The following is a 63,943-nucleotide window of genomic DNA, read 5'->3' as shown; positions in this document are numbered from 1 at the left end:
GCAAAGGAAGATCTACAAATAAGTCAATTTGACCAAAATTGTCAATTGACCCCTTAAGGAGTTATTGCCCTTTAAAGACTTTTTCACAATTTGTTCATCATGTTGACTTACTTTAACCAGATGCTCCGCAGGGCGTAGCTTTATACGACCGCAGAGGTTGAACCCTGAACGGTTGGGGCAAGTATGGACACAACATTCAAGCTGGATTCAGCTCTAAATTTGGATTGTGATTAAATAGTTGACACAGCATAGGTTTCTGACACAGAATGAATGCGTTCTAATGAAATTAAAAATTTTGTTTTCTCTTAGAGCAATTCACTATGCTGTTGAATATTATTCCTCTCAAAAAAATGTTTGAAGAAATTTTCTTTGTATTTATGAAATTTCAAATGAGAAAATTGAACCCAATTTTTTTAATCACATCCCCCTTTCCCTTATTCCAAAACTAATCTCAATTAAAATTTCTAATGGAGTTTGCAACAATTACTACTCATTTAAAGACATCATAAAATATTAAGATGTAAAAAAAACTGCTTGTTATCACTGAATGGTAAAGATTATTTTAATTTATCAGTTGGTAGTAAAAAGTGAATATACATTGTATATTGTATATATAACAAAGATTTAAGTTGATTCTGGACAAAGAAAGATAACTCCAAATAAAAAAAATTCTTACAATTAGATATTTCTTGCTTACTATTCTGGACAAAGAAAGATAACTCTAATTAAAAACAAAATTGCTATTTCACAATATTTTGCAATAAGATATTTCTTGCCATTGCACAATACTGTGCAATTGAAAAGACTTGCTATTGCACAAAACTTAATATAATAATTTTAGATCCTGATTTGGACCAACTTGAAAACTGGGCCCAGAATCAAAAATCTAAGTACATGTTTGGATTCAGCATATCAAAGAACCCCAAGATTTCAATTTTTGTTAAAATCAAACTAAGTTTAATTTTGGACCCTTTGGACTTTAATGTAGACCAATTTGAAAACAAGACCAAAAATGAGGAATCTACATACACAGTTAGATTTGGCATATCAAAGAACCCCATTTATTCAATTTTTGATGAAATCAAACAAAGTTTAATTTTGGACCCCGATTTGGACCAACTTGAAAACTGGGCCGGTAATCAAGAATCTAAGTACATTTTTAGATTCAGCATATCAAAGAACCCAACCAATTAATTTTTTGTCAAAATCAAACGAAGTTTAATTTTGGACCCTTTGGACCTTAATGTAGACCAATTTGAAAACGGGACCAAAAGTTAAAAATCTACATACACAGTTAGATTCGGCATATCAAAGAACCCCAATTATTCAATTTTGATGAAATCAAACAAAGTTTAATTTTGGACCCTTTGGGCCCCTTATTCCTAAACTGTTGGGACCAAAACTCCCAAAATCATTACCAACCTTCCTTTTATGGTCATACACCTTGTGTCAAAATTTCATAGATTTCTATTAACTTAAACTAAAGTTATAGTGCGAAAACCAAGAAAATGCTTATTTGGGCCCTTTTTGGCCCCTAATTCCTAAAATATTGGGACCAAAACTCCCAAAATCAATACCAACCTTCCTTTTGTGGTCATAAACCTTGTGATAAAATTTTATAGATTTATATTCACTTTTACTCAAGTTAGAGTACGAAAACTAAAAGTATTCGGACGACGACGACGACGACGCCAACGTGATAGCAATATACGACGAAAATTTTTTCAAAATTTGCGGTCGTATAAAAAATCTTCTCCTTTGAAACTGCTGTATCAATTTCAGCCAAGTTTAGGCTAAATGAGTTTCAGAGTATCTAGTATAAATTTTATATTTTATTTCCTTGTATGTCAAGAAACATAGCTCCTATGGCTAAAATAGAACATGGAGAATTTTTTTTTTTTCCTTTTGAAGAAAATAGGACGATTCAAAGAACATTTAAATAAATTGAAAAGCCAAAATAATCATTGATGAGAGATTTAACCAAAAAAATTAAGGTGAGCCATTCAGGCTCTTGAGAGCCTCTTGTTAAGTTGGCAACAATAACTTTGTGTCAAAATTTAATTGATTTCTATTTACTTAATACTAAAGTTATTATCCGGAAACCATCCGTCTTCAGACGATGCTGACGAAAATATTTTGCAGTTGTATAATGAGAGACTGCTTGGACTTTAAGTGCATTCATTATTCAAAACAAAGTCAAGAACTGTGAAAGCGAGACCTAGGGGCACCCTTATTCAAGCTTGATCAGTGTTTGGCAGTAATAAGCATTGTTTATAAGTTTCATTACATTTTGGTTGAGGCAAAGTCTAGCATTCATAGTTCTAAAATTTGTCAATACCTGGATCTTGACATTGAACAAGGTCTTATTTTTCTGACCTTTACACTAAATCGATTTGTAGTTGGATGTGTACTTGCTGATATTCTAGTCTTAGCTGCACAATCTTTTTATTTGTTTTACCGACTTTAAACTAGTTGTCAGTAACTGCTGGTACTCTTGAGATATGTACTTGGAGTCTTTTTTATCATTGGGATGTATAAATACCATGTAATATCCAGTTAGGTTTTTTTTCTGCTTGTAACAATCTGCTGAATGAAGACCTTTTCAACTGATTCTAACCTGATGCTCTGCAGAGCGCAGCTTTATAGACCTCAGAGGTCGAACCCTGAACAGTTGGGGCAAGTATGAACACAACATTTAAGCTTGATACAGCTCTGAATTTGGATTGTGATTAAATAGTTGACACAACATAGGTTTCTGACACAGAATGAATGTGGTCTAAGAACTTAACCTTAAAAGCTTAAAAAATTTAAATTGGACATTTACCTTTTATGGTCCAATATCCAAAATCTAAATACATGGTTAGATTCAGCATATCATAGAACCCAAAGAATTCAATTTTTGATGAAATCAAATAATGTTCTCATTGTTGAAGGCTGACTAGTCTCTTATGTAGACTAATATATTTGTTGGTCTCTTGTGTAATGGTGTCTCATTGGTATTCACATATCTTAATCTTCTTACCAGAATCTTTACTGTACATAAGAGTATGAAGACAATGAATTCACCAATTTTCCATTTATAAGGGGACATAACTCAAACACAGTCAACATTCAAACTTGAATTCTGTTATGTGATGATAAGCATTGTGTACAAGATTCATAACATTGGTCAAGGTAAACTGAATTTAGAGAATAATTACTTAGATATAATCAGTCCTCAGCAACAAACATAAGAAATAAATCTGTATTGAATGTGTCCACGAGACATAGATGATGCATTTAGTATTATTAAGAGACCCAAGAGAGTAAAAGTGATGCTATCCGTAATGACACATTTAAGGAACAATTCTGGCAAAGTTTCTAATTGTAAAGCAGAAAACTCTAGAACAGAAAAAAGGTGATGACCAAAATTCATAATTGTATGTTTTGTGGTAATAAGGATTGTGTTCAAGATTCATAATATTTGGCTGAGGCAGACATATTAGAGAACAGGAGCAAAACATTCAGCATATTTTTCATTTGTTAACCCTTTCCTCCATGGATTGTTTTTCTTTTGCATACTTGATTCACATAGGATTTCTTCAGGTATAACTCTAAGAAAGAAAATTTGTAAGAGTTCCGCGGAACCCAGTGTCTCGCCTACTATTGCTGTAAATCACAGGCTCAACAAAAATGAGGAAAAAAATCAATAAAAATATTCCTCTTGATACTATCTTTTGATTGTAAGAAGCTTCTGTCCAAATTTGGTAAAAATCTAGGATAGTTATTGAATCTATAAAAAAAAATAATAAATGTTTTGAAAACTTGAACTGCAGACTGTATGTAATGTTAACTGGAAGAAAATCTAAGTCCATTTAAAAAGTAAAATACAGAAAAATGGAGTTATCTTTTTACAAAATTTACTTCTGGAAACAATCTTATGATCATAAATAAGCTTCTGTCCAAGTATGGTACAAACCCAGGATAGTAAAAGAAAGTTATTAAAATTTTAAAAACTTTAACCACAGAGTGAATGTAAATGTTTCCCCGCAGAAAAACTAAGTCAATTTAAAAGTAAAATTCGGAAAAAATGGAATTTTATTTTTACAAAATTTACTTCTGGATACTATCTTATGATCATAAACAAGCTTCTGTCCAAGTTTGGTACAAACAAAGGATAGTTTAAGAAAGTTATTAAAATTCTAAAAAACTTTAACCACAGAGTGAATGTTATGTTTCCCCGCAGAAAAATACTAAGTCCATTTATAAGTAAAATACGGAAAAAATGGAATTTTATTTTTACAAAATTTACTTCTGGATACTATCTTATCATCATAAACAAGCTTCTGTCTAAGTTTGGTACAAACCAAGGATAGTTTAAGAAAGTTATTAAAATTCTAAAAACTTTAACCACAGAGTGAATGTAATGTTTCCCTGCAGAAAAACTATGTCCATTTATAAGTAAAATACGGAAAAATGGAATTTTATTTTTACAAAATTTACTTCTTGATACTATCATATGATCATAAACAAGCTTTAGTCCAAGTTTGGTAGAAATCCAGTATAGTTTAAGAAAGTTATTAAAATTTCAAAAACTTTAACCACAGAGTGAATATTTGTGGACGCCGCCGACGCCGACGGAAAGTAGGATCGCTTAGTCTCGCTTTTTCGACTAAAGTCGAAGGCTCGACAATAAAAGTGACACCATCCAAATTCAAACTTGATCTCTTTTTTGTGTTATGTGTAATGAGCATTTAAAACAAATTTCATAAAATTTGATTGAGGCAGACTATAACGGAAACTTAATTTAGGATGTATGTACATGTAAGGGTAAAACTTAATGCCCCTTTCGCTATGCAAAACCAGATGCTCCACACAACGATGACGACGCCAACGTGATAGCAATATATGATGAAATTTTTTTCAAATTTTGCAGTCGTATAAAAATATCCCATCAGACATGATTAACTTGAAAATGACCAGCATCAGTTATACTACTTGTCCTACCAACATCTCTCCCTGTAAATAATAACTTTGTTCAATGAAACAGAATGGGACCCATGTAATTCCTTCATCAGATAGATGTAAATTATCTATATTGCATTGCATTACCAGTAAAAAATATTTCTTATCAAGGAATGATAGAATATGATCAAAATCTCCAATAGTTTGGTTATATCCAGATATTTCAGTTTCTTTTTTGGGAATTTCATATATATGTAGTGTTAAGGCGTGGATGAAATTTTTGTCATCTTGGTTTTCTTTTTCTGTAGTAGTGTGTCTACATTTTTTGTACATGTAGGACATATGATATTTGAATCCAATGTAATCATACCAAATTCATTTTGTAAATGTATAATTCATCTCTGATATAACAACGTTTCTTTAATTAATCTCTTTGCTCATATGTTGGATTCCCTTCCACCATGTCCTCTTTTATAGCTAGCATTAAAAAATTTCTGTACATGAAACCTAAAGTTTTCAGTCTTTTTTTTAGTTTATATTTATCTTCATATTCATAATTCTAATAATGTTAATAAAGCTTTACCAGTTTTCCAACATTTATTAAAACTTCAGATTCATACATTTAATAATTTACATTACAAAATAACAACTATATGGAAATGAGGTACATAGAGACCTTTCTGTTCAATACCATTTATCAATACCCTCATTCATACCACTATCACATTTTCACATTTCTCCAAGCGAAAGAAAAAAAGTACTAGATTATCAGTAGATTCAGTAATCCATAATGTTAACTGAGCCCTATAATAGAAACCACACAAAATAATATTCTGTTCATGTATGTCAACTTCATAGTGTGATAAATGTATGCCTTGTAAACATTTTTAACTGCACTATAATATGAACAATATCAATTCATTCTTGTATGGAAATGTAATTTATGGTGTTATACTTGTACATGTACAGAAAAAAAAAAGTAATTTCTTTTCCAGGTCAACTTATTTTCTTTCCATAGGGGCAAATAGTATGCATTTAAATGTTTTATGTTCCTTAAAATTTCTCCTTCTGGGACTTTCACATGACTGACAGTCAGATCTAAAGAAAATCGATTACTAATGATCTGAAACATCACTTTTCCTTAGTGATAAGAAAATCTTTTGACTTCCTAGTATGGAAAATTAAAAAATTTCTTTTTATAAATACATGTACATGTATAATCAGTTTCCCTCCCTAATGAAAAACTTGACCCAGATAAATAAAAAGGAGACAATTCAACTGTTGGAATAAAAAAATAAGGAATATAACAGAACATACATGTGTATTATAACATGAACATGTACAGTACAATTGTGTTAGCAAATGTACAAGCATTATTGTCAAAGTAAATACATTGTAGATGCATTAAAATTAAAATGTATACCAAAATTCTTTTAAAAAAAAAAACACTACAAAGAAAAAATAACAATTGTCTCCCATGATGTTTTCTGATCCAGTCTGCAAAAAATACTTAATGCTGATTGTGTACAAGGCAACTGTACAAAAAAAACCAATGCAGATGTACATTATATTTATGTACATACATGTAGACCATTGTTTAAATGTTTAAAAAATTATGCATTTTCTGAACGTACTTGCACACGAAGTTAGTACATACAAAAACAACTGTTAAAAAGAGGCATAATTTTATGTATTTAGGCCAATTAAAAGAAGAATGGTAACTTACCATTGGTAAGTTTTAAATGTATGTTTATATAATAACTGCGAAGAATTTCACTTTACACACACATTCATCTGAGCCAAAATAATATACATGAATATGTACACTAAATGTTGTTAAATGTATTTAGGATACTACAAAAAAAATATATTCCGATATGAAGTACAATATACACTTGTTATTATATTTATATTGTAAAATTTTATAACTATGATTTCTGGTTTAAAAGAGTACATGTACATGTACATGTATTAAACTGAGACATAAAAAATTTGCATGTACATTGATTATTGTACTTCCTTATTTCAAAATAATTTTAACAGAAAATGTCAACAATTACACACCTTACACATATATTTGAGGTGAACACGTAATAGATATAATTAAGAACCTCCTAATAAAAAATAAATGTACATGTTCATAGTACATGATGTTTGTATCAGATTTATATATATCTTTCTTAAAGACTTATTTAAATATTGAAAAGAAGTGAAAACACATGTTGAGTTTTGACAGAAATTTGTAACAAAATGTAGCACTACAGTATTTTAAAATCATTAATATTTAGACTCATTATTAAAAGCACATTTTGTTTCTTGAATATTTAGAACTGTTATTTGACCTACATTTACATGAACAAATATATGTTAAAATTTCACACATATCTATAAGTTTAGTCCTAACATTTTGTAAATTTTTAACATACATACATGTCATGCATGTATCTTCATACAATCAATGTTGAAAAAAATCCCACATGTAACTATCAAAGGAAAATATGGAACTACAACTGTATGTTACAATAATGCATACCATAAAGTAACATTGTAATGGGTATTGCAGTATGATGTAAATAAACAAAACTTTTAAAATGGAAACATTATTACATGTAATCTCAAGTTTTAAACATCCACCCTCAGAAATTGAAAGAATTAAAAAAAAAAAGGTATTTCATAAATAAAAACACAAGTAAAATTGTTTTGAGAGATTTTCTAATTAACCACCAAAAATATTTTAACAAAATAAATTCATTACATCATAAAATTATTTCCTCCACACTTTCATAACAAATATGTAAACATTATTAGATAGGATACTATTATTAACACTACACATACATTTGTTGTAAATACATCTTTCATCAAAATATTAAAAAATAATTAGGATACACACATGTAATGAAAAGATTTTATTCATCCCTACACTGATACATTTTACAGTGTAATAAAGGAAATTTTTACTGCTTATTAGCACTAACTGCTGAAACGTACCATTCCATAAAACCTTCATCTTTCCTTCAAAATTTTATGACAGTAAAATTGACAGTTTGACTTTGAGCCATATCTTGCAACAACTCAAGATGGAACAGAATTTTGCAGTATTATAGATTTAATAACAAATTCAATACATATAATTCTCAAATTCCTACACAAGTCAAATAAACGGATCTAACACTTTCAAACACTTCCTTCAAATTTAAATTCATATACATTTTTATTTTCTGACAATAATGCAACATTAGACTTTGGCAAATTTAGCGACCAGCGGTAGCAGCAGCTGTAGCTGTGGACTGAGCTACTTGTGCTGCTTTTTGTTTCAACATTGTCCAGTCAAAAGTGTAATCGTACTGATAGTTCAGGGTACGGAATAGAATGCGGAAAAGTTGTCGTAAGTACATATAATCTGGAGCCTCTTCAAATCTCAATCCTCTACAGTAGTTCAGGTACATAGCAAATTCTGCTGGGAAACCTTTGCAAAGAACTTCTACTGGGGTTGACATCTTTTTCTCGCTAATTTTCTCATATTTTTGCTTTTTGGTATTAGCTTTCAAACCTTGCCACGGTAGACTTCCTCTGTTGAAATACATCAATACATAGCCAAGTGACTCCATGTCGTCACGACGGCTCTGCTCTATGCCAAGATGTGCATTGATGCTGGCGTATCTGGCGGTTCCAGTTAGATTCTTATCTTCCCTATATGCAATGTGGGTTCTTGTGCGACTATCTCTGTACTTTTTGGCTAGCCCAAAGTCGATCAAGAAAACTTTGTTGCAGTGACGACCTATTCCCATCAAGAAGTTATCAGGTTTAATGTCTCTGTGAATGAAATTTTTATTGTGGACATACTCGATACGTCCTATCATTTGATCTGCAAGCATTAAAACGGTTTTCATAGTGAATCTGCGTGAACAGAAGTTGAACAGATCTTCTAAACTTGGCCCTAACAAGTCCATAACAAGGATATTGTATTCTTTTTCTTGACCATACCAGCGTATATGAGGAATACCCACTCCACCTTGAAGAATTTTATAAAGTTTACTTTCATAAAGCAGTTGTGGGTGTCTAGCTTTAACAGATTCCAATTTAACTGCAACTTCTTCTCCATTTGTTATGTTGATTCCGAGATAAATATCACCAAACGACCCACTGCCTATTTTTCTCACAAGACGGTATTTAGACCCCACAAGGAACTCACTTTTTTGGGTTGAGCGATCACCGGCACTCTCCATTGTCAATATATCTTAGTGAGAGCGACTTATATAGGTGAAAATGTTTATATTTTTTTGTTTCTTTGTCAGGTTTACTTTTAGATTTTGGTTGCCATCTTGGGTGGTTGCATCGCAATGAGGATTACCCAGGGATCCATTTTATTGAAAGTGCGCATGTTTAACAGGAAACAGTTGTAAATTTAACAGTAAAGTTGCTATTCTTGACGTTTTAAGATAACCTCTAAATTTATTTTTTCCTTTTTGTATAAGATTTGTATAACAGGAACACCACTATGATACAAGGGTATTGGGGAAATTTTGAAGGAAAACAAAATATTTGATTATTTTTTGGTTGATTTTTTTTCTCTCTAAATCACAGGCACTTGCTTCTGTCAATATAGGGTTTACTATCCATACCAGTAAAAAAAAACATGTAGAATTAAAGAATTGTCTTCAGAAAAAGGTACAAGTACATCAGTTTTATTATGAAAACTATCCATTTAGTTATTAAAAACATTATGCATAATTTTTTTAGGTTTCATATGACTTTAAATGGTTGTTTCGTTACTTTAGGAGTTATATCTTTAATATATATAGTTATATTATAGTCTAGTTAGTACAGACTATGTCTGTTTAAAGCTACCATTTGATTTTTAGGGGGGGGGGGGGGGGCTAGGATGATATTTGAAAAAAATAAGCAGGACAGGAGTTTTGAGTAAAAAAAAAAAGGCAGGATGAGACACTTGTAAACAACAAGTTAGGATGACAATTTCTGTAAAAATAGTCAGGATAAACTTTAAAAAAAAAAAAAAGGACCGGATACAGTGAAAAATAAAAAGGCAGGACAGAGATTACAACTAAAAAAAATGTAGGACAACATTTTTCATCCTAGCGGGGCTAAGCCCCCACATAAAATCAAATGGTAGCTCGCTTATAACACAAATCATTGTATGAAATTTAAAACCCGCAAGGATTCATAATTGGATTAATTAAGTATTCTTATTCTTATAGTGAACTCAGCTTAAAAAGTTATCTGATATAGATTAGCTCATATGTTGTGAGATAACATATCTTTCATTTTAAACTTGATTAGGCATCTCATTAGTTGATATCCTTGATAAGACATCTTATTTATTTGATAAGACATCTTATTTAGTTTGTTGAAAAAAAGAACACATCTTAAAACGACTTGCCATATATAATGTTCTTTAATACGTGTGCTACTCAAACCGGTTTGATGTTGTCGTGGAAATATTAAAGTCACACTTTACTATTCAGAACCCAAACAATGGCCACAAGCTGAACATTTTCAAATAAAAAATCCCGATCAAGTGGTTAGAATAGACATTCGGAAAAGACAACAAAATGAAACGACAGATAGCCATTCCGCGTCAAATGTCCCTTATCACACCAGAGATTGTAAACCCGTTTGTGCATAAAATTCATCTTAGTTTTATGCAAAAAATACAGGTAGGTAGACCAAACTTGTACATGTTGTATTTATATAACATAATGTACACTGTTTGTCACCGTTAACTAGCTTAATACTAATAGATGTATACAATTTAAAGCTGTACATCATTGGATAATATGGTAGGATGGCATGCCTTTTTGAGGACTGGTACCAGTGATATTGTTTGCCTTAAGGTTCATGTGGACCCTATGGCTAAAATGGCCGTATTATCACCTCAAAATTTACTCTGAGTACAGACAAATCAGCGCATCTGTAAAAAAAAATCAGGCATAACATGCCCTAGATAAATGAATTTTAAGTATGTTTTGTTTTAGAAAAATAAAAACTTACCAGGATTTTGCCGTGCACTTTTTTTCATTCCTACAGAAGGTGCCAAAATAAACTAAGTTGGGAAACTGGTTTGAGAACTTCCCCACAGGTAAAAATTAAAGTGAGCATTTTTAATTGACATGTTTGCACTGCATTTAAAGCAAATTATGGCAGAATGGCATTTTCTAATTATATTGGCTATAATCTCTAGCAGTAGGTGCATCAACATATGGGTAACAAGACAAATCGGCACCCAGACAAATCGGCACCCAAGTCCGAAGACATTTCGGCATCCATTTTGGACATTTCGGTATCCGCACGAATTGGCACCAAGACAATCCGGCACCTCGTTTTTAAAAATAAATTTATTATCAAAAATTAAAGAATTGTTGCATAGACATTATAATTTGTATATAAAATATGCATTACAAAAAGAATAATCATCATTTAATTAAGCTTTTAAAGATTATGTACGAATAAACATAATTTAATTAAATCATAATTGATTGTTAGATATGTTGTTGATAGTTGTTGTTTGAATAAACATTATTTAATTGAATCATAATTAAATCATAATTAATTGTAGTTATGCATCAATCAGTATGTTTTGTTTAAATCTAACAATTCCTCAATAGAGATCAAAAGTGTATAGCTTGTGTTTGCAGCTTGTGTTCTCGTTTGATCCTTACATCTGTTAAGACAACACAATACTTGAAAACAATATTTTATTGTTTTAATATAAAAAGCCTTAAACATAACAGCGATACAGTCTTCACGACAAACTTTTAAATTTACAGGCCCGGAGCTCAATTTTTGAAATTTTTTAGTAAGATTCTGTTGGCCTGTAGATATGATTTTTACAGGCCCGAGAGCAATTTTACTAGCCTGGGCTGCCAGGGCTGCCACTCAGCGTGAAGACTGGCGATACAGAATACAGGATACAATGGTAACAGAATTATGGATTACATTAAAACTAGTACATGCACATTCCAAGTACATGTGTGGTGAAATCTATAAAGTCAGAAAAAAGAATTCACACAAATAATACACCTATCAAAATGACTAAGCTGCAGTACAGTCCTGTGCACAAACAAATAACTAAAAGGAATATACCACTAAATAAGATACATATTCAAAGATTTGTCTGGGTGCCGAACAAATAACTAAAAGGAATAAACAAGGATTTGTATAGTTAGACCACTTAATAAGATACATATTCAAAGAAACAATGTACAATATTGACAATAATGTTATAAATAGTGCAGGAGACAAATAAATAACACTCAAACATAATTTTTGGTTCACTATATATAGATCAAAGATAAATAATTTATAAGGTGCCGATTTGTCTATGTGAGGTGCCGATTTGTCTAAGTGCCGATTTGTCTGGGTGCCGATTTGTCTTTCACTGGTGCCGATTTGTCTTTGGTAGGTGCCGATTTGTCCGGGTACCGATTTGTCTGGGTGCCGAATTGTCTAGAATTCCAACATATGCACTTTACTAAAAATTGGGATAACCCGTTTTCTGCTAAAGTGACAAAACTTGAAATCTATTGTATACCTATATGAACACCTGATCAACATCAAAAGGAATAGTTGACCTTTAAATTTCATGTTAAATCTAACAATAGAAATTCTGTTCAGTGAGGCATAAGTGAGTAGAATTAATTTACCTGATCATCACAGCTTTTAATCATGGTGAACAATATATTTTATATTTAGTCAGATAAGCAGCAAACTTGGCATTTGCATATTAAACTAAGTACATCAATTGGTGCATCAACTGTTGCAGGTTACTGCCATAATAAGTAGAGAATGCCATTCTGCCCTGTTTTGATTGAAATCCAGTCTAAACAAAAATACCCCTCTATAGAGGGATAATTTTATCCATCTATAGAAGGTTTATCCCTCTATACAGGTATAATCACCATAGAGAGGGTTTGTTCCCAACCTGTTAAAAATGACTGCTCAGTCTAACAGTCTTTAGTACTATAAACTTTAGTGGCTGTACAAATCACACATGTTCTCCTTACCCCATTTTTTAATAAATCGGTGCAGACAAGAGGAAGAAGTGTGAAATGTGCATTTCTTAGAAGTACTGCCAGAAATAAGAAGGATTATCAATACATATGTATTTGCACTTGACTTGTACATGTTGTAATTTCTGTATGCAAATTTACAATTGTCTGCTATAACGTAAAATCCCACAGGTTCCCTAAACTTTGAAATCACAAATGACCAGGAAATTGTATGATTTTTGTCACAGAAAATAATTTAATATTTTTTTGTTTATATATATATAATACTAAAAATTTGTAACAAGGCTCTGAGACTACTATCATGACTATATTTATACATTTTGTAAGAAGTCTCAGCAAGACTATATTGTATACAAAAAAAAATTACATGTAGTCTATGGTAGTGGTACTAAATCAAGAAAAAAATGAAAACCTTCGATAAAAAAACAAATAATCAACTTTTTTGATTTATTGACTTTTTCTTCAATTTTTTGTTTTTAATTATAAATAGTATACTCTTGTTGCTAAATTTGTCTTTTTGTCAATTCTTGATGCTTCTTTTCGCTAATTAGTGAGACCTCCTCAGTCTTCACGACAAACTTTTAAATTTACAGGCCCGGAGCTCAATTTTTGAATTTTTTTAGTAAGATTCTGTTGGCCTGTAGATATGATTTTTACAATAAATACAATAAATGTGTAAATCCTTTAGTTTCATGATATTTGACAAATTGAAACCACCAAATCATTTAGGGAAGTTGCTAAAGTACAGATTCTTTATTTACAGACTTCACCTCTTAGGTCCGAGAACACAATTAATTCGTAGTGCATTTCTTTTAGAACATAAATGAAAATTAAAAAAATCCCACCTGCGCTTTCTCAATGAAATTTTCTCAGTGTGTTGTACTACTTTTGGGACAAATTATATCAAAATTATAGAAAACTTCATCGTCTCTAACTCAAAATATGGACAATTTTATCTTTAGGGCGACTTGAAATCTTTTGACAGCTTCCGAAGTGCTATTTTTCAACCTTTTTCACCTGGACCAAATCACTACTTTCCTTTAAAATTCTGGACCCAAATTTTTTTTAGAGTGTAAATTAACCCCCCTTCTTACAATTTGAGGCATTAAACATGGAGAAATAAATTTGGAAGGGGTATAAAAATTAATGGCAAGTAACCCACTGTTAACACTAGGGACTATATTCGTGAACAACGAAAATCAAGGGACGACAATTGTGGTCTCGGACCTAATAGGATAGAAAGAGTTGACAAATCTTAAAAAAACTTGGTATGACCAAAGCTTAATAAATTATAACACTATTTGAAAAGTTTCATAACAATAGGATATATATTATAGACAATATGTTAAATTCTATACTCATCTTTGCGTGTTAAATTTTGACGTTAAAATTGAAAATTTTCAACTATTAACATGTTGGGCTTTAAAAATTAAAATATTGCAAATAACTTCTTTTTAAATGCCTTAATATATCATTTATTATGTACTAAAAGCAATAGAGTACTCATTTGATTGATCAGACTTAGCATAATTATTCAAAAGTCAAATTTATATCAGCCTAGGCCTAAAAACTGAGGTTTTTCAATGAAAGGGTGCCTTACATGAAGATGTAATATTTTCCAGCAATTTTAAATTTGTGAAGATATTTGGTTATAAATAATCCTTACATATGTATTGAATGTACTTTAAATGGAAAGAAAAGTTACAAATAACACATCATATTAGTTTAAAAGGGTCTTAAGCCAAGTAAGACTGGAAAAAAATAAGGGTCAATTTAGGCCGTGCCACATATTTACATTAAAAAATGCATATTGATGCTATAAGAAATAAAAAATTGTGTCTTTTTTATCATTTCTATACTCATGTGACATGATACAACAAATCTGAGCACAAAAAGGCTCTTGCAATTAACTCTTCTTGCAGACAGTATGGTCTGATACAAAGATTTCTGACTTTTTAGTGAAAAACTTGAATGCAATTTTAGTCTCAACAGGCTTATATTTAAACCACTTGCTATCCTACAGAAGAAAAGAAAGATATTATGTGAAATGGAACAGGTACAATAGACATTGTAAAGTGCTTTTGGTACAAATTTAGTGAGGTTTTTATTGTGGACTTCAAATTTTATGTACCATGAACACCACTTTTGACTTCATCCAAACAGGGCGTTAGACAAGGGTCATTTATACAACACATTTTGCACATATTGTCTGAGATAACCTTCTTTTCTGAAGATTCTGAGTTCATAAACAAGTAAAAGAACTAGATAAAGGCATAGAAACACAAGCATTGACACATGAAAACCTGTCAGATAGAAAGTAAGGATGCCCTGTATGCATCAATATTGAAAAAGCCTAAAAATGCCTATTTTGACCATAAAATGACAAAATTGGTCAATTTTGAAGAAATTCTATACAATAAATGTGTAAATCCTTTAGTTTCATGATATTTGACAAATTGAAACCACCAAATCATTTAGGGAAGTTGCTAAAGTACAGATTCTTTATTTACAGACTTCACCTCTTAGGTCCGAGAACACAATTAATTCGTAGTGCATTTCTTTTAGAACATAAATGAAAATTAAAAAAATCCCACCTGCGCTTTCTCAATGAAATTTTCTCAGTGTGTTGTACTACTTTTGGGACAAATTATATCAAAATTATAGAAAACTTCATCGTCTCTAACTCAAAATATGGACAATTTTATCTTTAGGGCGACTTGAAATCTTTTGACAGCTTCCGAAGTGCTATTTTTCAACCTTTTTCACCTGGACCAAATCACTACTTTCCTTTAAAATTCTGGACCCAAATTTTTTTTAGAGTGTAAATTAACCCCCCTTCTTACAATTTGAGGCATTAAACATGGAGAAATAAATTTGGAAGGGGTATAAAAATTAATGGCAAGTAACCCACTGTTAACACTAGGGACTATATTCGTGAACAACGAAAATCAAGGGACGACAATTGTGGTCTCGGACCTAATATGTCCATTGACCCAGCCGACCAACCAAGATGGCTGCCATGGCCAAAAATAAAACATAGGGGTAAATTGCAGTTTTTGGCAAGTTTTATCAATTTTCATAAAATTTGTAAACTTTTACTAACTTTTTCCACTGTAACTACTTGGCCAAGTTTATTATAGATAGAAATAATTGTAAGCAGCAAGAATGTTCAGTAAAGCAGAGATGGGTCTGATTACTTTCAATGTAATTGATTAAATTACAATTACTTTGTCAATTGTACGATTAAATTAAATTTACGATTACATCATTTCTGAAAGTATCTGATTAAATTAATGATTACATTGGCAAAGTAATCATAATTACATCTGATTACAATGAATAAGAAAATAACATTTTTGATGTCAATGATTAAATGTTTAAAAATATAGCTAGTATATAGATATAGGAAGATGTGGTGTAAGCGCCAATGAGACAACTCTTCATTCGAATTGCAATTTATAAAAGTATAGCATTTTTGAAAAAGGATTTTTTTAATTATTATAAAATGGTTACTTCAATTTTCATCAGTTTAATTAACCACAAAAGTTCAATGTATATAAAATAATATAATTTAGGGTTTATAATGAAAAGTATTACTTGAATGTAACAGTTATTATCAAATGTATATATGCATGTGGAAATTGTGAATATATTTACAATATCTTTATTCAAAGGCTAGAGACATACAATTGTGTTATCTTCTTCTTCTTTTTTAGGTTTCTAGCGATCCTTCAATTATTGAAGATTATTCGCCAGGCGTCGACTATAAAATTTATAATTTACATTTTAGCAGGAAAAAAACCAAAAATAACAAAATCTAGAAAAAACAAAATAACGTATGTACATTCAAAAAAATAAATTTTGATAAAACTATATACATTTGATAACAGAATAGTTAGGGATAGAATATGGGGATGAGAGCAGATTCTGTGATCATACTCTTAAATCCCTCTACTGTACTGCATGATACTATTTGTTGTGACAGATAGTTCCAATTTATAATTGTTCGTGGATAAAAAGAATATTTCTAACTATCTTTAGATGTTTGTATTTGCCTAAATGAGTGCGGAATGCTATGTCTGGTTCTATTGTCTAGTGGGATCAAAAAGTTATGTGTAGGGACTGCAACAATTTCATGAATAATTTTGTAGAAGAAAACAAGTCTGTAACGTAAGCGCCTAATTTCGAGTGGGTACCAATTTAGGTCTGTCATCATTTCAGTAACTGAGCTGGTGTTATGGAAGCGATTGCATGAGAATATGTCTCTGCTTTGGTTAATGATGAATTTTCAATACTGTAACATTTTATTTTTTTGCTGAAGTATGCAAATCAGTTAGCATGCTTAAAGTAAACAAAAATAATTTAACATGTAAAATATTTATTAAATATGAATAATAAAAAGTTCATTTATTGACATAAACACAGTTTTAGATTTTTTCATTGTATCAGAATGTAATCAAAATGTAATCAGGATTACAGGCTATTTTGAAAAGTAATTGATTAAATTAAATTACATGTAATCAGATTTGAGGCGGATTAATGATTACACTGATTACTTGACAAATTAAAATCAATTACAGCTGATTAACGATTACAATTACAATTACCCCAACTCTGCAGTAAAGTAAGATTTACAAACACATCACCATCACCAAAACACAATTTTGTCATGAATCCATCTGTGTCCTTTGTTTAATATTCACATAGACCAAGGTGAGCGACACAGGCTCTTTTGAGCCTCTAGTTTACATTTACTTTTGACATGAATGATGTTAAGCAGTTTATAAGACATTGTTGTAAGATTGAAATATTTATTTTGCAGGTTGTCTTCATGTCTGTGTTTGTTGTACCAATAAGACTTTTAATGATCTTCACTTGTCTCATACTTGCATGGATGTTAGCCAAAGCATCATTAGCATTCAGATCTAAGGAGGATCAGGATAAACCAATCAAAGGATGGCGAAAGTATGTAAAAATAGTATTTCATTAATGAATACATCATTGTATTTGTCATTAGCTTTTTATGATCAAATACCTTTCTTTTTTGAAATTCAGTCTTCTGCTATAAAACATGATATATTATCCCCGGCTTAGTATATATCTAGGATTTTGATTGGTTAACGCACGTCGTTACAAAACCCATAGCCCCTGGTTGTTGCTAACCCATATCCCCGGACGTTGCTAACCATTATCCCCGGGGAATTTCACGCAAGTTTTCCCTAGTTCCATGATTACTCCTTGTGAAATATTGAATTCTGTAGATTATCCATGATGTTTGTAATTAAATATTTAATTCATTAACGATTTTATCCTATTATACCGATCATTTACACTTATTTCATTAAATGCATCACTTAGCTGTATTTTCAAGTCTGACCTAGCTATGCAAATGACCCACGTTGACGTCACACCATCTATGACGTAACTCTCACAACATTGAGCGCCAAATTTGACTCAATCCAGTTTCTCTGTCTCCGTATTAAAAACGTCTTTTATTTGACTAACTGTAGTGTTCTACCAAAGGTAGTACCCTAAACCCCGTAAAAAATATGTAAAATTTCCAAATTTCAATAAAACTTTTTATGATAATGAAAAAAACGTTGTTTTCACGTTAACCTTTGTACCCGAATTTCCCTAAAATTTGCCCCAATTCGGACTAAGACCGGGGATAAATGCGTTATCTACGTTTATATCTGTAGATATGGATATTTTAACACCCTTCAGTACCCTGTACACCCTTCGGCTACGCCTCATGGTGTACTGCGGTACTTCAGGGTGTTAAAATATCCATATCTACCGATATGAACGTAGATAACTTATATTATGACGTACATTGGCAAACACTTTTTCAATAAATGTTATGAAAGGGCAATGCATTGTTTTATATTCTTAATAAAAAATATGTGGTTATTGAAGTCCTGCACCTTATTCTCAAATGATTTCTATAAACATAATGTCAGTTTCACATGTAGAGTATTGACTAACATGATATGTCAGGAGCACATTTATGGGCAATTTAACATTTGTGTAATTATTAGTACTGGCAGTAACATTAATGCATCAAAATCAGTAATTTCAAAGTTTTGTCATGTAAAAGGTTGATTTGATTATTATTAAAAATTTTGCAAAACTGGAAAGATATACAAATAGGTAATTGATTTTAGTATCAGCATGTACACGAATGAATACAATTTCAACATTTGTTATCAGTAAGTCATTTTGTTCTTCACACACTTTTTACAACAATGGTTGAAAAATGAGTTTGTTATAAACTTTTTTTCCTGTAATAACCTGTACAGCTTGTTAATTATATCACAGAATATTGGAAATTTTTCGCATGTATCTAATTTTCAAGGATTACATTTTTTCAGTAAATTTTCCAAACAAGAACCTTTCACTGTTCACTTGTACAAAACCATGAAACTCAAATAATGCCAGAACACAAAATTTAAATGTCCATTATAAGGCCCAAACTTAAAAAAAACCACCTGATATTATATACAGTAGTTGGGAAATAGTATAAACGAAAAAACTGAGAAACTGACTTCTATATAAGTTGTGTAATTGAATGTTTTATGAGTAATTCATCTGGATTTTTTTGCACATGTATAATAATTTGATGGAATGTTAATTTTAAGTGGTGTATACCAATTGTATTTTGGCATGATGTTCTGAACTTGTTTGCAGTACTATTTCTGATTTGCTGTAATTTACTTTATAAGAAAGAAAACAAGCACTCTTGTAAATGTTTAAGATTCTTTTCCTTGATAGTTTTCTTTACCCACCTATATGTAGAAATAGATACAAGAAAAAATAATTATTTGCCAAATGACAAGGGACACTATATTGATTTGAGATAGAGCAAGTCAATTAATTGTGGAAAGTAAATGTTCCTCAATGACGAAAAAAAAATTACAAGATGAAGAAAAAGGATGGATATTGCTAGTGAAATATACATCAACTATACATGATACATCCTAAGGCTTTTCATAAATAAGACAAAAAATGCACACCCAAAAAGTCATTGCTTCTGCTCCACTGAGCACATGGTATTGAGATTTAAGAAGCAATAGCAAAAACTGGATGGCTCAAGTCAGAAAAAAGAAGGGTGAAATGTCTTCCAACAGATTGTTAAACTGTGGACTAGCACAACTAGTCTATCTAATAAGTTAATAACAGAGGCGGTTTCATATTCATTAACATGCTTGCGGCCTGATCATTGATTTGATTTGTTACTGGACTTAATCAGTGATCCAGCAATCAGCAGGAATAATGCTATACAACGATTTATAAAATACCAGGTGGACAGTTAATTTACCTTATTCAATACTGGAAATTCAGAAATTATTGCAATGAATTTATTATTGGGGAAAATGAAACTGGGTTATATCCGCAATAATTTAAACTAGCATTTTGACATTTAGGATAAGAATTGGACAGAATTTTTCTCAATATCGCAAAAATTAAAATCACATTTTAGTGTAAAATGACAAAATCGCAATAATAAATGCACCCAATAATTTCTGAATTTACAGTATTTAACATCATTACATGTTTTATCATTGTCATTATATATATATAACACATATTTAATGTCATCTAATTCTAGCATGCTACGACCAGTAATTGTCTTGTTTTGCCAAGGCGTGTTTTTGATGGGAGGATTTTGGATGACAGTGAAAGGAAAGCTAGCCAGCTGCAAGGAGGGACCAATAATTGCTTTAGCACCTCATTCATCGTATTTCGATAGTCTTGTCATCGTATATCTTAACCTGTCAACCATTGTTGTTAAATCATCCACTGAAATCATTCCTTTATTCGGAAGTAAGATAATCGTTTAGAAACCTTTTCCATAGGAAAATTAAAAGACTTTATGTCTCATCCTGGTGAACTTGAAATTGACCTGGCATGTATGGTGCTCTTATTGTAGTAAAATTTTCAAGATTATTCAAAAATCAAAATAAATACCCTATTATATTTAATGTTGTGTAAAAAATATATATTTATTAACAAATTCTTAAATCAGTATTTTTTTCTGGTTTGCTTTATTACATGGCTTTATTTCATTGAAACCTTGTTTCTGTTATGCTAGAAATAGGACATGCTGCTGTTCAGCTTTGCCTCAGTCTGTTGCTTTTACTAAATATGACCAATATTTGGAATTAAATAATCAGTATTCATATGCTATTAACAATCCAAATTTATTCAAAGCCATGGTTTACTAATGTAACATTTTGGAATATAAACTAGAATTGATGTGATACTCTGTAGTTAACAATCCTGTATAGATACCTGCATGTAATGATCTTATATAGCTTTTATGTATGTCTCTCCTTGCAGAATGCTGATTGGATAACTTTAAATGTTGTCATAGTAACAGGGTATGGTCGTTCATGCTTTCATCATTTATCATTTATCACCATATGTTTATCATGCATGTTTCATTTTCAATATGCTTGCAAAACAGCAGTTTTATTCACAAATGACTAGAATTAGATTGAGTGATATCACCATTTATAGTATTTATCATCACATGAATCACGATTGAGATTTGAATCGTACTTTTTATAATGCATGTTTATTGTTATTTAAGGACGTTATTCCACAAAACTATCATGAACCTAGGAAGGGCCATATGCTTTTTCTATGGATTCCAAAATGTAAAAGTTAAAGGGGAACCAGTAGGATCTGATGTAGCACCGATGCTGGTCTGTGCGCCACATTCCACGTTTATGGATGCTTTTGTTATATTTTACTGCTCCACACTTCCTAGCAGTCTCTCTAGGAAAGAAAATTCAGCTCTACCAATTTTGGGATGTAGGTATATCGTGCATCACATCATATATGTTGGAATTCCCTTTTGTTAAAAATATTAACAGTGTTATGTCTGATTTTAACATATTCAGATAGTTCATACCAATTTTCATATCTAATATCTAAAATGTTTGTATTAATGAACATGTTTGTTGGTACCAGTTTTTAAGTCAATTTTAGGCATACAGTATCTTGTGTTTATCTATTAAACCACACCAGAGTTTGTTTTATGTCTTGTCTTGTTTGACTGGTTTATTTGGAGTTTGTTTCTTCAGTGGTTTACCTTACAAATTTTGATCTCATAAACTTGTTGACTAAGCAACCACAGGCCCTGTAAAAAAAGTTAATTGTATGATTAGATGATGATAATAAGATCCACACTAAAAGTACTTTTCTCAAATCTCCCTAATCAAAGTCTGTTTTATTACCTCCTGACCAGCCAGAATTACCACGAATGACTTAGACTGAAAATAATAATAGCCTTAAATCAAACAAAATTATTGTTAGGACAACAATATTTATTTTCATCAATTTTAGACTGGACTATTTTTGAAAGTGTATGATTATCTTTAAGGTGAGGATTTCAGGCCCCTCTCTGTTTAGATACAATTCCTTGGTACCTATGATTATCTTTAAGGTGAGGATTTCAGGCCCCTCTCTGTTTAGATACAATTCCTTAGTACCTATGATTATCTTTAAAGCAAGGATTTCAGGCCCCTCTCTGTTTAGATACAATTCCTTGGTACCTATGATTGTCTTTAAGGTGAGGATTTCAGGCCCTTCTCTGTTAAGATACAATTCCTTGGTACCTATGATTATCTTTAAAGCAAGGATTTCAGGCCCCTCTCTGTTTAGATACAATTCCTTGGTACCTATGATTGTCTTTAAGGTGAGGATTTCAGGCCCCTCTCTGTTTAGATACAATTCCTTGGTACCTATGATTATCTTTAAGGCGAGGATTTTAGGCCCCTCTCTGTTTAGATACAATTCCTTGGTACCTATGATTGTCTTTAAGGTGAGGATTTCAGGCCCCTCTCTGTTTAGATACAATTCCTTAGTACCTATGATTATCTTTAAAGCAAGGATTTCAGGCCCTTCTCTGTTAAGATACAATTCCTTGGTACCTATGATTATCTTTAAGGCGAGGATTTCAGGCCCCTCTCTGTTTAGATACAATTCCTTAGTACCTATGATTATCTTTAAGGCGAGGATTTCAGGCCCCTCTCTGTTTAGATACAATTCCTTGGTACCTATGATTATCTTTAAGGTGAGGATTTCAGGCCCTTCTCTGTTAAGATACAATTCCTTGGTACCTATGATTATCTTTAAGGCGAGGATTTCAGGCCCCTCTCTGTTTAGATACAATTCCTTGGTACCTATGATTATCTTTAAGGTGAGGATTTCAGGCCCTTCTCTGTTAAGATACAATTCCTTGGTACCTATGATTATCTTTAAGGCGAGGATTTCAGGCCCCTTTCTGTTTAGATACAATTCCTTAGTACCTATGATTATCTTTAAGGTGAGGATTTCAGGCCCCTCTCTGTTTAGATACAATTCCTTAGTACCTATGATTATCTTTAAAGCAAGGATTTCAGGCCCTTCTCTGTTAAGATACAATTCCTTGGTACCTATGATTATCTTTAAGGCGAGGATTTCAGGCCCCTCTCTGTTTAGAAACAATTCCTTGGTACCTATGATTGTCTTTAAGGTGAGGATTTCAGGCCCCTCTCTGTTTAGATACAATTCCTTGGTACCTATGATTGTCTTTAAGGTGAGGATTTCAGGCCCCTCTCTGTTTAGATACAATTCCTTAGTACCTATGATTATCTTTAAAGCAAGGATTTCAGGCCCCTCTCTGTTTAGATACAATTCCTTGGTACCTATGATTATCTTTAAAGCAAGGATTTCAGGCCCCTTTCTGTTTAGATACAATTCCTTGGTACCTATGATTATCTTTAAGGCGAGGATTTCAGGCCCTTCTCTGTTAAGATACAATTCCTTAGTACCTATGATTATCTTTAAAGCAAGGATTTCAGGCCCCTTTCTGTTTAGATACAATTCCTTAGTACCTATGATTATCTTTAAAGCAAGGATTTCAGGCCCCTTTCTGTTTAGATACAATTCCTTAGTACCTATGATTATCTTTAAAGCAAGGATTTCAGGCCCCTCTCTGTTTAGATACCATTCCTTGGTACCTATGATTGTCTTTAAGGTGAGGATTTCAGGCCCTTCTCTGTTAAGATACAATTCCTTGGTACCTATGATTATCTTTAAGGTGAGGATTTCAGGCCCCTCTCTGTTTAGATACAATTCCTTGGTACCTATGATTGTCTTTAAGGTGAGGATTTCAGGCCCCTCTCTGTTTAGATACAATTCCTTAGTACCTATGATTATCTTTAAAGCAAGGATTTCAGGCCCCTTTCTGTTTAGATACAATTCCTTAGTACCTATGATTATCTTTAAAGCAAGGATTTCAGGCCCCTCTCTGTTTAGATACAATTCCTTAGTACCTATGATTATCTTTAAAGCAAGGATTTCAGGCCCCTCTCTGTTTAGATACAATTCCTTGGTACCTATGATTGTCTTTAAGGTGAGGATTTCAGGCCCTTCTCTGTTAAGATACAATTCCTTGGTACCTATGATTATCTTTAAGGTGAGGATTTCAGGCCCCTCTCTGTTTAGATACAATTCCTTGGTACCTATGATTATCTTTAAGGCGAGGATTTCAGGCCCCTCTCTGTTTAGATACAATTCCTTGGTACCTATGATTATCTTTAAGGTGAGGATTTCAGGCCCTTCTCTGTTAAGATACAATTCCTTGGTACCTATATATGATTATCTTTAAGGTGAGGATTTCAGGCCCCTCTCTGTTTAGATACAATTCCTTAGTACCTATGATTATCTTTAAAGCAAGGATTTCAGGCCCCTCTCTGTTTAGATACAATTCCTTGGTACCTATGATTATCTTTAAGGTGAGGATTTCAGGCCCTTCTCTGTTAAGATACAATTCCTTGGTACCTATGATTATCTTTAAGGTGAGGATTTCAGGCCCTTCTCTGTTAAGATACAATTCCTTGGTACCTATATATGATTATCTTTAAGGTGAGGATTTCAGGCCCCTCTCTGTTTAGATACAATTCCTTAGTACCTATGATTATCTTTAAAGCAAGGATTTCAGGCCCCTCTCTGTTTAGATACAATTCCTTGGTACCTATGATTATCTTTAAGGTGAGGATTTCAGGCCCTTCTCTGTTAAGATACAATTCCTTGGTACCTATGATTATCTTTAAGGTGAGGATTTCAGGCCCTTCTCTGTTTAGATACAATTCCTTAGTACAGTATTGCAAAAAAATCTTTGTTTGGTATACCCTTATATAACAGTATGACATACATGATATAGGGAGATGGTTTGACATTCTCAATTTTAAGTACCATTATTCACCTTATTAACTCTTATCAGAGGATGCATGTTTTAACCAGACCTGTAGCACAGTTGACTGATTTCAGTTCCAATGACCTATTTGTTTTTTTATGCATGACTGATGATTGAATGGATAAGTTTGTGTTCAGTTGCAAATCTGTAAACATACATATCATTGCACATGTGCAAATAGAAGACACCCAGAAGCAATATTAGAATATTGGTTATGTTTGTTCTTATCAAAACCCTATTCTTTTTCTTATTTTCTATTTGAAAAAATGAGTTGAACTTTTTAAATGGTGTGTTTAGACATCTCAGACTTCCCTTCCAATCAAAACTAATATGATAAAGGAAGTTATGTACAGTCATAGTTTAAATGATAGAAAGTTTATCATAATACATGTATATATTTTTATATAAATGGTCATTTGTTGGTCCTAAATTCATATTTAAACATTTATGTAATGTCTATGAGTCAGTCACAAATTCAGATTTCCACATGAGTCAGTCATAAATTCAGATTTCCACATGAGTCAGTCACAAATTCAGATTTCCACACCAATGAAATAGTAATGTCTCAGTCACAAATTCAGATTTCCATTAATGAAATATTCATGTGTTAGTCACAAATTCAGATTTCCGCACTCATGAAATAGTCATGTGTCAGTCACAAATTCAGATTTCCATACCCATGTAATAGCCTTGTGTCAGTCACAATTTCAGATTTCCACACCCATGAAAAAGTCATGTGTCAGTCACATTTTCACATTTCCACACCCATGAAAAAGTCGTGTCAGTCTCAAATTCAGATTTCCACACCCATGAAATAGTCATGTCTCAGTCACAATTTAAGACTTCCACACCAATAGAATAGTCATGTGTAATACATGTAGTCACAATTTCAGATTTCCACACCCATGAAATAGTCATGTCTCAGTCACAATTTCTGATTTCCACACCGATGACATAGTTATGTGTCAGTCACAAATTCAGATTCCCACAGCCAGGAAATTTCCAAGTGTTAGTCACAAATTCAGGCTTCCACACCCATGAAATTGCCATGTGTTAGTAACAATTTTAGATTTCCACACCAATGAAATAGTCATGTGTCAGTCACAAATTCCGATTTCCACAGCCAGGAAATAACCATGTGTCAGTCACAATTTCAGATTTCCAAACTCATGAAATAGCCATGTGTCAGTCACAAATTCAGATTTCCACACCCATGAAATTGCCAAATTGCAAAGTGTTAGTCACGAATTCAGGTTTCCACACCCATGAAATAGCCATGTGTTAGTCACAATTTAAGATTTCCATACCAATGAAATAGTCATGTGTCAGTCACAAATTCCGATTTCCACACCCATGAAATAGCCATGTGTCAGTCACAATTTTAGATTTCCTCACCAATGAAATAGTCAAGTGTCAGTCATAAATTCAGATTTCCACACCAATGACTTAGTCATGCGTTAGTCACAAATTCAGATTTCCACACCCATGAAATAGCCTTTTGTCAGTCACAATTTCAGATGTCCATACCGATGAAATAGCCATGTGTCAGTAACAATTTCAGATTTCCACACCCATGAAATTGCCAAGTGTCAGTCCCAGATTCAGGTTTCCACACCCATGAAATAGCCATGTGTTAGTCACGAATTCAGGTTTCCATACCCATGAAATAGTCATGTGTAAGTCACAAATTCAGATTTCCACAGCCAGGAAATTACCATGTGTTAGTCACAATTTCAGATTTCCAAACCCATGAAATGGCCAAGTGTCAGTCACAAATTCAGATTTCCATACCCATGAAATAGTCATGTGTTAGTCATAAATTCAGATTTCCACACCCATGAAATAGTCATGTGTCAGTCACAAATTCAGATTTCCATACCAATTTTATAGCCTTGTGTCAGTCACAATTTCAGATTTTCACACCAATGAAATAGTCATGTGTCAGTCACAAATTCAGATTTCAACACCAATGAAATAGCCTTGTGTGAGTCACAATTTCAGATGTCCATAACAATGAAATAGCCATGTGTCAGTCACAATTTCAGATTTCCACACCCATGAAATTGCCAAGTGTCAGTCACAAATTCAGGTTTCCACACCCATGAAATAGCCATGTGTCAGTCACAATTTTAGATTTCCACACCAATGAAATAGTCATGTGTCAGTCACAAATTCAGATTTCCACAGCCAGGAAATAGCCATGTGTCTGTCACAAATTCAGATTTCAACATCCATAAAATAGCCATGTGTCAGTCACAAATTCATTTTTCCACATCCATGAAATGGCTATGTGTCAGTCACAAATTCATATTTTGACATCCAACTCAAAAGCCATCTGTTAGTCACAAATCATAATTACACATTCATGTAGAAAGCCCATTCACAAATTTTAGTTTCCATGCCATTATGCATTTGTTGTCATGTATCCATTTTTTCTTTTCTACATTGTGTTACAGTTATTAGATGAAAGTCTTTGGAAAACTCCAAGGTGATCAATTAAAAAGAGCTTTTATTAAGTGCTAGTTTTATTTTGAGTTTGAGCTTCTATGTGCTGTGGGTATTTTGTTGGTTTTAACACTGCATGTTTACGTTTAGTTTGATTTACCTGTATGTGTAGTAACCCATTAAGTTTGATAAATTGGATGAAGTGATGCCTGTTTCATATTTTCAGCATTTCTGACATACACATAACTGCATTGATTTACTTGATTATCATGATCACAAATTAAACAACAATAGCATTTGTTAATGTAAGACTAATTATGCTAGATAATTTCAATTTGTCTCTAGACAACTCTGTATCAATTGATCAATCAATTAAATTTCAATATTTAATGTTTTAAAAAATTTCACACAACACTAAATAAATATATATATGATTGTTAGCCACAAATGTTGTAAATGTTTAATGACAATAAATAAAATTGAAATTGAATCATTATTTTATTTTTAACAGATCAATTTAAATAGCAAGTGCTCTGTGGATTCATTTCTGTATTGTTGGTATCAATTTTTGTGGACGGAAGAAATATCATATTTTTGTGGAATCTTGTTTTCATTCATTCTTTTTTTTTAATCTATCCGGGTTCTATGAAAAATTATATCTTAAAAATAATAATGACTCCACAGTAACTTGATCCATGAAAAATTATATCTTAAAAATAATAATGACTCCACAGTAACTTGATCCATGAAAAATTATATCTTAAAAATAATGACTTCATAGTAATTATTCTCAGGGTTCTGTATTTAGAATGTTTTGCTTTTCAGCTCTTATAGAATATACTCAGCCATTATATGTGCAACGAGAAGATCCTAATTCTAGAAAAAATATCATGAAAGAAATGACTAGAAGAGCCAAGACTATGGGAGAATGGCCTCAAATCATTATTTTTCCTGAGGGAACATGTACTAATAGGTCATGTTTAATAGGATTCAAACAAGGTAATCTCTTGCAGATGGTAAACTGCTGTAAAAAATATTTGCTTCATTATAAAAAAAAATATGGTTTGTACTCAGTTCACCATCGTAAGTTCTGGTGTAAGATGTCTGTTAGCATTGAAGGATAGAAATCTAATTCCGTAAATGATAAATTAAACAAATATTTAGGCTTAACCTTCTGACAAGAAAAAAATCAGAATTTACAAGGGCCAAAGAAGATAAAATTTAATGATGATACTTTAAGTGTCAGTTTCAGTATTACAAGAATGTTCTTCATTCTGATAACAGTAACAATAACATTCTTCATTCTGATAACAGTAACAATAACATTCTTCATTCAGAAAATAATGCAGTTTCTAGGTAATTGTACAATAAATATTACTTAATGCATCTCATAATACTATTTCCTAATTCCAGTGCTTTATAAACATGATAAAGTTTTTGAATATTTTAATAGCAACACATAAATACTATCCAATATTATTTCTAAAAGTTCTATTATACTTTGAACAGGTATCAATTGTATGTATTTTAAATGCTAATGAAATCTATTTCTTCATTCTAAAACAATAATTGTGATATTCTCTATACAGTCCCACATATACATGTAACATAATCTACACATATCTGTTAATATTAAAATAACTTTTGGTTTTAATGTTCAAATTATGCATGTAAATGATATTGCTATCCACAAATTATATATTTCAGTCAATAATGTCATTTTAAAAGAGAATTTAAATCAGAGTTAATATTTCATGAGGGCTTGAATGTATCATGATTTTACCAAGGGTTGGCCCTTTATAACAAATAATTTACCCTGAGCGATAGCGAGGGGTAAAATATTGGCATAAAGAGCTCGCTCAGGGTAAAATATTTGTCATAAAGGGCCAACCTGTGATAAAATCATGATATATTCAAGCCCCCATGAATTATTTTGATTCTAATAGGACAAATAAGGCAATTGTTTTGGATCAAAGCACACTAGGTGAAGGCATTACTTGCCATTCCAATAAATAAACACACTATTAAAATGACGTAAAAGAACGAAGCATGTTGAATAAGTGACATACTTAAACTATTTACAATAACATATTTAAATAGGTTTGGATGAATCTAAATTATAATTGTACTTAAATATCTTTTATGTATACAAAACATGGCTATAAAAACATTTTAGCATCGTTTGCTAACCGTACGCTCCCTTGTTGTGTTGATTTTCGGTTCACAAGCATGTATTTTCCCGTAAAATGCCTATATTCTGATGTCAATGCTTTATGACATCGCGTAGCTCAATCATAAATAAGCATATGACATGGGAGTATGTTTGTAACAGCCCAAACAATTTATTCATATTTTACTTTGGGTGTGTACTCAAAGCGTTAGAAGGACGTCATGTTAGAATTGGATGTAATTAATTTTAAGAGCAGAATATTCCAGGATGGCTTAAAATACAAAAGTAAATACAACTAAAAGTAACAAAAGAATGTACAAAACATATTTTGTGATTGATTATAAAATAGAGTGCTGTTTTTTCAAAATTTATATGAAATGAAAGCAAGTGATCAAGTTTTTGTAATAAATCCTACCCTGTCCCAATTTTGAAATAACCCCAAAACATTACAAATGTTTAGAATTACAAGTAATTATTGACCACTGTCATGTTTGTTTGTAGGCGCTTTTTATCCTGGAGTGCCTGTTCAACCAGTTTGTATAAGATACAAAAATAGTTTGGTAAGTAGTAAGAACTTTACAATATCTTTAGATTATTATACCTCTTTCTAAAGTGACAATATATAGTTATTGGGAATTCCATGTATTCTTTCATTTGTCAGTCTCAGTTTGTCCTTCTTTAGTATCCATAAACCTTTCCTGACTACCTTGACATTCACAATATATCAATTCTTTATCTGAACAATTTTTGGGATTAACTTTGGAACAATTTTAATATTGAAATAGTGATATCTGCACCCTATTAAAATTTATCGGACCTCAGATGAATTATCACGTTGTGATTGGTTACACGCCGTCACGTGATGACCCCCTATGAGACCATATGGGGTTAGTAAGTTTCATATGGGGTTCGGGACACGTTAATGGTGACGTCATCTATTAATGTTGTTGTGCTTCATTGTTTCTTTTAAAACAAAACGCTGCAGAAAAAGCCCAGCTTCCAATAAATTCGTTATAAGGTTAACTACTGACCCCCTATGGATCCATAGAGCCTATGGAGGTGCGGTATGATTGACAATGTCAATGAGTCAACTGTCCATTAAAGCTCAAATAAATTGGATGTAAGCACTAACAGGCAACCAAACAGCCATGAACAATGAGAAAATCTTATACTGTATTGCCAGCTATGAAAGGCCCCAACATGGAAAATATGACACAATTGAATCTAGAAAACTAACAGCCATATTATAAGAAACAATTTACAAAAAAGCAAGTACAGCAGACATGAGCAAAACAAACACTGAACTACAGACTCCTGAATTGAGACAGGCATATAAAGAATGTGGGGTGGTTGTTCATGTATGTAAGCACTCAACCCTCTCCTAACATAGGACAGTGTTGTAGCAGCAAGACAAAAGAACAAAGGGACAAAGTTCATGTTTGTAAGCACTCAACCCTCTCCTAACCTAGGACAGTGTTGTAGCAGCAAAACAAAAGAACAAAGGGACAAAGTTCATGTTTGTAAGCACTCAACCCGTTCCTAACCTAGGACAGTGTTGTAGCAAAACAAAAGAACAAAGGGAAAAAACATTATTCACGTTTAGGAGTTGCTTCTGCTCCTTAAACCCTTATCACATTTAAAGGGAAATCACACTATTTAAACTACTAATAATAATTCATTGAAATTTTGCATGTAGACAGATCATACTTTTTACAATATTTTAGGCGAAAAAAAAATTGGGGTCACCGATGTTATTTTCGAGATATGACGTCATCAAAAAGTAAAGAATCGCGTTATACCGAAATATAGAAATAGCGCTCTAAATTGCTAATTGAAGGCAAAATTATTGAAAAACGATGTTTTATTGGTAAAACTATAACAGTCAATTGTAACTTTTACCTTATACACATTTATTTTCGCAGTTTCCTTATTTTTCAAGGCCTTTGGACATTTCCCGCCGTTTTTAATTTCGATTTATTATAGATTTTTCTTGAAATAAAAAAAATCTACTAATGATTTTTCCTTCAAACTTCTGCATAAGTTGCAGCTTCAGGGAAGATTTTAAAACCATAAATAAAAATAGGGGGTCACCGATGTTTTTAATCCGCTAAAACGGAAACAATCTTATTATCGATTTTTGGCGGGAATTATTTATAGCTAACGTTATAGAACGACGTTGCTAGCATAGGAGCATTTCTGGCAAAGCTTGGAACTATCGGGTTGGACTAAAACTTGTTGCTACAAAATATAATAACATTTTCAGGGTTTTTTGATTATTTATTGATATTTTTATCAATCTATCGAAACGTAAAACATTAAATACAGTAACAGTTATTATAAAGTAATTGTCAAAGTTGAAATCATCTGCATTTTTTAATTGCATTCATTGTATAGGGTAAACGATTGTCTGCCTCATGCCGTATTAAAGAAATAATTTACAGCTTGCAGATAAAGAATCTTCTACTTTAGAAGACTGGTGGTATCCGGACTGAAAAGTAACACGTTCCAGTAGACTACAAACAGAATAAATTCACTAACTTGTATATATTCGCACCGGGAAGATATGCCGTGTTTAAAAATCCACAAACTGGGCATTTAAAAAAAAAAGTCCTTAATGACACCATTTTCGGAAGAAATTTGAAATTGGTTAACATTTCCGTAATAACGCCACGCTCTAAAATATACATGTATATATAATCGAACCAAATTAAGTTCGACTTCCAGGTAAATTTTGAGTTCGAGTTTTATTTTGATTTCGAACATTTATTCGAGTAAGATTTGCCACTGGACGTTAAGCAACCAACAATCAATCAATCAATTGAGTAAGATTTTTAGTCAAAGCTAGAGTTACACTTAGAAACTTTCGAGTTATACTGTTAGATAGAGTAAAAATTTTGGAAAGAGAACATACATATTTTGAGATCTGATGAAATTAAGAGTAAGAAATATTGCTGTTTCTATTTTCTGTTGGTGAAACTCTCTTTCTTTGAATGTATATTCTTTTATCACATCTTTTATGATGGTATATGTACTTTTTATTTGCCAATACTGATTAATGATAGTTAATTTGAAAATAACTGATCGAATCGGTGTGTCAATTTAAGCACTCTCTGCTATATCATACTGGCCTTCTTTTTTTAAAAGAGCCAAAGAATGAGAGTATAATTTGCTACCTTTGTATTAAAAAAACTAGTTGTCCTTTTCAATCATGATACGACAATCTGACTGTACCGGCACTGTCGACAGGCAAGTGATTTGAACTAGCATTACTAGTTTTCTTTTATTGTTTTCATGAATTTTGCAAAATTTTCAGTGGCGAATATTTCATGATCATCAGAACAAAACTTTTGTCTATATGAGTGGAATATTCCTTCTCCAGACGGACCATTAATGTGTTGGTTATGATAAGCAGTACTCTGTAAGACATGTAACTCTACATAAATACATGCATGTGTGTGTGTGTTGAATGTTTCTCTTGATGGAGACTTTTAAAGCCAAATGTATAGTACGTGTTAAGAAATTTTTATACGCCCATTTACGGGACATACATGTATTATGGTATACTGTTGTCCGTCAACATGTCGGATGCTTCAACCAATTGGCAAAAAACTTTGGTGAAATTTTTGTATCTATTGGCGTGAGCTTCCTTTCGTCTTTTATAAATTTTAGATTTTACGTGTCAGAGTTATACGGTTTTACTTTTAAAAAAGGTCTTTTTAAGTTTTCGGACATAACCCAATAAGTGCAAAGTTTCAGCAGTTCTCATGAAACTTTAGTGCATTGTTCATATCGATTGGTGTAGGCTCAATTTTATAGATTTTCGATTGTACGATTCTGAGATATGGGGTTTTATTCATTAACAAGGGGGACTTTTCTTATTTTCGTACCCCTAACTCTAAGATTCTTTTTCCAATTTTCATACAACTTTGATAAATTGTTTAAATTTGTTGATGTAAATTCCGTTTTGATTTTCATTAATGTCTTATATGACATTGAGAAGTATTGAATCTCTCTGAAATTGTACCACAAGGTTTCATATCACATATTTAGGTTGGGGTACATGTAATTGCTCTAAACGTTCAGGAATTATGTTTCAAAAACAAGCATTTTACTAGTTTTACTATTTAACACCAACTTGTGTTTGAGTGTATGGATCTATCTAAAATTGTACTACAAGGTTCCACACCAAAAAGGGAAGGCTGGGATTGAATTTGGAGGGTTACTACAAAAGGAAAGGGGGGGGGGTCATATTTTTTTTCTGCAAATTTTTGATTTTTTTTTTAAATACATGTATATCAAGAAGAAATCTCCAATTGCACAATAGTTTTTTAAGACCTTCGACTATATCTATTTTGTGTCAGAAACCTATATTATGTCAAAAATTTGATCACAGTCCAAATTCAGTATATATATCAAGCTTGGATATTGTGGCCAAACGTGCCAAAACTGTTCAACCTCTGCGGGCGTATCAGGCTGTGCTCAGCGTAGCATTTTATTGTTGTTGGTGTAGGTCATCAATAGTACCAAAATATATAACTATGCATAGTGTTTGATATTCCCAGATTATTTGACGTCTAGTGGCCTTATTTCTAACTTGCTGGTCCTACAGTTCGCTAACGACAGTTTGAAGAAATACAACAAAATATGAATGCTTGCTCATGATTTCACGAGCAAGAGTCATTTATACACTCAAGAAGAGTCCGACTCTATAATGAAAGAAGAAGAAGATGATTTTTGTGTGCCCAAATGTTAGCATGAACAAAGCATTTAAGAGAGATTGAGTATCATGTACCATACAATACTGTGCTAAATTTTCTTTGATTTCGACAGCCAGCAACCGATGTAAAATTTTGGATGATTTTCGTTATTTTGTTAAAGTTTTTATTTGAATATTTCAATAAATATGATTACCCTACAAATCACTCGTTTTCATCATGCCCCCCAATAAAAAAATAAATAAAAAAGTGAGAGGCATTAGATGCCAAAGAAACATTCGGGAAAGATGGACAACACTTGAATAATTTCTGTCGTCACAAGTTAAAAAACGAGATCAAATAGCACTTCAAACACTATTTACGTCCAGTGGCAAGTTTAGTTCATACAAGTATTCAGAACTACAACATATTAATTTTGACCCTGCTTTGTATTGACCCGACAGGCTGCGCCGGCTAAATATAAATATGAAATGAGATTTTTGATGAATTATTTATACATGTAGTATAAAAAACTGTAGTTATGACGTTTCATGCATGTGCTATGAGAAAACTGTAGAAACTCATTGTTCCTATTTACAACTCTCTGTTCGACTGAAAACTACAGATTCGGAAGGTGTACGCTTACATGCTGCTACTCTTGGTCTATTTGTACCCCCTCCCCCTCCTCCCGAAAATATACCATGAACTCGACATACCGCATCGCAACGATACGCTGCCAAAGGAAAGTATTTGTCACCAACTTCGTTTTCGAGAAAATTGTCCGAGAGGGTACTAAATTATATTGAATATGCTATGAATTTCCATCGTTCTTAGTGTTGATTAATCATGATGATTAGGTGTTTTTTTTATATGTTCTTTTTATCATAAAGGTCTGGCTAGAGGGTCATTCGTTTATTAATATTTATTTTGTGTTACCAATATTTTTTATTCTTTTTATTTAAGCTTCATTCTCTATTCATGTGGGGGTTTTTTTTGCCTTTTAATCTGCAGTATTTGCCCATTATTCTGTATTCCGTAAACATACCCCAATACAATCAGACCCTTTTTTGTGGACATGTATTTTTTATTTAATTATAACAGTTCTAAAAAAATATGATATGTTGATTGTCAATTCTCCTGCTTTAGTCACGAAAACGGCGACGTCATAATACAGTTACGACACTATAGCGGCGCCGAGAGCGATGCGTATAAACAATAGTGTGATTTCCCTTTAATTGAAACTTGAGACATTCAATGATAGCTTTGTTGAACTTTGAATCAGCTGATAATAGGCAGTAGGGTTTAAAACCAGTATTTTAAGCATTGGACCCTTACCTTTTTAATATAATTTGTTTTTTTAATAAATAGGATACATATACATGGACCTGGGAAGGACCAGGAGCGTAAGTACTTAGATTTTTCTATATTTTAAAAATGTTTTTCTTGTCTTTTTGGTTTGAATATACATGTAGCATACAGTAGTTCATAATTTAGGGCCACAGTTTTGCCTTCCTGCTCATAGACCTTTTAGGTATTATCACATTGCTTCCAATATACTTGTAAGTTGATTATGAAGTAAAAAAGAAACAATAACAAATTTTAGTTGTTGTCTTAATAGTATTTAAATTGGTGTATGTTTTGTGGTAATTTTACAATAAAAGAAAAATGAAATTTACATATTTTGGTGTTCTAAATTATGCTTGTTTTATCTTTCAGATTTACATGTTTATGGCTGTCTCTATGTCAGTTTCATAATAAATTGGAATTAGAGGTATGTTAATATACATGAACATAGTCTGTCTGAAATGAAATCATAAGATGATATTTTTTTAAATCACTTTGTATTTTCTTTCTTGTTTTACTACATCTATATATGGGTTTAAGAACTTAAAAAGAATCATATACTTTATTGTAGGTGTCAAGTTGGTACTTCAATATGACTCTCAAGTTAAGATTGGAACATTAGTACATTCCCTTTAAACAACGTGAAGAGTAACTCTATCTCTAACCTATGTCCTCAAATAAACAAAAATTGATTCGTTGAAAGAAGTCATGTCTTTAGCAGATTTTAATCATCTTTTCAAATAGGCTCATGCATGACTTTTGGAATGAAGTTATTTCCTTGCTACATTGTGCTACTGAAACGTAAAATCTGATTTGTCCAAAAAGACCAGCTGTATCTTTATTTACAAGATTTAGAGACAGTTGGATGAAGGAAATTAAGTGTTGATTCAAATGAGTAATTCAAGATTTTTTAGTGAATGATTTCTTGGTTCCCATGTCTAAAGTGAAAATAATATTAACATATGAAATAATATCTGTAGGGAATAAAAACAAGCTATTACATGTTTTCTTTTTCTAATTCTTAGTTTTTACCAGTATATAATCCAAATGAAGAAGAAAAACAAGATCCCACATTGTATGCATCTAATGTACGAAAGAAAATGGCAGAGTAAGTTATATACAGGCTAATGGAGAAAACTTAATTTTGGATAATGTGTGAGTTCGTGGTCTAGTGGTTAAGACCGATGGCGACAGTGCTGAAGGTCCCGAGTTCGATTCTCACTCGGGGTGCTAAAAATATCAGTACATCAGAAGGGCGATTTTCACCCTCTCACACACATCTCTAGTACCCTGACCGGAGTTTAAACTAGAATGGGTACTATGGGGGCCTCGGTTGGTCAAATTTGCTCCCAACTTTGACCTGGAGATCAATCTACTGATATCTCTTCGGTTTGTCTGTTCCTGCCGAGCAGCCCAGTGGTTCTCTCCGAGTACTTCGGCTTCCTCCACCATAATAACAGACTCTGCCCGGTGTCCTAGCACTCCCTGGTGTTGGGTGGGGATTGTCCTTGTAAATATTGAACATTGTAAATACATTAGTGACACATCTCCATTAATCCCGATAGGGAGTGTACACGGATTCCACTGTACTTGCAGCTCTCGAGGGGTGCTCCGTAAACGGAGGGATCTAAGTACATACATACATACAATAGCTATTGAGTTTGTTACCTAGCAGCACACATCAATCAAATGGGGCAATATGCGCAATTGTTTCTACATAGGCCGTAATGGTAACGTTTTCTTCTGTTGCTCAGTCCATATCGTAAACTTGTATATGTATGATGGCTTGTTTCGAAGCTGAGACATTTTTACATATGTGGTTAAATTTTCGGGGTACGAAGTGTGATTCATTTTTCCGTAAATTAGCAAACCCCAAGTATCCTTTTGCGATGTGGCTCCTCATGGTAAAAAATCCCATTTTTAACACAATAAGTGCATTGAAAATTTAATTCTTTGAACACATTTAATAGCTCCATAGTTTTGACACATTTATTCTGTTTTGTTATTATAGAAATGTGTCAAATATCACTACACAGAGATTTTTCGTTTACACGTGACTTTTGTGTTCCTCATTTCAAGGCGCATTAGGGGTATTGTCCCAAATACAGATGTTCTTTATAGAAAATTCTCCATTATTTAAGAAAGATTCTATAGATCTTAAATATCTTAATAATGTTTACAATAGTTTTCTTTTATTTTTAGAAATCTGGGAATACCCTTTACAGATCATACCTATGATGATGTTAGACTTATGCAGAAAGCAGCCATGCTAAATTTACCACATACAGCAGGGCTTATAGAATTCCAAAAACTTCATTCCAAACTTGGGTAAGTTTAAAATGCCCCAACCCATGGAACTTGACTAGGTGCTAGGGGCTGTCTTAAATTTGCAGTGGAGTCAGACTTTGGACTCCTTGTTGATGGCTTCACTGTGATTTTATGATGAAGAAAAGCAAGTTGAGAACCATGAGATACAAATAAATATAAAAATAATTTGGTATGATTTCCAATGAGACAAGTATGCATAAGGCCACGTTTTTTGGTCGAGACTTCGACTTTTGTCGAACAAGCAAGACTAAGCGATCCTACATTCCGTCGTCGTCTGCGGCAGCAGCGGCGTCCACAAAAATTCACTCTGTAGTTAAAGTTTTTGAAATTTTAATAACTTTCTTAAACTACACTGGATTACTTCCAAACGTGGACAGAAGCTTGTTTATGATCATAAGATAATATCCAGAAGTAAATTTTGTAAAAATAAAATTTCATTTTTTCCGTATTTAACTTATAAATGGACTTAGTTTTTCTGCGGGGAAACATTACATTCACTCTGTGGTTAAAGTTTTTAAAATTTTGATATCTTTCTTAAACTATCCTGGGTTTGTACCAAACATTGACAGAATCTTGTTTATGATCAAAAGAAAATATGCAGAAGTAAATTTTGTAAAAAAAAATAATTTGTTTTTTCCGTATTTTACTTTTAAATGGACTTAAGATTTTCTGCCAGGAAACAACACATTCACTCTGTGGTTAAATTTTAAAAAAAAATAATAACTTTCTTATACTACTTTTAATTTGTACCAAACTTGGACAGAAGCTTGTTTATAATCAAAAGCTAATATTTAGAAGGAAATTTTGTTAATATTTTGTACCTGTGTATCTGTATTTTACTTAAAAATGGACTTAGTTTTTCTTCCAGTTAACATTACATACAGTCTGCAGTTAAAGTTTTTAAACATTTATTAGATTCATAAACTATCCTGGATTTTTACCAAACTTGGACAGAAGCTTCTTACAATCAAAAGATAGTATCAAGATTAAAATTTTTATTGATTTCTTTCCTCATTTTTGTTGAGCCTGTGATTTTCAGCAAAAGTAGGCGAGACACTGGGTTCCCCGGAACCCTTACAAATTTTTAATTTGTTGGTTTAGGAGACCAAAGTTTGCTTTTACTGTCAAAGTAATTCACAATGCAGTGTTATGAATTTTAATTTGACAATAATTTTTAAGACTGAAAAAAAAGAAAAAGAAATTGAACAGGTGACTTATAAAGATTAAGTTAAACAAACACTTAAATATTAAAAAAAATTTCTATTGGTTTTAAAACACACTGCAGTTTTGTCCAGAGAAAAGAGTTCAGTTTTCAATCTTATTCTTGAATTATTTCAGAATTAGTTTTGACCAAATGAATGAACTCCTAGACCAGTTTGGTGCTATTTCACAAAAAGATAAAGGCAGTATTACTTTGGGAGAATTTGCTGCATATCTAGGTGTACCTGTGTCTCCGGCTTTAGAGGAGATGTTTTCTTTATATGATAGGGTAAGATCACCAGAAAGTTTTTCCTTATATGTAAGGGAAGATTAGAAGAAAATAATTCCCGAATATGTTAGGGATGGTTGAGGAATATACTATGTCCACCCCACCCCCCCAGGAACGGCACATTTTTTGGAAAACCCCAACCACCCACAGAAATAAAATAGATAAGAACAACACTCCCTTTGCTTTTTGGTATTTTAAATACAACCACCCACATAAATTAAAAAAAAAATGCATTCCCCTGGGGAAGGGGGGGGGGGGACATAGTATTATCTGGATCTGGACCCTGAGGCTAACCTAAGAAGAACTTACAACATACCTATAGGAACCATTTTCTCTGGCTTTAGAGGAGATGTTTTCTTTATATGATAGGGAAAGATTAGAAGAAAATATTTCCATTTTGGCAGCTTTGGGAGAATTTACAACATATCTATATATATGAACCAATATCTCCTGCTTTAGATGAAATGTTTTCTCTATATCAGGTATATAAAGAGTGAAATAAGAAGAAAATATTTCCCTTATATTAGGATAACTTTGGAAGAATTTACCACATATCAATATGTTCCAATTTCTCCACAAAAAAAAAAAAAAAAATAAATTTATTGTTATTTCTTAATAGAATTGAAAATGGAAACAGGGAATGTGTCAAAGACACAACAACCTGACCTAAAAACAGAAAACAATAGAAGGCCACCAATGGGTCTTCAACACAGCGGGAAAATTCTGCACCCAGATGAAGGCTTAAGCTGGCCCCTAACATTAGTTTTAAACTAGTTTAGCAAAGTTATACTTCACACTAAACTCCAAAACATATAGATGAACCAATATTAAAAAAACCCATACAAGACTAAAAAGTCCACAGGCTCCTGACATGGGACATGCAGAAAAATGTGGCGGGGTAAAACATATCTTTCAACCCACAACTATACCTCTAGTCAATGTGGAATAAACAAAAGCACAAAAAAAAACCAGTGAAACTGTATTGTTTGTTCTCACATCTGTTTATTTTTTACAAAAATATTAAAGATTGATTAATTGAGACCAAATCATGTAAAAATAACCATTTCCCTGTTATTTATAATGGTCCAGAAGAAAAAACATTTCTAGAAGTATATTGTAGCTCGCTCTTTTCTCACTTTTATTTCAGAATGGTTCAGAAACTATAGATTTCCGGGAGTATATTATTGGTCTTTCATTGATATCACAACCAGTCAACAATGATGACACTTTAAAGTTAGCTTTTCAGGTAACTTAAAACTGTACTATTGAGAATATAATATGGTTATGTTAAAATAAGAATATCAAGCTTTTCAGGTAACTTAAAACTGTACTATTGAGAATATAATACGGTTATGTTAAAATAAGAATATCAAATAACTTGTAAATGAGATGTTACAATTTTGATGAAAATTAGACCAGCCTAACATCATCTCCATTACCTTCAGGTTTCTAAATTTCATTTGGAAAATTTATTTACTGATATATTTTTTCCAATATAAATGAACCTTCTTTTATTTTCCCCACTTTTGGGCCCTAAAATTCATTTACATGATTCTCAGGCTCCTTTGCATATTGTTTTTGGATGAAGCATTTAAAATAGTTTCTTAAAGAAGTAACAAACTGAAGCCATTTAAAGGAGTCCATTATTTTTGCAAAAATCAGTGGAACAGAACCAAGCGTAAACTATTTGTTAATCACCATAGCAGACTCTCATATTTAAAATCAACTCAATATATTTATTTTCTTAAAAGTCAAAAGCCCATAATTTCAACAAAAATCAGCAGAGTGGAACTAAACATTCAAATTTTCTAACATGATGAGATTTGTTAGTGTTTGGTTCTGATGGTCTAAGTTATATGTATCCAAACCATCAATTAAGCTGTTTAGTTTTGATGTTATAAACTGTTTCTTAATATGGCTAGTTAGAGACAAAATCCCCAAAGTGTTACTGTAAATTAGCAAATTATTGCAATGATTTTATTATTGTGAAAAATGCAACAGGGTTATGAATTTAAGAAGATTGTTCTCAATATCTTAAAAATTTAAATCGCATTTTAGTCTAAAATGACAAAATTACAATAATAAATGCAGGCAATAATTCCTACAGTACTTGCTCCTGATCTTGTTAGTGATGATGTGGTGTTCTATTGTCTGTATATGTGATTTTATTACAGTTATTTGACAATGGAGATAAAGGTTACATTACACAAGCAGAGCTGACAGAAATATTATCCAATGCATTTGGGATGGATGATTTGGATGTTGAAAAATTGTTTCAAGACATTAATATTAACAAAGATGATAAGATTACATTTGGTAAGATTTTAAAATATTTTGAAATTCAGTCTCATTGATTAAATGAGTGAAAGAGGGAAAACTTACATACTGAGGTCTCTAATCAGAATAACTCCAATTGAACTTTAGTTAGCAGAAGCCATGTATCAGCTGAAAAAAATATAACATATATAAAGTAAGTAATGTCAAAATCATTTAATTAACAGTTCTTGGTGATATAGCCAGACTGGTGTAGTCAGATCTTCATAGACTTTCTGTAGTGGCAGAATGATCTATAAATGTTGGTTCGCTCTTGGTATAGTGTCTGAAATTCATCCATTACAGGATAATTATCTGTATAGTCAAATATCTTGTAAAAATTTCTTCCGTTACAGTTAATTTGGTTTACCTGATTTTGTATGGTACAATAAACATTTAACATGATAATATACATTGTAGGTTACATTTAACATCTAACCAATGAGCTTTAAGTGATCGAGTTACGCCATTTAAATTGTTGTACATGGTAGTCTTGCAGCCTTAATTTTACCACCAGCATTAGAACTCTAAGCAAAAGCCTAGTAATGTCTAATACTTGAAATATACCCTTTTGGAGTTTGAACTGATCTGTGGAGTAATATTTGTAATAAAAAAATAGTTTTTAAAGTCTCTGCAAAAGTTTTCTATTGCTAAGATGTAAATGTATTGCGGGAGTGACAAACTGAATAGTGTGGTTATATTAGAAAGTTAATAAACCGTAGCAAGGAAGAACTCGTCATGCTTTATCTGCATCTTTTAACCGCTATTTTTTTTCATCAGAAATCTCTAAATCTACTTTTAAGTGTGGGAATAACATTGACCTGCAAATTCATTAACCTTGAATTTTTTTTCAGATGAATTCAAAAAGTATGCTGTAACCAAACCAGAATATGCTAAATTATTTATGACTTATCAAGAACTAAAGAAGGTGTTAAGTACAAATGGTAATGGAATTAGTAAACTTGAGTAATCTCCCTTTGAGTAGAAAGTAAACTAGAGTGACTTCCCTTTATCAAGGTTGCAGTGACTGGCTCAGTGGCTTAATAAGAGGTCTACAAAACTACAATACAATTTTGCCATATAGATGATATTTAGAAGGCACATACCATGTGTTCATTGTTCAAATATTTCAGCTTAATATTGATATTTCTCCATTCCAGATTTTAGATATGCTATTGATATTTATAGTAGGGTATATAATGCTTTATCTTCATTATTTTTCTGCATTTAATGAACTTGTCTTCATAGAATTACAAAATTTTACAGATTTATAATTTGTTCAATTATGTATTTATGGCACATTCTAAGACCACTAACAAGAAATTTTTTCATGAACTAAGAACTTTTAAACTGATTAAAAATAACTCTCTATGAAAATACTCTCATAACTGAATCATAAATTAAATATTAGATGTTGTTAGGTCAGAACCTGCTTTCTGTATAAAAAAAAAATGAAAGCTGGCTATTTTAATACTAAGTTGTTTTTTTATTTATTTATTTTTAATGTTTAAAACATCAACACCACATAATGTAAATATATTGATTGTGTTATTGATTGCAGTGTACTTATTATTTTTATAAGGCTATCAACATCAACATTGTGTTATTTATCATTACAGAAAGCTCAAATAGTCATTTGAGCTAGTTGAACACAGATATGGTAATAATTGCACTGCTTTTTGTCTTTCAGTTAATACTTTACACATGTTTTATGTTTTTATTTTAAATGTTTTTGATATTGTTCTGTTTCAATTTATTTTATTGCACCAAAACATGCTGATTAATTAACATGAACTTTGAAGATTTTATCAGAAAATCTAGTATCAAAGCGAAATAAACATATTCAAACATGCGTATATTTTGGCAGGGTGTTATTTTTAGGGATTTCAATGTCTAAACAATATTACTGTTTTTGAGGGCATTTTATGTGATCTCAAAATAAGGAAAAATACCAAGCAAGAAAAATTGAACGTCAACAATAACTATGTTAATAATGTGGAAAAGCTTACTTAAAAGATGCTAATGAAGGGCAAAATTTTAAAATATGTGCTTCCTACCTAAATAGTGCCGAGCATAAACTATACAGGGCTAATTTCTGTAAGGCATTATTAAATTCAATATATCAGCCTGAATAGTTCATTGTACAAGGTTATAACATATCAAGAAAAACCAAAATACAAACATTTATTATCCTGCAACAGGAACCAGTGGGTATTTTTTGCCCAATAAAAAGATACATTAATTATATTTTGTATTGGTACATAATGTTTTAGATTTAATATAATATGAAAATTTATTCTTTTAAAATTGTTTTCTTTCACTGTAACATCCTAGCCTTGTTAGACATTTGTATTTTGTTAGTTCCTTTTGACAGTTTTGTATTATTTGTTATTGATTTGGAATTGTACTGTGAATTGAATTTTATTGGTGGATTTAAATTTTCATTTTTGGTTAAACAAATATAAATTTATAAGATTCAGGGTTTGTATATAGCTTTAATTTTTATAATAAATTATAATTGAATAGTTTTTGACTGCACATATACACATATCAATGGAAAGTATTTTAAAATTTTTAAAAATTAAAGTTTTGATTACCATAAAACCTCAATGATTTATGTAACACAAATAAAACAATATTCACAGTATAATTTTTCATTGATATGAATTGCATTTTTGGAGTTGTACAAATATTAGTTTGACTGATATTTCTTGAAAGCAAGAATACATTAACTTGTTAAATCGGTAAAGCCCACACTTTTATAATCAATACATTTCCTATACATGTGTAATAACAAGCATGCAATGGATACATACATTTGAGAGAGAAAAAATGAAAAAAAAACATTGTATGACCTTGACTTTTGACTTTGTTAAATCTCATCAGTACCAGTATTAACCATGTGCCTATTCATATATGATCTCATTAACTATTCCTAAACACCCTCATCCATTTGTGTCATGTTCTCAGAAAGTAAAGTAGGAGAATGACAAAAAAAATCCAATTCACAAAATAATGTTCTGGAATACAAAACATAGCATCTGTTAGCAGTTTTCATTTACCGAATGCTTCCTGTCAAGTAGTAGTTTAAAATCCTTTATTTTTATTATGAAATATTTTATTTAATGTATTTCATAGCTTCCTATATTTAAGTCTCCCAAACAAAGTTTGGAGACTTATTGTTTTTGCTCAGTTCTTCTTATTTTTATTCTTCTTCTTCTTTCCTCCTTATTCTTCTGCCACTAAAAAATGAACTTGTCCGCAGTGTTTCTCCAAAACCTGTCAGATTTACTGAGGGTTTCATAGAATGTTAGACTAATTTGTCTAGGTGAGCCATTAATCTTTCGTTTGTGCATTGGGGTCTATTAAGGGGTATTTTGAGGGCAGAAAGAAGAAAGGGGGTTTACTATAGAACCCTATGGGATTTTATTTTCTAAAATTTTCAAATAAATATAACTTGAAAACTGTGATAGACACACACAGTCTTCATAAATGATGATAGGACAAAAAAACAAATCACATGAAATATAGGGTGAGTCCTTGGGGGTCCCTTCAATTTGAGAATTTGCGATTATCTTGTAAACGGTCCTGATCCCTACCCCTAAAACATATATATACTTGAATGGGACGATAAACCCAATCAAATGAAATTAAAGGGAAGTCTCTAGGGGTCACCCCCACTCCGTTAAATTTGAGAATGTGCTATTATCTCGTAAACGGTCCAGATCCCCACCCCTAAACTATATATATATACTTGTAGGGGACAATAAAACAAATGAAATGAAATAAAAGGGAAGTCTGTAGGTCACCCCACCCCCTTTTGTTTGAAATTTGAAACAGTCAAGATCCACACTCCTAAACCATATATATTCCTGAATGGGAAGATACAACAAATCAAATAGAATTAAAGGGAAGTCCTTGGGGGACACCCCAACCTGTTCAATTTGAGAATGTGCTATTATCTTGTAAATGGTCCAGGGGGACATTAAAACAAATGAAATAGAATAAAAGGGAAGTCCCTAGGGGGTCATCCCACCCCCTTTAGTTTGAAACTTGAAACGGTCAAGATCCCCACTCCTAAATCATACATATTCTTGTATGGGACAAAAAATCAAATCAAATGAATATGGGACCATAGGAATGGTGAGTTATGGGAGCATCCTGCTACAATTACTTCTTGTTTTCCATTGTATTTGTACAAATATCAAATGATTTTAAGTTGAGCAATAATTCACAATCAGACTGAATATTTATTTAAGTGTATTTCACAAAATATGTTTTTTTTTAATAATTTTAACATGTTTAGAATGTATTCACTTATTATGATTATTATAACACATATGATTAATTATTATTATTATTATGTTCAGTTCTCATAATAGGGTCATAGAAGACAATATATATTTTATGAAAGAATTGTTTGCTACAAATATCATATTTTTGGTAAATTAGAAGGTTGCTATATTGTTATCTTTACATCCATTAATTGTGGATTTTATGTTGGTAAATGAAGTCAGATTGTCAGTCATACCTTTTGAGGAATGATTAGGGTGTATGTAGATAAATATTTCTTTTACCTTTACTTGCCATAAATAAATCTACAGACAACAGTAAATGCATAAGGGCTATTCCAGAAAAAAATGTAGGGGGGGGGGGGGGTAAAGGCAGTTTTTGTCAGCACCCACCACCCAGACAATTGTAATTGAGAATTATAGTGCATTATAGCGTGAAAAGTTGCTCTGATACCCATTACCCATGTATTATTAATAAAATGTGCCTTCCAACCCCCCTACATTTTTTTCTGGAATAGCCCTAAGGTATAGTACAGTGTTGCTTATTGCTTGTCAAGTGTAGGAAACAGAATGCCATCAGAGTTGTTGTTTATCCTTTGTTTTCTTGTATGAAAATCAAATTATCATTTTTTATGATACCAATGCTAACCCAATATCATCACTCTTTTGTATACTGTGGTTTCATTATTATTTGTTGAATACCAAATTTCCTGGTTTTTGATGGGTACAGGTGAACCATAAATTTGATAATTTACTGAATTTCGTGGTTTTTGATGGGTACAGGTGAACCATAAATTTGATAATTTACTGAATTTCGTGGTTTTTGATGGGTACAGGTGAAGCATAAATTTGATAATTTACCGCATTTCCTGGTTTTTGATTGGTACAGGTGAACCATAAATTCAAAAATTTGCACATTTTCTATAGGATTTGTATGCAGAGATTTGTAAAGCCACACAATCAAATACCCTGGAAATTGCAAGTTTTCTTCAATCCACAAAAATTGATACCCACCAAAATATAAGAATCCACAGTAGTTGAAAAAGAGTTTTCAAATTGTGATAACCATATAAGTTCTATAATCTCTTTTGAATCTCAGCTATCATCATTTTTTATATATAGCTGATAGCATGATTTATGTACCAGGATGAAAGCTTCTTGGTTTAATATAACTGTTTTAATTAAAAACTAATATTTATTTTATTTATCATTTACATTATACCTATTAGCACAAAGAGAACAAATGATGGAAAAGGAATAATTTCAATTTCAAATTGCCAGAAAAGATATGTCAAAATATGCATTAAAACAAAATGATTAACATTTTTCATATTTTGAAAGGAAGGAATAGAATAAACTCTTTGAAGTTGATTTTTTATTTCAATTGATTTAGTAAATTTCTCTTTAAAGGTTAGGTTAATTAAGTTTATCTGTTTAACTGATTGAGAAAGGTATTAATAAAGAAAGCCAAACAAATTTGCTACAATTTCATTGAAGTTGCTTAATCTTTACAAGTTAAGTAGGGTTTTTATTAAACTAAATACCAAATTACCCTCTTACATTTAAGGCAGCAAATCAGTAGTTCATTCATGTAAAGTCGATAAAGATCTTCACAACATATCACATCAAATATAAGTTTTCAAATCTTTACAAAAAATCACATTGTATATCAGTTTTCATAATAAAATGATCTGAAATAATCCTTATTTATTATGACAAGGTATGACTTCAGGCATATAACAAATAAATGACACACTTGTGAATTTGATTGAAAAGTAACGATTTTACAGTTACAATAGAGAAAGCTTTCTACATTTACTGTACTATATTTAAAATTTAATTGGAAATATGATCATTTTTTTTTTATTATCTTCTTTATGTCTGTTAATGTCTAAATCTGCATCTGGAAGTCTGCCAATGGTTTTGACATCCTCTAGAAGCTGAATATATGACAACATATATTTATAGATACTTATTTACCCTGTTAAACCTTTGCAAAGGATAAATATTGATATTCTTTCTCTTCACAATGTACATTTTCTATACTTTAATATATGAAGTCATATTTATTAACTTTGATTCCCTGTTTAAACTTTACGAATGATAAATAGTGTTATTCTTTCTCTTCACGCTGTGCATATTGCAATCAAAGGTCAGGGGTAGTATTTTAGAGTAGGCTCAAGACATTTACAAAAGGCTAATACATGTACAGAAATGAAATAAAATTCACATCAAAGGTTTTTGTAGAGGTTTTAGTGCTATAACTCAATAGAGGTAGTTATTTGTCAGTGCAATAAAATTATTATACAGGTCAAGGTATTTCTCATATTATTTTAAAATACCAAATAATATTTCAATGTGTGCTCAAACTGCTGGCAGGGTTTTACGGATAATGTTAGTCTGGGTTTTAATAGATAATGTTAGTCTGGGTTTTAATAGATAATGTTGGTCAACTTTATTTTTGTATGAAGGTTGAGATTATAATGTATATGTTATTAATTTATTGCTGTTTTACTGATGTTGTTAATAAGAATTTTGGCATTTTTTTCACAAAGTTTTCTCAGATTTTGATATTTCAATAGTATTTAAATGATCTGTGATAAATTTTTGAGTAAAATTGTTGGAGCATACAGTTTGTGTCACTATATTCCTGGTGTTAAAATTAAAGTCATACAAAGTGGTTTAATGTTTAGTAAAACTGGTGTCACAATTTTGTTTTACATGAATATAAATTTAGATAATTATTTGCCTAAACACTTGAGTCACAAATTATTTTTTTTAACTATATATAACTTTTTGTCTAAGTAATATATTGAATATTCGCAACATCCATATTGAAATTATGTCACTACACATGACTGTCAAGAACTGATTGAAACTTCACTAAAAAGATCCTGAACTGATCAGTATTATATAGAGGAATTTATGTTAGAAATGCTTACACTGTGAAATATATTATAATATTTGCTCTCCATGTTTAATCAGCATTATCATTAAGTAAACGTATGAGCTAATTATTGTAAATATGTTAATATATGATGGACCAATGTCTTATGAACATTTACATGATATTATATGAAAGATAAATGCTTGACTCGACACACATAAATTAGTGACAGGAGAGGTAATTTTTGATCCTTGTCTAGCACATGTTTATAATAGAGTGATGATGTCCAATACTGTAAGGCACCAAATGACCTCTTTTGTGCTAGCATGACATTAATTTTTCTTACAATTTATTCATAATCAAAAACTAAGATAAGTGGCATACTTGATTTGTTTGAAGTTAAATTTGTAAAGCTGTTTGAGATCACACAAATGACTTGAATCAATATAAAGCTACAAATGGCTAGGAAGTGTATTTGCTTTAGATGTCAACAATGGAATGTGGTAGTTGTTATTTTGTTATAGATAGGGACAGCTTGCAATATTAATTTATCTTGTTGTTGTACTTAATTCTTCGAACTGAAATAGAAGATTTTCAGTTTGAAATGATTTTTGGAAAGATTAGAACTTGTTCTAAATCTTTACTTAGGCACCACCCTCCCTAACAACAGGACAGGTTAGCTACTGTTACTAAATGTATTCACACTAAAATATAGTTCCCTATGGTTCCCGTGAATGTGCACATAATACACAAATAAACTGAAAAAACTGGGTATATTATTGGAGCAGTTCAGTCAAGAATGTATGTAATTAAGGTGTGTTGATGTGCAGGCTTTTTTAAAAACATTTTGATTAGGTAAGTGGGTATTGATTCCACTAGTATTATTGACAAATGTCATTATCACTAAACAATCAGAGACAAGGTGGACCTTTAATTACAATGCCCCACCTCCTAAACTGCCAATCAAATTGACCACATTACCTATCAACTTCAGTCTTACATAATTATACAGACCACTCTCATATGTAATAATTCTTAATACACAAGTATTTGACCTCATAATTGAATACACAAATGTGTTTATTAGATGTTTGATATTTATAAGGATGATACTTTTATTTATTGCCAATTACTTTTAATCTACATTACACAAAGTGATTCTGTAAATTATATCTGAAAGATAAATGATTAATGGATTAACAAGATCTTAAAAAAATGAAATATGAATATTAATATGAATATATAAAAGGTATTCAAGTATGTCCTATAATTTACTTGATAAATTTCCAATAATCATCTGTAATTAATCAACAATTTAGATAAGTTCACTTTTTTATCAGGAATTCAATCAATCAATCAATCAATGATCGATTGATCGATCAACTAATGACATAGTTACAGAGACAATAAGTATATAGTAATATACAACAATATAATATACAGTGCATGTATGATGAAAATGGTCAGCATTAACCAGGAGGAGATACTTTCACATTAACAGCTTTAATATATTAACATTATTCGATTAGATATAAACAGCAGTTTAAATAAAATTGTGCAAATTTAGAGACTCATATTATTTAATTTGAGCTCATTTTATCCTCACAATGGAAAAGCAAGTTTTCTTCTAAAGATCTGCTGTAAATGCAATTTTCAGGAATAGCGCTCTATAAATGTTCATCCCCCCATACCTTAATATGAAATAATTCAAACTACTGTTCTAATCTTTCCATGAGTGATATCCATCACTTTGATTTTTTTAAATATTCCCTTTTGTTAAAAATGATCAATCTGTTCTGTATAATATTTTTTTATAATAAGTTTCTGTTTGTATATTACACAGCTGGAATTTTATTAATGAAAAAAAAAAAGAAAACAGTTTTCTGTCTATTGAAATTTCTAAAAGAATTTCACAGAATAAAAACTTTATTTTTTGTCTTCAGATGATGGCATTAAACAATAGTTGCCATTTTACATTACATTTATTTTTTAAGTATCATTATTTGAGCATTAAAATAAAATATTTCCTCTTCATTATTCTTATTCTTGTCTAAGTTTATGATAGTGAATATGACTTCTTTGAACTTCTTGTTTGGTTTAGTTGTTGCTTTCTCAAACTAGTTAATTTTGGGGGTTATAGTTTTATACCCAGTCCGATGTCTTTAATCCAAGATCTTAGCAAGTTTTAGTCTCTCTCAAAGCCCCCAGTCCAATGACTTTAAACCAAGATCTTAGCAAGGTTTTAGTGTCTCTCAAAGCCCCCAGTCCAATGACTTTAAACTAAGATCTTAGCAAGTTTTTAGTCTCTCTCAAAGCCCCCAGTCCAATGACTTTAAACCAAGATCTTAGCAAGGTTTTAGTCTCTCTCAAAGCCCCCAGTCCAATGACTTTAAACCAAGATCTTAGCAAGGTTTTAGTCTCTCTCAAAGCCCCCAGTCCAATGACTTTAAACCAAGATCTTAGCAAGGTTTTAGTCTCTCTCAAAGCCCCCAGTCCAATGACTTTGAACCAGGATCTTAGCAAGGTTTTAGTCTCTCAAAGCCCCCAGTCCAATGACTTTAAACCAGGATCTTAGCAAGGTTTTAGTATCTCAAAGCCCCCAGTCCAATGACTTTAAACCAAGATCTTCGCAAGGTTTTAGTCTCTCTTAAAGCCCCCAGTCCAATGACTTTAAACCAAGATCTTAGCAAGGTTTTAGTCTCTCTCAAAGCCCCCAGTACAATGACTTTGAACCAGGATCTTAGCAAGATTTTAGTCTCTCAAAGCCCCCAGACCAATGACTTTAGATCAAGATCTTAGCAAGGTTTTTGTCTCTCTCAAAGCCCCCAGTCCAATGAATTAAAACCAGGATCTTAGCAAGGTTTTAGTCTCTCTCAAAGCCCCAGTCAAATGACTTTAAACCAGGATCTTAGCAAGGTTTTAGTCTCTCTCAAAGCCCCCAGTCCAATGACTTCAAACCAGGATCTTAGCAAGGTTTTAGTCCCTCCCAAAGCCCCCAGTCCAATGACTTCAAACCAAGATCTTAGCAAGGTTTTAGTCTCTCGCAAAGCCCCCAGTCCAATGACTTTCAACCAGGATCTTAGCAAGGTTTTAGTCTTTCCCAAAGCCCCCGGTCCAATGACTTTAAACCAGGATCTTAGCAAGGTTTTAGTCTCTCTCAAAGCCCCCAGTCCAATGACTTTAAACCAAGATCTTAGCAAGGTTTTACTCTCTCTCAAAGCCCCCAGTCCAATGACTTTAAACAAAGATCTTAGCAAGGTTTTAGTCTCTCTCAAAGCCCCCAGTCCAATGACTTTAAACCAAGATCTTAGCAAGGTTTTAGTCTCTCCCAAAGCCCCCAGTCCAATGACTTTGAACCAGGATCTAAGCAAGGTTTTAGTCTCTCAAAGCCCCCAGTCCAATGACTTTAAACCAAGATCTTAGCAAGGTTTCGGTCTCTCTCAAAGCCCCCAGTCCAATGACTTTAAACCAGGATCTTAGCAAGGTTTTAGTATCTCAAAGCCCCCAGTCCAATGACTTTAAACCAAGATCTTCGCAAGGTTTTAGTCTCTCTTAAAGCCCCCAGTCCAATGACTTTAAACCAAGATCTTAGCAAGGTTTTAGTCTCTCTCAAAGCCCCCAGTACAATGACTTTGAACCAGGATCTTAGCAAGATTTTAGTCTCTCAAAGCCCCCAGACCAATGACTTTAGATCAAGATCTTAGCAAGGTTTTTGTCTCTCTCAAAGCCCCCAGTCCAATGAATTAAAACCAGGATCTTAGCAAGGTTTTAGTCTCTCTCAAAGCCCCAGTCAAATGACTTTAAACCAGGATCTTAGCAAGGTTTTAGTCTCTCTCAAAGCCCCCAGTCCAATGACTTCAAACCAGGATCTTAGCAAGGTTTTAGTCCCTCCCAAAGCCCCCAGTCCAATGACTTCAAACCAAGATCTTAGCAAGGTTTTAGTCTCTCGCAAAGCCCCCAGTCCAATGACTTTCAACCAGGATCTTAGCAAGGTTTTAGTCTTTCCCAAAGCCCCCGGTCCAATGACTTTAAACCAGGATCTTAGCAAGGTTTTAGTCTCTCTCAAAGCCCCCAGTCCAATGACTTTAAACCAAGATCTTAGCAAGGTTTTACTCTCTCTCAAAGCCCCCAGTCCAATGACTTTAAACAAAGATCTTAGCAAGGTTTTAGTCTCTCTCAAAGCCCCCAGTCCAATGACTTTAAACCAAGATCTTAGCAAGGTTTTAGTCTCTCCCAAAGCCCCCAGTCCAATGACTTTGAACCAGGATCTAAGCAAGGTTTTAGTCTCTCTCAAAGCCCCCAGTCCAATGACTTTAAACCAAGATCTTAGCAAGGTTTCGGTCTCTCTCAAAGCCCCCAGTCCAATGACTTTAAACCAGGATCTTAGCAAGGTTTTAGTATCTCAAAGCCCCCAGTCCAATGACTTTAAACCAAGATCTTCGCAAGGTTTTAGTCTCTCTTAAAGCCCCCAGTCCAATGACTTTAAACCAAGATCTTAGCAAGGTTTTAGTCTCTCAAAGCCCCCAGTCCAATAACTTTCAACCAGGATCTTAGCAAGGTTTTAGTCTTTCCCAAAGCCCCCGGTCCAATGACTTTAAACCAGGATCTTAGCAAGGTTTTAGTCTCTCTCAAAGCCCCCAGTCCAATGACTTTAAACCAAGATCTTAGCAAGGTTTTACTCTCTCTCAAAGCCCCCAGTCCAATGACTTTAAACAAAGATCTTAGCAAGGTTTTAGTCTCTCTCAAAGCCCCCAGTACAATGACTTTGAACCAGGATCTTAGCAAGATTTTAGTCTCTCAAAGCCCCCAGACCAATGACTTTAAATCAAGATCTTAGCAAGGTTTTTGTCTCTCTCAAAGCCCCCAGTCCAATGACTTTAAACCAGGATCTTAGCAAGGTTTTAGTCTCTCTCAAAGCCCCCAGTCAAATGACTTTAAACCAGGATCTTAGCAAGGTTTTAGTCTCTCTCAAAGCCCCCAGTCCAATGACTTCAAACCAGGATCTTAGCAAGGTTTTAGTCCCTCCCAAAGCCCCCAGTCCAATGACTTTAAACCAAGATCTTAGCAAGGTTTTAGTCTCTCAAAGCCCCCAGTCCAATAACTTTCAACCAGGATCTTAGCAAGGTTTTAGTCTTTCCCAAAGCCCCCGGTCCAATGACTTTAAACCAGGATCTTAGCAAGGTTTTAGTCTCTCTCAAAGCCCCCAGTCCAATGACTTAAAACCAAGATCTTAGCAAGGTTTCAGTCTCTCTCGAAGCCCTCAGTCAAATGACTTAAAACCAGGATCTTAGCAAGGTTTTAGTCTCTCTCAAAGCCCCCAGTCCAATGACTTTAAACCAGGATCTTAACAAGGTTTTAGTCCCTCCCAAAGCCCCCAGTCCAATGACTTTAAACCAAGATCTTAGCAAGGTTTTAGTCCTTCCCAAAGCCAATCTTATTAAAATTCATTACCTGTGTTCATGTTTTGCTTACAAAGAGGTGAATTTCCTGAATGAATTTTGTGCTGAAAACAATTACATCAGCCAATGACATTTCTGCCTTCAAAATTGTTGAAAGTGTGTATCATTACAAAAATATTAGAGAATCCCAAACGATCTTCAAACAGTCTATAGAACATGTAAACAGGATCTTAATTTTAACCAGATTTGGATAAAGCAGGTGTTATAGTTTTATTTCTTCACCATACCAGTTTGATTGGATATTAAAACTATTACAAAACCAGATAGCCTGATGATATTACAGGCACTAAATTTGGTGAGGCTAAAGCAATTTCATGTCATAAACGTATTACACGAGACTTGCCTATAGGGTTAAGGTTGACTGGGTTTTCTTTGACCAATTAGGGTACAAAGGTATTTATATCATCCCAATAGTTCTAATCCGTTTTGAATCTGAAACACGTCAAAAAAAGGACCACCCGTAGGCTGATTGGTCTAAGAAGGTTCAGCAATTTGCCCTTTCAAAGTAAACAGAAATGTTATCGAATAACACTATATTTCCTATTGCGTCACATCACCAGACTTGATTACCAAATGTAAGGTATAAATTAAGGGTACCAATGGTTCAGTACAAGAGCTCAATTGATACCAACCACTATCATTCCATTTCATTCCAGTCATTTGTAAAACACACTTCAAATGCTGGAACTTTCATCGACAACGTGTTTGTTGAATTAGGCGGATTGATAGTTCAGCAAGACAGTCAATATATCAATGGGAAACAATTGCGCATTACCACAGACCCGCTATAGACGCATGTTTGCACTCGTAAGAAACAGAATTCACACAGAAGATTATAAAAGATAGGAAAAAGGCTATTGTGAAGTTCTGGTATCATTTTTAATGGTCTACTTCCCTTTGTTTATTTGTAACATATCAACTCATTCATTGTATGGTGTTCATATCTCAGCTTATACGTAACGTTTGCAAAGAGGGGCGAAAGATACCGATTGTGACATTTTGATTGAGCGCGAATTCACGTAGCAGGTGGTGTGTACATAACAGATGACGTTTATCCTGTCGACCGGTCTGGTCTCGCTCCACCGGTAGTTCATGCGATTCACTCATATTATGTGTGTTACTTTGGTTTGAAAATCGGTAAACTACTGTTGCCTTAACTTATTTCAATAAATATGTTACCATTATTAATTAGGGCCCCGCCGAAAAGGCGGGTCGCCCTATAGTGATCAGTGTGTCCGTCCGTCCGTCCGTCCGTCCGTCTGTCCGTCCGTCCGTCTGTCCGTCCGTCCGTCTGTCCGTCCGTCTGTCCGTCCGTCCGTAACACTTTCGTGTCCGCTCCATATCTAGAGAACCATAATGATTTCATACTTTATACTTTACATGTATATTAACCACCACCAGAGGGTGTGTCATGATGTATGTACAACTTCCTAGGTCAAAGGTCAAGGTCAAAAACTTTGGTTTCAGTTGACAACCCTGTGTTCTTTGGTGAAGATCGTGTCCGCTCCATATCTAGATAACCGTTATGATTTTATACTTAATACTTAACATGAGTATTAACCAACACCCAAGGGTGTGTCATGATGTATGTACAACTTCCTAGGTCAAAGGTCAAGGTCAAAACCTTTGGTTTCAGTTGACAACCCCGTGTCCTGTGGTGAAGATCGTGTCCGCTCCATATCTAGATAACCGTTATGATTTCAAAGTTTATACTTGTCATCCATTTTAACCACCACCAGAGGGCGTGTCATGATGTATGTACAACTTCCTAGGTCAAAGGTCAACGTCAAAAAAACTTTGGTTTCAGTTGACAACCCTGTGTTCTGTTGTGAAGATTGTGTCCGCTCTATATCTTGAGAACCATTATGATTTCAAATATTATACTTGACATCCATTTTAACCAACACCAGAGGGTGTGTCATGATGTATGTACCACTTCCTAGGTCAAAGGTCTGTCTGTCTGTTGGTCTGTCCATCGCTAACAAATTTGATCCACACTATATTTTGAGAGGACAGCTGTTATTATTTCATACTTTATACCTGACAAACATTTTTAACTTAACATATATATTAAATGTGTCATAATGTATGCATCCTAGGTCAAAGGTCAGTCCGTTGGTCTGTCCATCCGTTCGTTGTTCTTAACAAATTGTGTCCGCTTTACCTCTCGAGAACCGTTAATATTTCATACTTTATACTTGGTGGGTCATAATATATTGAAGGCATAATTCTAAAAATATGTGACAAATATCAATTGGGCAGCATCTTTAAACATTGTTCAAACATCAATCCATATATCCAGAAGTCACCTTAGAGTAGTCAACAATGAGTTCACATCATGCAGTCATATCACTATTATACTATGAAAGTAAGTTGAGAATATTTATCAGTTTTAACTTAAAATCTTAGATTAAAATCACATGTGAGACTATGTAATAACTTCCAAATAATGCTTCATATCAGATTATCCATACAACTTATTTACCCCACATTATTGACAGCGGGGCCCAAAGAGATGGCTCCCATCTCAATGAAATCTAGTTCTGATTATAACGCAAAGCCTGAATAAAATTAATTACTCAGTGATGTTTCAATAGTACAACGAGAGAAAGAAACCTCTGCAGGTAAAGTCAGCTGGTGATATAACATGAAATAAGTGATTTCGCAATTCTCTAGGATCCTGCTGACAACAAAAGTATTGATTAAAACACAGAGTATATAGAAATAGCTTAGACATCACGAGTTTAAATGTTTAAATATTATATACATCATTCATAAGAGGAGGTAGAGATGTTTCTGGGCAGTTCCATGTCGAAGCAATTTCGGAGCAAAAGAATAAGAAAGTAACTATTCCGAAATTCTTGCCCTCGAAATATTAGAATGCCTTATATAGTTGAGGTGGTTAGACCGTAAGACTGAACATAAAAATATTTTAAAGATATCATTAAATTATAGTCCTGGTACCTTTGATACCTATATTCAAAGACGAAAGACCTCATCAAGTTCTTGATTTATCTGCGAATCATCGCAAAGAGATGTTTGGTGGCATTCTTCTTTGTTTGGGAAGTTGAAGGGGCCTCATTTTACTCTTCTGGAAGTAAATCCCCTACTAGATTTCACGGAAAAGGTAAAACAGAAATACCATACTCCGAGGAAAATGAAAAGTCAGTAATCAAATGGCAAAATCAAAAACCTATGTGTTACCCCCCTCGTCCTCATTTATATATTTCCCAGTTGGTGCAAGGTCAGAATCAAGATCAAGAAAGCTGAAGAGGAAAGTTTAAATTGGGTAACATGTAAACACTGTCAATTTAGGTGGCCGAGAGCACGAATGATTTTACCCCATAGATGTTCATAAAGGGTCACAATTCAGATGCATTAATAAGCCTAGATTCATTACAAATCACTGTTGATATTTTTGTAGTAGGATAACCACTTGAGTGTAATTATGCTGAAGGGGATACAAAATAAATATTAATAAACAATTCTGCAATTTACATTTTCAAATTAAAACCACAAGCAGTGGCATCGACCCAGTGGTTGTAAGTGACTTCATCATAGATACCAGGATACAATTTTGTATTTGCACCAGACTCAAAACGAGTGGCACCTAAACTTTCTTATTTTTTTTTTAATTCTGTTGTTGTTTTGAAGCTATAGGGAATAATACAGAATTGATGATTATACTAGTAACCGTATTTTTTATTCTGCGGTTCAAACTCTACTTATGGCGAGGTATGTTGGACCCCGATCATTATTGACAAGGGTCTCTAGTATTTCTTGGGAGATCAGTATTTTCGACCGGATATTACAGCTTTACCATCTCTAAAGACTAGCAGTCATGGTATTGCCAAGGCACCTGAAAGTGGTGTTCAACACCAACACACATACATCCCATTGAACTAGAGATAAGGGATACTACATACACAGTTAATTCGGCCTCATATCTTGACTTACATCTAGAAATTGAAAATGAGGGTCGGTTCAAACAAAGATTTACGACAAAAGAGATGATTTCAGCTTTCCAATTGTAATCTTTCCATTTCTAAGTAGCAACATTCCAGCAGAACCTGCATACGGGGTATATATCTCCCAATTGATACGATTTTCTCGTGCTTGCATTTCCTATCATGATTTTCTTGATAAAGGGTTGCTGCCCACCAGAAAGCTAATAAACCAATAATTTAAAATGGTGAAGTTGGAATCATCCCTTCGTAAATTTTACGGACCTCATCACGAGTTGGTTGACCGTTATGGAGTAACCGTTTCACAAATAATATCGGATATGTTCCAAACGTAACTACAATCCCCTTCCTTTTCATGAATATGACCTACCGAATTAGACTAATTATCGGATTTGTTAAAACATAAGAAACACGATGGGTGCCACATGTGGAGCAATATCTGCTTACTCTTCCAGGGCACCTGATATCACCCCTAGTTTTTGGTGTGGTTCGTGTTGCGTATTCTTTAGTTTTCTATGTTGTGTCGTGTGTAGTATTGTTTGTCTTCATTTTTACCCATGGCGTTATCAGTTGATTTTCGATTTTTGAGTTTGACTGTCCCTCTGGTATCTTTCGTCCCTCTTTTAAACTTTCTAAAAGTGTTAACTTGATTTCTTGAGTATAATAAGGTGATACATCTAGCAAATCTGTTTTTGACGACTAGTACTTCATATTGGTACATATAACCATGGCATTACTAGTCTTATGGAGGTATCAAAACGTCAATGTAATAATGGCAATTAACTTTGAAAGTTGGGTCAAATTTGGCAAACATAATCTTTAAGGCATACAGGATTCAAATTTATCTCTTTGAATCTTGTAGGCTTTAAAGCTTCACCCGAAGGTAAGACGGCACCTTGAAAGTAAAATATTCTGTATATTATTAAAACAAACAAGAATGTGTCCAAAGTACACGGATGCCCTACGCGCACTATCCTTTTCCATGTTCCATGGACCGTAAAATTGGGTAATAATCCAATTTAGCATTACATTAGAAAGATTATACTATAGGGAACATATGTACTAAGTTTCAAGTTGATTGGACTTCAATTTTTATCAAAAACTACCTTGACCAAAAACTTTAACCTGAAACTCCTACTCCCACTTTCATTTTCTATGTTTAGTGGACCGTTAAATTGGGGTCAAAAGTCTAATTTGGCTTTAAAATTCGAAAGATCATATCATACGCAACAAGTGTACTAAGTTTCAAGTTGATTGGACTTCAGCTTCATCAAAAACTACCTTGACCAAAAACTTTAACCTGAAACTCCCACTTTCATTTTCTATGTTCAGTGGACCGTGAAATTGGGGTCAAAAGTCTAATTTGACTTTAAAATTAGAAAGATTATATCACAAGCAACAAGTGTACTAAGTTTCAAGTTGATTGAACTCCAGCTTCCTCAAAAACTACCTTGACCAAAAACTTTAACCTGAAACTCCCCCTTTTATTTTCTATGTTCAGTGGACCGTGAAATTAGGATCAAAAGTCTAATTTGACTGTAAAATTAGAAAGATCATATCATAAGCAACAAATGTACTAAGTTTCAAGTTGATTGGACTTCAGCTTCATCAAAAACTATCATGACCAAAAACATTAACCTGAACGGACGCACAGACGAACGAACAGACGAACAAACGGACGAACGAACGGAGCCACAGACCAGAAAACATAATACCCCTCTACTATCGTAGTTGGGGCATAAAAATCACACTCTGCAAAACAGTGATATTCGGTAATAGGTCACGTTCGGTACTAGACAGATCAGACAACATAAGAGGTAGTAAAAATGTCGGTAGTTAGTCTAGACACAGACACATTAAATAGATCAACTAATTCTTGATTATGTCCACGTTCTGTTGAAGTAGTTTCTACGTAAGGAGTACACTCCTGTACATGATGTCCGTACGGTACGAACATGCACACGCCTGATGTATCAACTGAAATATGTAAACACCATACGATGGGGAAGATGGTACAAAGCTGCTGAGAAATGTGAAATTGATAGTTAGTAGTTTAAATCATCCCATTTGTCATAAATATTCTTAGCTGTATTTGGCACAACTTTTTTGTAAGTTTGGGTCATCAATGCTTTTTAACTTTATACTTGTTTGGCTCTCTGACTATTTTGTTCTGAGCGTCGCTTATGAGTTTTATGTAAATAAAACGCGCGTCAGTTGTTTCGTTCTTTTCCTCTTAAAGTCGATGTGTTTCCCAGGGTTTTAGTTTGTAACCCGGATTAGTTTTCTCTCGATCGATTTATGACTTTCGAACAGAGGTATACCTCTGTTGCCTTTATTTTGCGTGAAATCTTCCATCGTTGTCAATATTGAGGAGAAGATCCAGGTATGGAGCAGTACTTGTAGTATCAGTTGTATCTTTTATTTCGCTATAATGAGGTGTAAGTACTGACTGAAGTATGGGTTATTTAGTGATAGGACATCATCATTAGTAAGAATTTCGCAATGTCTCTTTTTCTTTTTGTCTTTTAGAAGGTTTTTGAATGAATTTTGCTTCATACAAGTACAAAAACAAATCGAAGCGTTAGGGGAGCACAATTAGTATCCATTTGAGTACCGACTGGCTGTTGAAATATCAAACCTTCAAACTCAACAAATATATATATTGTCGTCCAGGATATTGATATTATCATCTTCACTACATTTTCTGATAGAATCAGTTCTTCACAAAATAAGAATTGTTATAACACAAAACAAGAAATGTATATCTACGATAACTGACACCACTGGTTGAATATATCCCATCACAATGTTTAGTCGAGCATCTCGATGATCCAGCTATGTTTGAAGAGTTTTATGAAGTTTTTGTGTCTATTAAAATGACACTAGATTTTTATCGTTTTCTTTGATGTTTTAGTTCCAACAAATGTCAGATTTGTAGTTATGTAAGATTTCATTCATTTAAATGATGTTAAAGAATATGTGGGATTACCAGTTTTGCTGTTTATTCGAAACTCTTTTGTCTGAGACATTCAAAGTAATGGTTTTTACGTATGCAGACAATATTATTGGATTCTATATAGATCTGTTGGAACAACGGCATATTTGTCATGCAAAGAGGATAAAGCATCCACAACCTCTGGGATCTTGAATTGAATAGAAACCCTTCTACTCCTAGTACATCGTAGTTTTTTAAAGCGTTTCTGAATACATGATCGAGTACCTTTAATCCACTCAGTTAAAGGGGCACAAGCTGTCAAATTCATGTTCACTGATTCTTAAAACATTGTAAAACGTTTATCTAAACTATTAAAAGTCTAAATAAAACAATAAATAAGGCACAGGCATGATAATAAGTAGCTTCGTTTCGTGTGTATTTGACTCTAGACGCCATCTATAAATTATTTATCGAATTGACCTCTATAGTCATCCGATAACCATATAAGCGATGTAAACATAAATATAGATATAAATAGATTAAGCAAACACGTGCAGTTGAAATATTCTACGTCTATTTAATTTCATATTACAGATAAAAATAAATGTTATTCATCGTTTTTAACTGTTTTAGAATGTTTGTTTGTGGATTGAATCAGTCAATCAAATGATTTAACTTATTTCACTTTCAATGTTGACATGCTCTTCCTTTTTTATAACTTTACGGCTTCCGAAGCTGCACAAAAAACCTTACAAATATAGATCTATTTCATCTTCTAGCCATTGTTCAACTACTAAATTGTCTGTTTTACTTACTAGTACACTTGGTACAATAAAAAACCTGATAATAAATTGTTCAAATAAGGCCTTAGAAAATAGTGGAATTAATTATTTTTGGAGTGTCAAAAACTCGTTGGAAGTACTTGACAAATTGCATGCATATATTGGTGATTTTGAATCTGTTCAAAGTTTTGATTTTTCAACCCTATAAACCACTTTGCCTCATATTCTTATTAAGAAAAATTCTCATCCCTAATTAACTGGACATTTAAAAAGTCGTAATGCGATTACATATGTTCAAACTCTTTTAGATCATTTTTTAGTAGCAATAAACAAAAGAACTATGACAATTGGACATGCTTTGATACTATTTATGCGCTTGAATTTTTACTTGATAACATTTTTTTCGCTTTGGAGATTCCGTGTATCGTCAAGTTATTGGAATTCCAATGGGGACTAACTGTGCACCACTTATTGCGGACCTGTTTTTGTATTGTTATGAGTTACAATTTATGACTAAAATTAGCAAAGACCCATCAAAACAACATTTGATACAAAAATTTAACAATACTTTTAGATATTTGGATGATATATTGGCTCTCAATAATGACGACTTCAGTATGTATACTAAAGAAATTTATCCTGTAGAACTTACTTTAAATGAAGCTAATGATATCAATGACCACTGCCCTTTCCTCTATCTTGATATCTATATTATAAACGGGAAGCTTAATACAAAAATTTATGATAAAAGAGATGATTTTTCATTTCCTATTGTTAATTATCCATTTTTAGATGTTGACGTTCCCTTGTCACCATCTTATGGTGTTTATATATTTCAACTTGTACGATTCGCTCGTGAATGTAACAACGTATTAGATTTTAGCGTAAATTTATGTATTACTGAAAAATTATTACACCAGGGTTATCGATATCACAAACTGGTCAAAACATTTACTAAATTTTATCACCGGTATAAGGAAATAATTCGTAAATATAACTCAACATGCAGACATCTTATACGTTCAGATATTTCACATCCATTTTTTTATGGAAATATTCTTTATAAAGCACAAAAATGTCAGTATTCTCATCAGAAACTAACAAAACCTTTAAATAGACTTATTAAAAGGGGATATAGTTACGATACTGTTGTCAGGTCATTAAAGATTGCATATTTTGGCTTTAACATTGATTCACTGATAGGGTCTTTGCATCGGAACTAAACACATTTATTTATAAAAAAAACAGTTGTTGGCATGACACGGGCTATGTTCTTCTCATATATTTTATGATAGTATGATACTAAACCCCTAACGGGAGGGATTGTACCTGATATTCATATGATGAAGACATAATCTTTCAATCAGTTTAATTGAGGTGTGGAGCTGGCATGTCAGTTAACTGCTAGTAGTCTGTTGTTATTTATGTATTATTGTCATTTTATTTATTTTCTCTTGTTTCATCTTTTGACATCGGACTCGGACTTCTCTTGAACTGAATTTTAATGTGCGTATTGTTATTCTTTTACTTTTCTACATTGGCTAGAGGTATAGGGGAAAGGTTGAGATCTCATAAACATGTTTAACCCCGCCTCAATTTTGCGCCTGTCCCAAGTCAGG

The 63,943-nt window shown here is 32.7% G+C and overlaps 2 protein-coding genes across 5 annotated transcripts; one reads left to right on the top strand and one right to left on the bottom strand.

The window, feature by feature from the left end:
• Positions 1-5,522: 5,522 nt before the first annotated feature.
• LOC134720765 (casein kinase I-like) lies at positions 5,523-9,332 on the bottom strand. Its single transcript, XM_063583250.1, has one exon. It carries the CDS (start codon positions 9,171-9,173, stop codon positions 8,199-8,201), a length of 975 nt encoding a protein of 324 aa, XP_063439320.1. The 5' UTR covers positions 9,174-9,332; the 3' UTR covers positions 5,523-8,198.
• Positions 9,333-10,406: 1,074 nt separating this feature from the next.
• Positions 10,407-47,617, top strand: LOC134720764 (lysophosphatidylcholine acyltransferase 2-like). Of its 4 annotated transcripts, XM_063583246.1 has the most exons (15): positions 10,407-10,622; positions 17,797-17,939; positions 21,568-21,791; positions 28,492-28,665; positions 30,338-30,396; positions 35,899-35,933; positions 36,247-36,301; positions 36,900-36,982; positions 38,077-38,202; positions 39,541-39,691; positions 40,839-40,937; positions 41,866-42,007; positions 42,859-42,948; positions 43,624-47,026; positions 47,186-47,617. In XM_063583246.1, the coding sequence occupies exons 1-14, from the start codon at positions 10,518-10,520 to the stop codon at positions 43,647-43,649; spliced, it is 1,512 nt and encodes a 503-aa protein (XP_063439316.1). In that variant the 5' UTR covers positions 10,407-10,517; the 3' UTR covers positions 43,650-47,026; positions 47,186-47,617. The 4 variants fall into 4 exon arrangements, with proteins under 4 accessions (XP_063439316.1, XP_063439315.1, XP_063439317.1 ...); XM_063583245.1 differs by having other exon boundaries at positions 42,859-47,132; XM_063583247.1 differs by lacking the exon at positions 21,568-21,791 and adding an exon at positions 20,584-20,798 and having other exon boundaries at positions 42,859-47,026.
• Positions 47,618-63,943: the final 16,326 nt, after the last annotated feature.

Source organism: Mytilus trossulus, chromosome 6 (assembly GCF_036588685.1).
Source record: "Mytilus trossulus isolate FHL-02 chromosome 6, PNRI_Mtr1.1.1.hap1, whole genome shotgun sequence".
Classification (NCBI taxonomy): domain Eukaryota; kingdom Metazoa; phylum Mollusca; class Bivalvia; order Mytilida; family Mytilidae; genus Mytilus; species Mytilus trossulus.
Note: the sequence above shows the minus strand (reverse complement) of the source record. Positions and strands in the feature narration are given on the sequence as shown.

Bases quoted from the DNA above. Each gene is read 5' to 3' on its own strand.
- LOC134720764 (XM_063583246.1), top strand. From the start codon at position 10,518: ATGAAACGACAGATAGCCATTCCGCGTCAAATGTCCCTTATCACACCA. The intron at 36,302-36,899 runs GTATGTTAATAT...TCTAATTCTTAG, and splicing joins ATAATAAATTGGAATTAGAG to TTTTTACCAGTATATAATCC. The intron at 40,938-41,865 runs GTAACTTAAAAC...ATTTTATTACAG, and splicing joins CTTTAAAGTTAGCTTTTCAG to TTATTTGACAATGGAGATAA.
- LOC134720765 (XM_063583250.1), bottom strand. From the start codon at position 9,173: ATGGAGAGTGCCGGTGATCGCTCAACCCAAAAAAGTGAGTTCCTTGTG.